Source organism: Staurois parvus, unplaced genomic scaffold, assembly GCF_062004578.1.
Source record: "Staurois parvus isolate SC_StPar_1 unplaced genomic scaffold, SC_StPar_1.0 ptg000205l, whole genome shotgun sequence".
NCBI classification, from domain to species: Eukaryota; Metazoa; Chordata; class Amphibia; order Anura; family Ranidae; genus Staurois; species Staurois parvus.
Genome location: NW_028318001.1, coordinates 10,001,373 through 10,073,461, shown reverse-complemented (window position 1 = coordinate 10,073,461; position 72,089 = coordinate 10,001,373). Strand labels below are relative to the sequence as shown.

At 43.6% G+C, this 72,089-nt stretch overlaps 1 protein-coding gene across 1 annotated transcript; it reads left to right on the top strand.

The window, feature by feature from the left end:
• The first annotated feature begins 42,290 nt into the window (after positions 1-42,290).
• Positions 42,291-64,130, top strand: BPNT2 (3'(2'), 5'-bisphosphate nucleotidase 2). Its single transcript, XM_089678471.1, has 5 exons — positions 42,291-42,773; positions 52,200-52,359; positions 55,111-55,206; positions 58,245-58,406; positions 63,479-64,130. Exons 1-5 carry the CDS (start codon positions 42,408-42,410, stop codon positions 63,742-63,744), a joined length of 1,050 nt encoding a protein of 349 aa, XP_089534597.1. The 5' UTR covers positions 42,291-42,407; the 3' UTR covers positions 63,745-64,130.
• Positions 64,131-72,089: the final 7,959 nt, after the last annotated feature.

The window sequence follows — 72,089 nt, the reverse complement described above, 5'->3', positions numbered from 1 at the left end:
TGACTGCCCAAATGAGTGAAGTGTGCGGTGATTCTAAGATCGACGGCACTCATCTGCATGTCATACTGACTGACAGTATTATTTCTCTTCCCCAGCAGACTCCAAGGGCATTTAAATTAAAGGTACAGTGTTCTGCACTAATATTAAGTCTCTCTGAAGCCTAGAAACACCCTTTTTTAAGTTAAATTCACAGCGAATTTATTCGACTCGAATCGAATATTGTCCACGAATTCGCCGAATCAGTCGAATCGAATTTTTCATTTCTTCGCTCATCTCTAGTACTAATCTGAAGGCCACATGAAGTTTGAAGGTCTTAAGCTATTGTTGACTCTGCAGGCAGTTGGCGATTTCTGCGCACTGTGTACTTCAGCATGAGCTAACCCCCCCCCCCCCGTCATTTTACATGGCCTACCACTTCATAGCTCAGTTGCTGTTGTTCCCAGTTTCTTCCACTTTGCTATAATACCACTAACAGTTGACCGTGAAATATGTAGTAGCAAGGAAATGTCACGTATGGACTTGTTGCACAGGTGGCAACCTATCACGGTACCACGCTTGAATTCACTGAGCTCCTGAGAGTGACTCATTCTTTCACAAACGTTTGTAGAAGCAGTCTGCATGCCTAGGTGCTTGAGTTTATACATATGTGGCCATGGAGGAGATTGGAACACTTGAATCCAATGATTTGGAGGGGTGTCCAAATACTTGTAATGAGTGTGGTGGTGGGAGAGGTGTAGAGAGTTAGTGGAAGATAGCCTGGTGCTAGCCTGAAGCTGGAAAGGAGGAAAACTCAGGACTCACTGGCCCCCTGAGCCAGGACCACCTATATGGCAGGGATGGAGCAGCCCAGCTGATAGGACTGGTAGCAGCAGTCAACCCAGAAGTGGTACAGGAGAGGATCTGAGTGAGTACACCTGCACCCCCTGGGCAGATAGGGGAAAGAGCACTCTGGTGGGAAACCAGATTTGTCCCCTACTGGTGACTGTTCACCTCATTTAAAGGGACAGGAACCAGATCCCCTGCTCAGGAAAAAAGTCTCCAGATTGCTGGGTGAAGAAGAGTTCATCTAGGGTCTGGGGCGGAACAACTAGGAGATTCCGGCTAGCACTTCAACAGAAACTGTGTTGCAGAGGAAGGAAAAGCTTGTGAATAGTTCAGGAAGTTGTCATCAAATATCGATTCCCCTGAGCATCCTTTACCCCCCTTACCCTATCCAAGTTCTAATCCCCTCAATAAATAACAAAACCAAAGCCCAAGGACTGGTTTCTGTCTCTGAATGCAAGCTTGTGAGGAAAATGCTGAATGACTGGCTGTGCATGGCTATAGGGGGACCCAATTCATCAGCAATCCTTAAGGGGGTAATGCTACATATGAATGAACATTTAAATGTATGGTAGACAAAACACATGCAAGTGTAATTGTTTACAACCAGTATCTAAAACTTTTCTTTTAAAACCCAACTCCAGCCAAAGTATTTTTTTTAGTCTTGAATAAAGGTTTTTGATTATTTTTTTTTTTGTTCCAATTGACATTCCTCTGAAAAAGGGCTCATTCACACTGTGATGCATGGATAACTGCAATGCAAGTTATGCATTGGTGCACTGCAGTGCCATTTATTCTGGATGGCACCCCAATACTCCTTTCTGGTGGCAAAACCCTAAGGTACTTTGCAGAGTGCTGCTAGAATTACTACACATACCCTTTAGTGCATTTTGGTGCATTAGACAGCCTATTCAAATGAATGAATTGTTTTATTGCAACTCATGTTAACATGAATCATAATGTGCATTAACATACGCCCCTGACAACGTCATAGTTTACGAAATGCGTTTGGTGGCGCCAGAGTGTATGATGTCACATGTGGCGGCCATCTTATTGGTTTGAAGCAAACTTTCTATGTTTATGGTGACATGCTAGTTTTATAGTTGATTATGTACGTGCATTACTATTTTACTCATTAAATGACCATTATTTACTACATTATGAGGCAGGGGCGGGCAATAGGGGATCATGGGGCCACTGTGTCCTTGCCCAAACTCAAAAAAGCCTATGAAAAAGGTACCAGGAGCATCTCACGGGGCCCCCTACTGACCCCGGGCCCTCGGGCAGTGCCCGAGTTTCCAAATGGTCACTCCGCCCCTGCTATGAGGAGTATTTCTTTGCTTTGAAATATCCCATATGAGGTTACAAGGAATTCAGGTGCTTTTCGTCAGGAGTTTCGTTCTGAAAGACGGATTCTTATGAAGTACTATTAGTCCAGTGATTGTTTCTGGGAGACATACAGTGCCTATTGACCTTCCTTTGGGGGTGAAAATTATCTGGTAAGGGGTAGTGTGTTTGGTGTTGTTTTCTCCTTCGATGCTTCCTCTGGACACATATTGGACTTATGCTGTTGCTTTAATACTGGGCTCTTTATATTCTATATGTTGAATTTCTTATGTTATTTTAGACATACACTTAGCGCTGAATTTTCTCCATTTTTATATTAACACACGTGTGTTAACACATTACAACAAATTAAATGTTTTCTTTGTCCCTCTTGGGTGATGTCTTTTTCTTTTTCTGGCTGACATCTTTCAAATGGGAAAGTGAGGGAAAATCTCCCTTATGGAGACAAAAAACTGACCGGGGTCTAATCTTTTCTCACTCTACTAAGCAATTTGTTTTTATTGCTTCCTGAGTTCTTGGATAATTCCCCCCCCCCCCCCCCCCCACACACACACACACACACACACACACACACACACACTTTTTGTTCTGTCTGAAATTGACAAGATATGAGGAAAAACAATATCACAAAAGAAGACACAAACAGCAATAGGAAGTTGACAAATGTTTTAACTTTTACTGTACCCTATCCAAAAAAAAACCAAGTCTTGGCTGAAGTTGCGCCTTAAGGCTGAAATCATGTCTATGAGTTGAAATAATGCACAGAAACACACTATATATGGTGCAAAGTGCATTGCCATTTATTTTGAATAGCAGCCAAATTCCTTGTGCTTTGCTGTATGCTGCATTGCCAAGAACATTACGGCTGTGTAATTTCATGTGTTAAGGTGCTTGGAGGTTCTATTCAAAGTGAATGGGCGGTCTTAACGCAATGCTTGTCAACACACAAAAACAAATGTTTAATGCATGAGCGGGTCCTTTATGAAAGACTTAGTAGTGGTCTGTCATCTGGTTCCTGAGAGACAGTATATATTAGCTGCACCACCATCTTCACTTTTAAATGAGGTGTTTATGGTAGGTATTTAGGTGAGGTGGTAAAGCACACATACCCCTTTAGAAAAAAAGGCATGGGCAAAAAGTATAGTAAATGTGATGATCTTGTGTTATACGCATCTGCATTGTGCTAATCTGCTGCATGAATTAGTTTATCCTTCTGTGTTTTAAGCCCATCATTAGTGTATTAATATTGACATAAACGTTGCTACTAAAGACATACAGTATCTTTGTCTAATATTTGCTACTCATCCCTGAGGAGTAAATCATGAGAAGAGAATCCTGCTGTTTAGGCTCATTATAAGGCCTGCTTCAGTCTCATGACATGAAGTGTTAGGTACAGTATATGGCCAGCTTACTTTGCCAAGTGTCAGAAAGCAGGCCAATAATAAGACATGAACTAATCTGCATGCTTAACACAGCATTCGGAAAGAGGATCTGAGAACCTTTCTCACAGGCATGAACACAGACATTGTGTGCCTGCCAGAAGCAGGACCAGCTACTACGTGCAGATTGAAAACTTTACTTTGTTCTTTCAGATGTCTCTTCAATAGTAGGTACATGTTAGCTAGTTATAAAACATAAAGCAGAATATACTGTATGTTATCTGTGAAAACGTTAAAGCTGGATTTTGTGTAAACAGCTAAATATGCAGTTTAATTAAGCCTCTTTCGCACGGGCAATCCGTTCAGGTCCGCTGTCAGTTTTTCAGGTGGACCTGATTGGATGGTTCATGTATTCCTGTGGACTGGCAGGTGTAAATAGACTTGTGTCTATTTACACCCACCTACCTCCGATCCGGTCCAATTAACTACTTGCCTTCCAGAAGATTTACCCCCCTTCCTGACCAGACCATGCAATGCTGCACCCAAATGAAATTTTCTGTCCTTTTTTTCCCACAAATAGAGCTTTCTTTCAGTGGTATTTGATCACCTCTGCGCTTTTTAGTTTTTTGCGCTATAAACAAAAAAAGATTGACAATTTTGAAAAAAACATTTTTGATTTTTTGCTATAAAACATATCCAATAAAAAAATCAGATTTCATCATAAATTTAGACTGAAAGGTATTCTGCTACATGTCTTCGCTAAAAAAAAATCCCAATATGTGTAAATTAATTGGTTTACGTGAAAGTTATAGCGTCTACAAATGCGGTATATATACTAAAAACATTTTTACATTTTTTTTATACTAGCAATGGCTGTGATCAGCGACTTATAGCGGGACTGCGGCAGACATTCTGACACTGAGGGGGAATTGACTAACTGCTACTGACATCCCCAGTGACACTAATACAGTGATCAGTGCTAATAAAACGCACACTGACACTGTACTAATGACACTGAGAAGGAAGGGGTTAACATCTGGGGCAATCAAATGGTTAACTGTGTGCTGTTTTACTGTGTGCTGTGTGTTCTACTAGGGTGACAAGCTGCTTTGTATTTCTCTGCTATGCAGAGCAATAAAAAGAAGCCTGTTCATGCTGACAGGGGAGAGATCAGTGTTGTTTACATACATACCTCTCCCCTTTCACTGTTCCTCAGCGATCGCCGGTTGTTGGCGGGGAATCTCTGGCCGGGACCTGGTGATCGGCAGTTGTAGCCGCCAATAGCAGAGCGGGTAGGGTGGCACACTTGTGCGACCCCTACCTGGAAATGCAAAATCACGTATATGTGTATGTATGTATATATATATATATATATATATATATATATAAATATATTGTGATTTTGTGCAGCCCTACTGCCCTGTAGCAGTACTTCTGCTATAGGGTGGTGGGGAAGCATTTAAAAAATAATGGAAGGGGATGTGTTTACACCCGTTTGCCCAAAGTGGACTCTGCCTGCGACCGCTCTGCATAAACTGAGCAGACAGAGAACCGTCGTCTGCCCACTCTGCTCTGCTTAACAGGAGATCAGTGAACAGATCACCTGCTGAGCAAATCGGATTCTGCCCTGTGTGAGAGAGGCCTAAAAATATTTGAGTTCTGTTCTTGTGATCCACACACTTCCTTCAAGTTGAGAAAGAATTCCGGCCTTTTACTAAATATGCTTAAAAATGTTCCCTTCCCCCTCCAAACTCCTATACTAACTAACCTGTGTAAAAATATCTATATACTTACCTATTCACAGGCTGCTTCAGTCCCGTCTTGTCTGTGTTACCTAGCGCTGGCTACAGGAGGGAGGAGAGAGTTCTTGACAATGGCTGGTAATGCCAGAGACATCACCCATAGACTTACTATGGCCCATTCCCTGCCAGCACTCCCTCCTCTCCCCTGAAGCAGCTGCTGTCTGACACAGAGGAGCCAATCACATGAGTCTAAGGGCAATGTCACCGCTTCCGGGCATAACCAGCCATTCCTGAGCGCTCTCTCATGTGCAGGGGTGGACTAACAACTCATGGGGCCCCCGGGCAATAGGGAATCATGGGGCCCCTGTGTCCTAGCCCAAACTCAAAAAAGCCTATGAAAAAGGTACCTGGGGCATCTCATGGGGCCCCTACTGACCCCGGGCCCTCGGGAAGTGCCAGAGTTTCCAAATGGTCAGTCTGCCCTCGCTCACGAGCGTGACTGGACCAGAGCGGCCTGAAAACAGGTATGTATACACATCCTCCTTCCACAGGGTAGTTAGTATAGGTGTTAGGAGGGGGAGGGGCACTTTTAAGCATAGATAGCAGTATCCCTGAATTCTACTTTAAGCTTGGTCTATGGTACATCTCACCCCAGCTGACCTAACAGTGAAGAAGCACCAGCACACAAATGAGTGTCATAATTGTGCTCTTCCCTCCTGTAAGAATGTTCACATTGTTAGACTGGTAACACTGTTCACTACAACACAGCCTGGCTTCTACCGCTGCCCTTCACTCCTGCTCTGCAAGAAATAACAAAATATATAAGAATAAAAGATAGAAAAATGTATTTACTTGTTTCTAGAGATGGGCAAGATGTTCAAGTCAAACATTAGTTTGACTCGAACATAGGCTGTTCGTGTGCTCTGGAAATACACGAATGGTAAGGGTGTTCGGTGGGCTATTTGCCCGCTGCGCCCCACAATGCACTGCCCCCTGACAGTGCATTGTGATTAACCAAAGCAAAGCACTTGACCACAGGTCAGGTGCAATGCTTTGGCCAATCACAGCTCATGATGATGTCACAAGGGGGCAGGCATGACCATGCCCCCTTGTGACTTCATCACAGTATTTAAGAACTGTCGTCCCATCGCAGATGACGGGAGCCAGTGTTTGCCAGTGTTGGAGTGTTTGTTTTTTTTTCTTTTTTCAAGTCAGTGGCAGGCATCATGATAGGCATTGGATCTACTTTGAGGGACATTTTTTTTAATAAAGGACTTGTCAAAGACTATCTCCTGTCATTTTTCCACTACGCTTTTTTTTTTTGTGAATAGGTAGTGGTACCATGTACCCCATACTCATTCGATTGGGGGGGGCTGGGATCTGGGGCCCCCCTTGTTAAAGGGAGCTTCCAGATTCCAATAAGCCTCCCACCTGCATACCCCCTCAACCACCAGTCATGGTTGTGGGAAAGAGTCCTTTGTCCCTATCAACATGGGGACAAGGTGGTTTGGGGGGGGGAGCCCCTCTGCCCCAAAGCACCCCTCCTATTGAGGGCTCACTTGTCCCCCCCTCTATCCTGACCTGTTGGGCTGCATGCTCAGATAAGGGTCTGGTAAAGATTTTGGGGGGGACTCCATGGCATTTTTTCTTTAATGTTGGCGTAGGGCTTGGTATGGAAGAGGGGGGGAACCCACGCGTTTTTTGTGTTTTTTTGTAATTGCTGTGCAACGCCGGAAATTCTTTTTACATTCAACTGTCAGCGGGGAATCCCGCTGACAGCTGAAACATTAAAGAATGTGTTCACTGCTAAAATACTGCATGACTTAATAATATAAGTCATGTAGTATTTTAGTAGCTGTGCGGTATCTTACCACATATTCAGATGCGGTAAGGTACCGCTTAGTGAATTGTCCTCTATGTTTGAAGTTCGTGGTTGAACGTTTGGTAGGTTTGAATGTTCGACCATGAACCGAACAGGGGGGTGTTCGGCACATCACTACTTGTTGCATGTAATGACTATAAGTACCTTATAACTGCATTAATAGGTGTTTTAATATCAATCAGTTTTTCACAGAGCAGCCCCCGTTCTCTTCTTGGGTCCACTGCTGGTGCTCCTCCTTGTTGATTAGTGCCCCCAATAGCAAGCTGTTTGCTGTGGGGCACTGGTGCGTGCTCGCTCCTGAACCCCACTCTATGCATCCTTAAGACACATAAAGCCGCTGCTCTGTGTCCCCCCCCGCTCTCTCCTCATTGGCTCACTGGCTGTGAGTGACAGCAGTGGCAGCCAATGGCTCCAGCTTCTGTGTTTCAGCCAATGAGGAGAGAAAGACCTAGGACAGCTGCAGGATCGACAGGGGGCTCAGGTGAGTATTAGGTTTTGCTGTGAGGGGAGCAGTACACAGAAGGTTTTTCACCTTCCTGGATTCAGCCTTTACAACCTGTTTAAGAGAGTCTTATTGTCCCCTATTAGAATATATTTACAGCCAAATGATGGCTCACCTCACAGCACACATATTTCTTGTTCTTCCAAACAAAATGGAAGTAGGGGGAAAAAGAGAGGCTCAGGAGTTCACAGAGGGGTTAGAAAGAGGCAGGAAAAACCCAGTAAGAAATGATTTTATGAAGAATAGTTCATATGGCATCTAAGTTGTGCATGTATATCTATTATTTTTGGAGACTATAGATATTGTTTAGTGAATTCCATTCATGACTTAAAGTATTTCTGGTCTAGCACATTTACATGCTAGAAGTCAACCTTGAGCCCTGGTTCACATATACGCGGCCGTGCAGGCCGTGCTTTGCACTGGTATGAGAGCCCATTCATTTGAATGGACTCCCTTGCCCCGAGACACACAGAGAAGTCCCTGCACTTCTTCTGAAAACGCAGCCCGCACGGGAACCTCAGTTCGCAGTACGGTTGCGTTTTCCAGTGCAGGTGGTTTGCCATTAGAACTAATGGCACCCGCCCACGGGTCCACATTTCTCTGTGCGGGTGGTGCGGCTGCACGGATTTTCATGCGGATCCACAGTGGCACCAACCAGACATATGTGAACCTAGCCTTAGGTTCTGTAATTACTCACACCAGCTCACATTTACTGGCTTTTATTAAAATGTTAGTCCAACTAAAAGTATTATTATAGGTGGAATTAGGTGAGCCAATCTAGCCCCTGGTTCCTTATTTCTTGGCTCCTCCAAGATATCTCCATGTTATTTCTGACTCTATCCCTTCACCTTCTTTTGGTCTCCATAATGTAAAATTAAAGGTCTACTCCTGTCTTTGCTACTCATCTTTTCCCTCTTCCATCTTGGAAGAACTATAACAAGTTCATAAATAATAAATCTCATTGGTATCTACTCCAACTTATACATTATTTGGTGGACTGGCCTTTTAATTTCCTGAAAAGGGCTGATTTATCACATTAAGAGGGATCAACTACTATGCTAAATCTTTTTTTACAAATCACATGCAGCTTAAGCACGCATGATCATTTCTCTAAGAATGCACAAACCAAAAGCATACTGGAAGTATTCTGCTCAATACAGCTTTTCTAGACACAGTTTATTGGTCTGAATCCTCAGTCTGTCTAGGATTTTGCTAAACCACACTGGGCACTACTGAACATCTCAGAAGTGCATTGCTGCCACCCAGTGGGAAAAATTGTGAAGTGTTCAAATGCCTGAAAAATGAAATTACTATTATGGATTTCTTGGAAACAATGGAAGCCAATGCACATAAAGGTTTTAGGGTAGATCTATAGAGCAACTGCTCGCTGATTTGCTGATTAGCTGTTTATTTACCACCAGGGCACGCTACGATGTTTCACTGTAGTTAAAAAGAACATTCGCCTGCACACTCACTAGATCAAGTCACATTTGGTTCCTTTTACTGCAAATTTAAATTATTCACTTCTTTATTGGGTAATATTATATCATATTTTTGAAATGGTGACAGTTATAGTCACTGGCCCCAGTCTGTTTTGCCCTGCAAAAAAGTATTTTCCCTAAAAATTCATCAGCATTTCCCCTTTTAAACCCATTGGAGATCCACATTATAGTTCAAATGAATTGACGGAATTAATGCCCACTTAAATTCATCTAAGGGTCCTTTCACACTGGTCCATTTTTGGGCTAAATAAAAGCGGAAGAAAAGTTCATGAAAACTGTATCCCTTTAAATCCTATGAAACACACTAGTGTGCTGCAGTGGTGCGGTGTGTTTTTAAAGGTCCTGCATGATGCATCTTATTCTTTTCAAAACAGCACACAAAATGCATAGCCCCTTGATCTCTATAGAAAACACACCAAAAACACATCAAAAAGCATCAAAAACACACCTGCGGTGTGTTTTAGTTGAGTAATATGAGTCACATGTTCAAGTTTCACAGATGCAGATGCATTGGAGTCAGGCTTCTATAAAAAGTGGCAAAAATGCCCATGTGGGCAGTGACAGGAACCAGAAAGCAGACAGTGATGAGAGCCAGCAATGACAAGATCCAGAAAGTGGACAATAACAGGAAACAGAGAGCCGGCAGTGACAAGATCCAGAAAGTGGACAATGACAGGAGCCAGAGAGTGGACAGTGACAGGAGCCAGAGAGCAAGCAGTAACAGGAGCCAGAGAGCAAGCAGTGTCAGGAGCCACAGAGCAAGTAGTGACAGGAGCCAGAGGGCGAGCAATGACAGGAGTCAGAGAGCGAGCAATGACAGGAGCTAGAGAGCAGACAGTAACAGGAGCCAGAGAGCGAGCAAACACAGGAACCAGAGAGCAGACAGTGCCAGGAGCCAGAGAGCGAGCAATGACAAGAACCAGAGAGCGAGCAGTGACAGGGACCAGAGAACAGACAGTGACAGGAGCCAGAGAGTGAGCAATGACAAGAACCAGAGAGCGAGCAGTGACAGCAACCAGAGAGCAGACAGTGACAGGAGCCAGAGAGTGGATAGTGATAGGAGCCAGAGAACGGACAGTGACAGTAGCCACAGAGCGGACAGTGACAGTAGCCAGAGAGCGAGCAATGACAGGAGATAGAGAGTGGACAGTGACAGGAGCTAGAGAGCAGACAATGATAGGAACCAGAGAGCGGGCTGTGACTGGAGCCAGCAGTGACAGGAGCCAGAAAGCCAGCAGTGACAGGAGCCACAGAGCAGGTAGTGACAGAAGTCAGAGAGCAGGTAGTGACAGGAGTCAGACAGCAGGCAGTGACAGGGACCCAAGAGTAGACAGTGAATAGAACCAGGGAGCGAGCATTGACAGGAGCAAGAGAGCAGGCAGTGACAGGAACCAGAGAGTAGACAGTGAATAGAACCAGGGAGCGAGCATTGACATGAGCAAAAGAGCAGGCAAAGGCAGGAACCAGAGAGTAGACAGTGACAGGAGCCGGAGAGCAGACAGTGACAGGAGCCGGAGAGCAGACAGTGACAGGAGCTGGAGAGCAAGCAGTGACAGGAGCCGGAGAGCAAGCAGTGACAGGAGCCGGAGAGCAAGCAGTGACAGGAACCGGAGAGCAAGCAGTGAGAGGAGCCGGAGAGCAAGCAGTGACAGGAGCCGGAGAGCAAGCAGTGACAGGAACTGGAGAGCAGGCAGTGACAGGAGCCAGAGAGCGGACAGTGACAGGAACCAGAAAGCGAGCAGTGACAGGAGCCAGAGAGCGGGCAGTGACAGCAGTCAGAGAGCAAGCAGTGACAGGAACCAGAGAGCAGACAGTGACAGGAGCCAGAGAGCAAGCAGTGACAGGAGCCAGAGAGCAGACAGTGACAGGAGCCAGAGAGCAGACAGTGACAGGAGCAAGAGAGCAAGCAGTGACAGCAGCCAGAGAGCAAGAAATGACAGGAGCTAGAGAGCCGACAGTGATAGGAGCTAGAGAGCGGGCAGTGACAGGAGCCAAAGAGTGGACAGTGATAGGAGCCAGAGAGCAAGCAGTGACAGCAGCCAGAGAGCAAGAAATGACAGGAGCTAGAGAGCCGACAGTGATAGGAGCCAGAGAGTGGACAGTGATAGGAGCCAGAGAGCGGGCAGTGACAGGTGCGGCTGCAGCACCTCAGACTTGTCTCCTCCATGGGGGCAGTGAGGGTTAGAGCACAGTGGGCCCCATCTCCCTCGGGCCCATGTGTACCTCACGCATTGCACCCATGGATGATATGCCACCATGTTGCTGTCTGAAGAGCGACCTGCGGTGTATCACTTATCAAAGAGAGATACAAGTACAAATGATGGCAGTCAGGAGGCAATACTGCCTCCTCCTGAGTGCCTGTTTTTTTTTGACAGTTGAACAAGGTTTCTGAATAGGAATACTGCACTGCAACTGCGAGCCTAGCATTTCACTTGAATGGGTCATATTCAGTGGTTTATGTTCAATGATGGGACATAAAAGCTTGCAACAGCCACCATTTTATTCTCCAGGAGATTTGCTTTCAGAAAATATATAATATGTGGGGATTCTAAGTAATTTTATAGGATAAAAAGGTCAATGCTTATATGTATTGTCAGAATTGGCTCAGTAGGCATGTAGTCAGGTGTAGTCTGGCCTCCCTGCATAGGTGGTGTCATGTGGCAGCCAAAATGCAGGTAGAGCAGAGGGCAAGGGGAACCTTTGTCCCTCTGAAGACTCCATAGGCATCATTAGGAGAGCAGCTGTCCAACTGGATGCTACTACCCTGATTGACCTCAGCAGCCATCTTTGGTGTGAGCAGTGCTAATAAATAGCACTGTCTCCCTTCAGTTGGGGAGCATGCTGAAAAGTGGCTAGGTCAGGGACAGAGACCCCACTGGTCAGGGGACAGAGTGTATAGTGTAGGGAGAAGTTCCAGTGACGTGAACAAGCACCATGGGTAAGGTTTGTGTAAGAATTTCTTAGAAAGCTCAGAAAACTGGAGGAGAATTACTAAAACTGGAAAGTGCAAAATCTTGGTGCATCTCTGCATAGAAACCAATCAGCTTTAAAGTTTTATAGTCAAAGCTGAATTGAAGAAACTGAAGTTAGATGCTCAGTGGCTACCATGCACAGTTGCACCAGATTCTGAGTGCTGCAGTTTTAGTAAATCAACTCCGATGCCTATAAGCAGTGGCGTCCCAAGGCAGGTGCGGGGGGTGCGGTCCGCACTGGGTGACACCGACCGCACGGGGTGACACCGGACCCACCTCACAAAAAGGTAAGTTGTAAAGCAAGCCGACGATCCCCGCAGGATGCATCCGATCCATCCTGCGGGGATCACCGACTTGCTTTACAACTTACCTTTTCTTGGAGCAGGTCCGGTGTCACCCCGTATAGGTTGCATGCCAACGATCCTCGTCAGCATGCAACCTATGCAACCTATACGGGGTGACACCAGACCCACTCCAAGAAAAGGTAAGTTGTAAAGAATGCCGACGATCCCTGCAGGATGCATCGGATCTGCGGACTGAGCATAATGGATTGGAGTCTGATCCATTATGCTCAACCCGCAGATCCGATCCATTCTGCGGGGATCGTCGGAGGGGGTGTCACCAAGTGTTACCGCACCTGGTGACACCAACCCTGGGGACGCCTCTGCCTATAAGCAACAAATATACAATTAAAGTAATATGTTGGAAATCTACATAGACAGCATTGGTGCATTTTGGTTTTACTTTTACACGCATAAACATCGGTTGTTGTGAAAAGTGATGGAGCCTTTAAGAAAGTATACAATAAATGGACCAGAACAAATCTTGTATCATGTGTTTGTTGGAGAAGCAAAAGGTAAAAAATTACATTTTACTTCATGTTAAAAACATCTTCTTAACGTCATTGGATTATGGATTATACAAATGAACCTGATTCAGATTCCGGAGTAACAGAAAATCATTCAAATTTGCTTAGAGCAACTAAACAGGAATATGTTTATGTTAAATAAGGTTCTGCCATCACACAGAACAATGTTATGATATTCTGTCAATCACAGTTTGTTGCAGCTGGAGGTATTAGTCCAGCCTGTATATTACACTCCCCTTTTCATTTTTCCTCTAGTCACCTACATGAAAGTTCTGATCTCTCACTATTCTGCTAGATATATTGGTGTAGGTGAGGAATCATGGTGAACTCCAGGCAGATATAACGAGCACCATTTGATCCACCACTTTCCACTCAAACATTTATTGATAATCACTACTTAAATTAAAGGATAATTGACTTCTGTTGTATGGTATTTGTCTTTCACATTTATGGTCTATGATAGCAGTTTTTTATTATCTTCCTTGCTTATTTGCATGTGTTAGATCCTTTAGGTGATTCTTACCATGAATGACAGATAGCAATATAAGCAATTATCTTTTGTTATAAAAGTAATTAGGAAAAGGCTAACACCCTTAAAAGACCATATTATATTACCTGCACTTTATTCAGGTATTGTTCTCTCATTATTGAGTCATTTAATACCATATATTGTACAATTTTTGCATACCAATTCTACCGTTCAGTATGCCCAAACAATGGGGGTTTTTGAAGTTTTTGTCTCTTCTGGATTACAAGTTTGAATATACTGTATTTAAGCTTTGGTGCTTAGGAATTTACAGTTCACCACAGCCCCTTATTGGTCTCCACCATGCAATTGGATGTAGGTTTCTTTTTCCTTTTTCCTTTATATATCATATATGATAATTTGATACACGATCCAGAGTTCAATTCAGGATTTTAACAACTGTATTTCTCATTAGGTTATACTTACCCAGCTGGATCACTGGAGGGTCTTCTTGCCTATGTGATGCTGGGAATTAACCAGCAAATATATTCTACTCTATTCTTGATACACTATATGGCGATGTAAGTTGAATATAAAAAATGTTTGTCTTTTTGGCAATAAATATATTTGTATGATGCTATTACAAACAATCTACTATTCTATAGTACGTTCTTGCTGTATTCTACTGTCCTCCCCTGAAGAAGATTCAAAATGTAAATCGTATGAATTGAAACGTGTTGGAGTTTCTCTTTTTGGTCAATGCAGCGAAATCATCGCCATCTTTGTATATTATTGTGTACAATATATTTTTCTCTTTGTTTTTAAGATTGGACTTAACAAAATGATGTTTTTTACATTTCTCTTGTTGCAATATTTTGGTGCTTGCAAAGTCCCTGTTTTCTGAAAATGTATGCCCATCCTTGTTCCATGAGTTGGGATATAAGCACCGTTTTCATATAGTATAACTGGCCAGTACTATATATTCTTAAAAGACCATCTCTTTCAAAAAGGATTTGAATGCCTTGATTTTTGCCTTCCTCTGGATCAACTGTGGGTATAGGATTGTGTACATTCAGGTTTTCTATTTTTTTTTTTGCTGTGGGTTGAACTATGTGGAGAAGATTCACTAAAATTGGAATACTCTGAATCTGGTGTAGCTGTGCATGGCAGCCATTGTGCTTCTCACTTCAGCTTGTTCAGTTAAGGTTTGACAATAAATCCTGGAAGCTGATTGGTATCTATGCACCATTTTGCACCATGCAGTTTTAGTAAATCTATCCCTGTAATTAAGAATTTGAATGTGCAAAATAGGTCTGAATCTAGGGGGATGATAAAGTGTGCTGAGCCTCCCCAGGACCAAGGATGTCAGTATCAGAAAGTGGAGGAGCCAGGGGCACTGTGCAGCCTTGGTGTTGTTGCAGCACATCATTAATTTCCATGATGCAGGAGAGATGACCAGGGCGCATGGGGGTAGATTTACTAAAACTAGAGCACTCACAATCTGGTGCAACTGTGCATGGTTACACCAGATTTTGTACTCTCCAGTTTTACTAAATAACCCCTATGGAGTCATTTGTTGGTACAGTGTTGCAGTTGATGCAGGGTGGGTATTCACAAGAGGATGGAAGTTCTGCTTTAGTCCAGCCCTGCCCCACCTCCCGCCCTCTGCTGCGGTGAAGGTAGGACTTTATTTGTGAAGGGGGGACTGAGGACTCTGTTGTAAAGGGGCACTATAATGTGATAAGAGCTGACAGTGATGTTATGAGTGACACTAATGTGAAGGGGGCGGGGCTCTGATGTAATGGGGCTGTCTCTGGTGTGAAGGGGGACTGTGGTGTTAAAGGAGGGATTGTGCTGTGAAAGGGGGACTGTTTTGTCATGGGGGGATTCTGATTTGATGAAAGAAGATCTCATGTAATGGGGGCTGATTCTGATGTGATTTGGGTGGATTTTGATGTGATGGGAACTGGCTCTGATACGAGAAGGGGGACATAGCGGTTTTTTTTTTCTGCATCAAAAATGCGTAGACAGTAGGTTACATGGATTCCAAAGGCAAAGGACACACCACTGCAGTGCATTCTAGTACAGTCAACAAAAGTAGAACATACTGTACTGGAAAGCTGCAAAACCAAAAATGCACCAGACCACATGAAAAATGCATCATACCGTATTACACCAAAAAAATAAAATAAAGAAAAATATAAAAAAAAGGGGGAAAAAAAGGCTTAAAAATGTGTCAAAAACCACAATGGAACACCAAATGTGAAGGAAAGGGACTTTTATTTAACCACTTCCTGTCCGGACACTTTTACCCCCTTCCTGTCCAGGCCAATTTTCAGCTTTCGGCGCTCTCAGATTGTGAATGACAATTACTCAGGCATACAACACTGTATCTAAATGAAATTATTATCATTTTTTTCAAACAAATAGAGCTTTAATATGGTGGTATTTAATCATCACTGGGGTTTTTATTTTTTGCTAGAAAAATGAAAAAAGACTGAAAATTTTGAAAAAAAACATGTTTTTCTTAGTATTTGATACTAAAGTTTGCAAATAAATATACTTTCTTCATAAATTTAGGCCAAAATCCATTGTGCTACATTTTGTTGGTAGACATAACCCAAATCAGTGTGTATTATTTAGTCTTTGTGAAAGTTATAGAGTCCACAGACCACGGTATATATATTTGATATATTTGAAAATGTATCAATCCTGATGCACGGACTACCTATATAATTTCTTGGGGCCCTAAAATGCCAGGACAGTACAAATACCCCCCAAACGACCCTTTTTTGGAAAGTAGACAGTCTGAGGTATTTAATGAGAGGCATGGGGAGTTTTTTGAAGTTGTCATTTTTTGCCAATTTTTTAAGGAAATGATGAAAGTAAAAAAAATTATTTTTTTTTTCCCACAAAGTTGTCATTTAACAAGTTCTTTCTCTCACACGGCATAGGCATACTTGCAATTACACCCCAAAACACATTCTGCTACTCATCCTTAGTATGGCGATACCACATGTGTAAAACTTTTTCACAGCCTAAGCACATAGAAGGGCCCCACATCCAATAAGCACCCTTAGGCGTTCTAGGGGCAAAAATTACACATCTAATTTCTTGACTGTCTATCACAGTTTTGGAGGTCCTGGAGCACCAGGACAATTGAATTACCCACAAAATGACCCCATTTTCGAAAGAAAACACCTCAAGGTATGTTTTAAGAGGCATGGGGAGTCCTCTGAAGACTTCATTTTTTGCCACATGTTTTTGGAAAATGTGAAAAGAAAATGAAAATGTATTTTTTTTTACGCAAAGTTGTCAATCTATGAGATATTTCTATTACACAGCATAGGCATACTTAAAATGATACCTCAAAACGCATTCTTTAACTCCTGCTGAATATGGCGATACCAAATGTGTGAGACTTTTTCACAGTCTGGCCACATAGAGGGGTTCCACATCCAATAAGCACCTGTTAGCGTTCTAAGGGCAAAAATTACACATCTAATTTCTTGACTACCTATTGCCGTTTTGGAGGTCCTGGAGCATCAGGGCAATAAAATTATCCACAAAATGACCCCATTTTGGAAAGCAAACACCCCAAGGTATGTTTTAAGTTCTCCGTCACTCTCATCTGTCATACTCAGAATTTGAAATGCCTCCTCGCTTGTATATGATCTTTTGGCCATATTTTTGACACTGATCAGGACCCACTGGTATGGCAGTAATCAGGATGGTGTTGCAGTGAGGGACAGATATCTGGCTGCAGTTGGTTCACACTAGTCACTGTTGGGCAAAAATCAGAGATACAGTGAGGTGGCTGGCAATGTTTTGTGAGTGTGTGTAAACTCTGTGCAAAGGCTGAAAATTACTCACAGTTAGCTGTACTGGATCTCTCTCCTCACAGACGATGGCAGTGAACAGGATCCACTGGTGTGGCAGAGATCAGGGACACTTTATGAACAGGCACACTGTAAGGTGATCAGGGACACTGATTGGGCCACTGTATGGTGATCAGGGACACTGCTGGGCCACTGCGGTGATCAGGGACACTGCTGGGCCACTTGTGTGGCGATCAGGGACACTGTGGCAATCAGGGACACTGTGGCAATCAGGGACACTGCTGGACCACTTGTGCGGTGACCATGGACACTGCTGGGCCACTGCGATGATCAGGACACTGCTGGGCCACTTGTGTGGCGATCAGAAACACTGCTGGGCAACTGCGGTGATCAGGGACACTGCGGTGATCAGGGGCACTGCTGGACCACTTGTCCGGCGATCAGGGACACTGCTGGCCACTTGTGTGGTGATCAGGGACACTACTGGGCCACTTGTGTGGTGATCTGGGCCACTGCGGCAATCAGGGACACTGCGGTGATCAGGGACACTGCTGGACCACTTGTGCAGCAATCGGGGACACTGCGGTGATCAGGGACACTGCTGGGACACTGCGGCGATCAGGGACACTGCTGGACCACTTCTGCGGCGATCAGGGACACTGCTGGGCCACTGCGATGATCAGGACACTGCTGGGCCACTTGTGTGGCAATCAGAAACACTGCTGGACTACTGTGGTGATCAGGGACACTTCGGTGATCAGGGGCACTGCTGGACCACTTATCCGGCGATCAGGGCCACTGCTGGGCCACTTGTGTGGTGATCAGGAACACTGCAGGGCCAATGTGGGGATCAGGGACACTGCTGGGCCAATTGTGTGGTGATCAGGAACACTGCTGGGCCAATGCGGTGATCAGGGACACTGCTGGGCCACTTGTGTGGTGATCAGGAACACTGCTGGGCCAATGCGGTGATCAGGGACACTGCTGGGCCACTTGTGTGGTGGTCAGGGACACTGCTGGGCCGCTGCGGCAATCAGGGCCACTGCGGCGATCAGGGACACTGCTGGACCACTTGTGCGGCAATCAGGGACACTGCTGGGCCACTGCGGTGATCAGGGACACTGCTGGACCACTTGTGCGGCAATCGGGGACAATGCTGGGTTACTTGTGCGGCGATCAGGGACACTGCTGGGCCACTTGTGTGGCGATCAGGGACACTGCTGGGCCACTGCGGCAATCAGGGACACTGCGGCAATCAGGGACACTGCTGGACCACTTGTGCGGCAATCAGGGACACTGTGGCGATCAGGACACTGCTGGACCACTTGTGCGGCAATCAGGGACACTGCGGTGATCAGGGACACTGCTGGGCCACTGCGGCGATCAGGGACACTGCTGGACCACTTGTGCGGCAATCAGGGACACTGCGGTGATCAGGGACACTGCTGGACCACTTGTGCGGCAATCAGGGACACTGCGGTGATCAGGGACACTGCTGGGCCACCGCGGCGATCAGGGACACTGCTGGGCCACTGCGGTGATCAGGGACACTGCTGGGCCACTGCGGCGATCAGGGACACTGCTGGACCACTTGTGCGGCAATCAGGGACACTGCGGTGATCAGGGACACTGCTGGGCCACTGCGGCAATCAGGGACACTTCTGGGCCACTTGTGTGGCAATCAGGGACACTGCTTGGCCACTGCGGCGATACTGCTGGGCCACTTGTGTGACGATCAGGGACACTGCTTGGCCACTGCGGCGATCAGGGACACTGTGACAATCAGGGACACTGTGGCGATCAGGAACACTGCTGGGCCACTATGTGGTGATCAGGGACACTGACAATCAGGGACACTGCTGGGCCACTTGTTGGGTGATCAGGGCCACTTGTGGGCAATCAGGGCCACTTGTGGGCGATCAGGGCCACTTGGGACAATCAGGGCCACTTGGGGCAATCAGGGCCACTTGGGGCAATCAGAGACACTTGTGGGGGCAATCAGGGACACTTGTGGGGGCAATCAGGGCCACTTATTGGGGTAATCAGGGACACGTGGGGCAATCAGGGCCACTTTAGGGGCGATCAGGGCCACTTTAGGGGCAATCAGGTGTCACTGAGGTGGAGGGCAGTTAGCTACAACCCTTTTCTTCGATGTTTCTCCTCTCACAGACAACTCCGTGAGAGGAGAAGGAGGCGGAAGCCGCACCATGCGGCTTTTGTTTACACTTAAGCTGTGTCCTTATTGGACACAGCTGATCACATGGTATGGGACCGATTTCATTGGTCCCATACCATGTCACGTAATCCACCGTGTCCGTCGGACTCGGCGATCATCGGGCTCGCGGGTGCGCGCTCTAGGAGCCGCGCACGAGCCTCAGATACAAGGTGCCGTTTAGAGACGGCAACCCGCTCCTGTAGGTGTCCCTACAGTGGTTAAAGGAAGACACTGGTGTAGTGTGGGGTAATCTAGTGTGAAGAGGGGTGCTAAGGAGAAGGTGACATCATCCAGTGCATGTGTCAGTGTCCTTCATCCCATTAATATAGCTTGGGATTGGGATGTCTCATGATTCTGAAAACTTTTAAAGGGTCCTGTGATGCAAAAAATTATGAGAAACGCTGGCCTAACCATCTAGGGATGTAGAGAAATAACGTTCCTATTCACACACTACCCAGAAGTAATATCAGGCTTTATTTCCAATTCTTGACTTGTGGCACAAGTGAACAGAGAATACTGGTTCCACCGCATTGCAGACCATCAGTGACTCACACACAGCCAGTGCTGGCGGGGAGACCTTGATGGATAATAAAACAGAGCTAGCTGGAGAGGAATGTTTTGACAGTCACTCACTTTTTTTTACAGCACCCCCAGATCAGACAGGGTATATCCAACTCTGATTCCAAAAATTATAGGATGATTTTATTCTTACCTTTTTATATTATGGACATTCTGAAGGTGGTAAGAATGTAAACACTGGATATCAGAACATAAGACATAGGTAAAAGCCTTAGTTTAAATTTAGAAATGATAATGAAAAAAAAATTATACTATTGTAGTTTACCAATCGTTAGATGTGGGTCTGTGTTAATTCTCTTTTTTTTCCTTCCTGTCTTGGGTGTCTGCATTCTGAATGAATTAGTTTATATTTCTACAAATATTTTTAAAGCCAAAATAGCTTAAAAGAAGGGCAAACTCCCTACTAGGGTCCTAACAGGGTGCTTTCCCTTCACCTCCTGCCCTAGAGAATGTGGCATCAGTATACTTCAGTATAGTGTGTGTGTGTGTGTGTATACACAGTTGTGCTCAAAAGTTTACATACCCTGGCAGATCATGCCAAAACATGCTCTTTTATTGAAGGATGATGATTATATGAAGCCATTTATAATCAAATAGTTGTTTGGCTCCTTTTTAAATCATATTGATAACAGAAATCACCCAAATGGCCATGATCAAAATTTTACATACCCTGGAATGTTTGGCCTTGGTACAGACACACAAGGTGACACACACGGGTTAAAATGCCAATTAGAGGTTAATGTTCCACATCTGTGGCTTTTTAAATTGCAATTAGTGTCGGTGTATAAATAATATTGTAACCGTGCTTTTTTGTGGCATTAGTGCAGTAAAAGCTTCTTTCTGGCACCTCAACCAAACAGCTCACTTTTGTTCAAGTATCACCGTATTGTACTCCTGAAAACCACACCATCTTTTTCCAGAGCAGCTTGTCGTTCGAGGTTGCCTGTGGGTTTTTCTTTGAATCCCAGACAATTCTTCTGGCAGTTATGTCTGCAATCTTTCTTGGTCTACCTGACCTTGGCTTGGTATCAAAAAACTCCCAAACTTTCCACTTCTTAATAGGTGATTTAACAGTACTGATTGGCGTATTCAAGGCTTTGGACATCTTTATATGTCCTTTTCCATCTTTAGAAAGTTCCATTACCTTGTTACGCCGGACTTTTGACAGTTCTTTTCTGATCACCATGGCTCAGTATCTGTCAGGGATGCGGGTGTGACCAGAAGTGTGTGGACTGACACAGGGAAACGCAAGCTTCAGATATGGTATAAATAAGACAATTTATTAAGACTAACAATACAAACATAAACGCAGTGCACCAAACCCCAAGCTAACACAAATACATACAACAAGGTGAAACAAACCCAAACCTAAACTGATATAGATACACAGGTACATACACATATAGAGCACAACATAGTCAGGCAGGCCGGGTCGATAACTATCGGGCAGGTAGGTACAGGAGGAGCAGACGGAGAGTAGTCAGGTCACGAGCCGGGTACAGCAACTAACGGACAGGTAGGTACAGGGGGTCAGGCAGAGAATGGTCAGGGTCACAAGCCAGGGATCAAACAGGAGAAGTCAGGATCAGGCAGGGTCGGCAACAAGTCAGGCAGAAACAGGAACAGGAATGCAGGTTACATGATACAGGGGCCCATGGAAAAACACACACCAAGGCACAGACTGCAGGTCTGGCCATCCCTTAAATACACCACCTGCAATCAGCCCCAGGTGATGGCTAATTGCCGAAGTGAACCTCTGGTTGTTGAGAGCACCCGCTGGCCAGCCCTGGTACTGCAGCCCACAAGGCAGGTGAGTCCCACCACTATTGGCAAGTCCATTCCTGACAGTATCTAGCCTAGTCAGTGCTTCCACTTAAGAGTTAACAACCTCATTGACTATACACTGATACTAATTGCAATTTAAAAAGTCACAGATTTGGGACATTAACCTCTAATTGGCATTTTAACCCATGTGTGTCACCTTGTGTGTTTGTACCAAGGCTAAACATTCCAGGGTATGTAAACTTTTGATCATGGCCATTTGGGTGATTTCTGTTATCATTATGATTTAGAAAGGAGCCAAACAACTATTTGATAATAAATGGCTTAATATGATCATCATCCTTCAATAACAGAGCATTTTTGACATGATCAGTCATATTTTCAATATCAATGCCAAAATTTCACAATTTCTGCCATGGTATGTAAACCTTTGAGCACAACTATATATATATATATACACACACACACACACTATTATAAAAATATTAGAACACCCCTCCAAATAATTGGATTCAGGTGTTTCAATCACCTCCATGGCCTCAGGTGTATAAAATCAAGCACATAGGCATGCACACTGCTTCTACAAACAATTGTGAAAGAATGGGTCGCTCTCAGGAGCTCAGTGAATAGGTTGCCACCTGTGCAATAAGTCCATCGGTGAAACTTCTTTGCTTCTAAATATTCCATAGTCAACATGTGCCATGTTAGTGGCATTATAGCCTAGTGGAAGCAACTGAGAACAACAGCAGCTCAGTCACAAAGTGGTAGGCCACATAAAATGACAGAGCAGGGTCAGCACATGCTGAAGCGCACAGTGCACAGAAGTCGCCTACTGTCTGCAGAGTCAACAGCTAAAGACCTCCAAACTTCATGTGGCCTTCAGATTAGTACAACAGTGTGTAGAGAGCTTCATGGAATGGGTTTCCATGCTGAGCAGCTGTATCGAAGCCTTACATCACCAAGTGCAATGCAAAGCATGAGATGCAGTGGTGTAAAGCACCCCACCACTGGACTCTAGAGCAGTGGACATGTGTTCTCTGGAGTGACAAATCACGCTTCTCTGTCTGGAAATCCAATGGACTTGTCTGGGTTTGGCACTTGCCAAGAGAATGGTACTTGCCTGATTGCATTGTGCCAAGTGTAAAGTTTTGTGGAGGGGGTTTATGGTGTGGGGTTGTTTTTCAGGGGTTGTGCTTGGCCCCTTAGTTCCAGTGAAGGGAGCTCTTTAGGCGTCAGCATACCAAGACATTTTGGACAATTTCATGCTCCCAACTTTGTTGGAACAGTTTGGCGATGGCCCCTTCCTGTTCCAACATGACTGCGTACCAGTGCACAAAGCATGGTCAATAAAGACATGGATGAGTGAGTTTAGGCTGGATGAACTTGACCACATAGAACACCTTTTGAGATGAATTAGAGCGTAGACTGCGAGCCAGGATTTCTCGTCCGACATTATTGCTTGACCTCACAAATGCACTTCTGGAAGAATGGTCAAACATTCCCATAGACACACACCTAAACCTTGTTGACAGCCTTCCCAGAAGAGTTGAAGCTGTTATAGCTGCAAAGGGTGGGCCAACTCAATATTGAACCCTAAGGACTAGGACTGGGATGCCATTAAAGTTCATGTGTGTGTAAGGCAGGGGTCCCAATACGTTTGACAATATAGTGTGTGTGCATATATATATATATATATATATATATATATATATATACCGGTATATATATCCCTTTTGGGAAGGGGAGCTATGAGAAATGCTCCTTACCAAACAGAATACTGCACTAAACCTGTAGGTACTTTAGAGAACCAGAACCTTCACTAAGTGGAAGAGTGGGTTTGATAATAAAGTTGGCAGTGCCTCCACCCAGAACAGGGTCTCTGTGAACACCGGGGATAACCTTCCTAGGAATTTAACCTGTTATCTAATCAAAGTAATTGGGAGCAGGAACAACTGCAAGGAGGATACAACATTACCATAAGTATATACAGTCATGGTCACAAATATTGGCACCCCGGCATTTCTGTCAGATAATGCACCACTTCACCCAGATAATTTTTGCAATTACAAATGTAAACTTCTTGACAATGTTACGCACAGTGGACACAAGATCATTAAGATCTGTTAATTGACAGAGGTGAGTTAATTTACACATTACAGGAGCATCACAAACTTGAAATGCAATTATTTCTTACAATTGTGAGAGGGTGGCAATAATTTTGTCCAGTCCCATTTTGGGGTTTTGCGTGAAATGTATCAGATATGGCTTTTTGTTTCTGCACTTTTTTGTGTAATACCAATACAAACAAATGAAATAAACATAAGAATACCTAAACATTTTCAATTGAAAAAATTTTCTGGACGAAGTGGTGCATTATCTGACAGAAATGCAAAGGTGTCAATATTTTTGGCCATGACTGTAGATACATGCCAATATGGAAAGACCATGACATTTATATAATAAGAGTATTAATGTTACATACATAAACTGTACAAAAAGGTATTATCAGAAAGTCTCAACAGGAGTCCTGGTGGATTTGTGCACATATGCCCAGGAATATATAATTATTATTAAAGATACCTTTATATAAAATGTTGAAACAAAGTCCAGTGGCAGAGGCCCCTGAGGATGATCACGATGTAGCATCCATCTTGGTGTCAAAGTCTTTAAGACAGAATCAGTTATGATGGGGAGATCCTTCAACCATTGTCCAACCAGCCTGCAATATGGCTTCTCACCAGTAGAAACCGTGGTGTGTCACTGGAAATCAGAGTCAGCCATCTACTCTGCATCTTAATCCCTAGTAGTTTCTAATCTGCCTTGCAAATGGAAACTCTAAGTACCTATGGGCTATTGTATGCCTAATATGGTTCTAGTTTATACTGGTTATTGAGCCCTGGGTAAAACTAGCTAAAGAATTTCAGACCAGAAAGGACAGGGTTAACTAGAATAACACAGGCTTCATATGAATTATATTTCAGTAAACAGGTTCCCTTAATGTGCAAAGCTTGGGATATTTTTTTATAAACTAACCCTGCCTTAAACTTAAATCTTAAACTTTAAATCCACAACTTTATCCATGACCTGTCTGGTGTGTTCCTTGGCCTTCATGATGCTGTTTGTTCACTAATGTTCTCTAACAAACTTCTGAGGGCTTCACAGAACAGCTGTATTTATACTGATATTAAATTACACACAGGTGGATTCTATTTACTAATTAGGTGACGTCTGAAGGCAATTGGTTCCACTAGAGTAAAGGGGGCTGAATAAAATGCACACCACACTTTTCAGATATTTATTTGTAAAAAAACATTTTGAAAACCATTTATCATTTTTCTGTCACTTCACAATTATGTGCCACTTTGTGTTGGTCTATCACATAAAATCCCAATAAAATGCATCTACGTTTTTGGTTGTAACATGACGAAATGTGGAAAATCTCAAGGGGTATGAATACTTTTTCAACACACTGTATGTATTTCTACTGCAAAGGAGTTTGCTAATATATTTTCACCATTTAATAGAGCTTGGAGTGATGGACTCCGCCTTTAGCCTTAGAGATTTTGGGTGGGTTCATTGAGAGAGAGATATGAGAAGTAGCTATGTTTAGTTAACATTTCATTCATGCTTTACATATGGAATCCAAAATGAGTTTTTTAAAAAAAAAGTCAGAGCTGACAAAGAATATATTGCAAGAGTTGTTGACCTGTGAAGGCTTTTAAAGCACTGCCTGTTGATAATTATGAGAATCATACTTTGTTGCTATTTCAAGGGTGCAAATAATTTCAAATCTGGACATATTTGCTATTTACTGGACTCTGTCTCATGTTTTATAATTTGCAGAACATTTGGAGATTCCATTGTTTTTGTGTGCATTAAAACTAAAATAAGTGCAAACATTTCTAAAAATATAGATTTGTTAAAAAAAATTAGAACAGATATCATGTGAAATTGCAACTGCCATCATTTTATTTTACTGAGTCTCTGCTTTCAGAAAATAAATAATATTTTTGGGGTTTTAGGCATCCTTCAGGCCTACAAACTGCCTTTTAGCATATGTTCAAAAATGGAAAAAAATGGCTTCGGCATTGAAAGGAATTAACTTATGACAGCTAAAAATATTCAATATTTTCAAAAATATTTGCTACAAAATAAACACCAAAACAGCCGTGGCAATTCAGAGATGTAACAGGAAATGATGAGAAAACCTATCTTAAATAGTTGTCACTAGAACATTTGTCACAAATGAGAGATTCGCCCTCACATTTTGCTCTCAGGAAAAATCTAAAATTTTATCATCTGGTTCGGTGGCAAGAGACCTCAGGACAAATATAGGGGTGAATCTTTCCAACAACACAGCTCACAAAAAAAATGTCTAAACCATACCCACTTTACCCCCCTCCCCCCAAAAAAAAAAATTTCCTATCAAATACTTACTGTAATTTTCCTTTCTGCCTTCACTCCTACCCCATAGGACCCTGCTCCCATAAATTTTGAGGCTGAGCCAGAGACCGTGTTCTATAACTAGCCTACTTATGACACTGGGAGGGTACCCATGCTGCCAGGAAAAGAAAATTACTGGAAGTATATGAAAGGAAATTTTCAGTTTTCCTGACTGACTTATACGTTCGGGAACTAACTAGCCACAAAAACAAGGGGGGGCGGGGGAAATGCTGAACAAAAAAATAATTTAATTGTAGGCATGGTGCCCAAGGTTGTAATGCTGCACAAATAAAATTTGTTGCTTTGTGTAACAAAAAAGGCAGGCTTGACCTATCACTTGGCTAATTAATACTTTTTGGCCAATTTTTAGGCTTTTTGCTAAGGCACTGCTGAAGAACCCAGAAGGCACCCTGGTTGAAAGAGGTTGATCTAGTGCCTGGTGCTTCTTAGGAGTTTCCTGTGGGACAGGGGTCCCTTGTTTACCGAGTGAACTGGTTTAGGGAAAGCCTGGTTTACCTGAGCTTATGCTTGGAACTATTCTGCCCATTCTGACAGAAGTTATGACTTGTGAGAGCTGGTTTGTCCTTCTCTAGTAAAGCTCCCCAGAGCCAATTTAGGTGAGTAAATTATATTAGTAAAATGCTCAGTACAGAAATCTTAGGGGCCAGTCTCACCTGTGTTGTAACTGAGCTAAATTGCATGTGCACAGTGCCCCATAAGAGGAAATAGCCTCCATTATAATCTATGAAGCTCTTCACATGGGTGTCTTGCATAACAGAACTGTGCTGTGTATTTCTGAAAGCTCCTACTACATATTTTGTGGGCTATTGGAAAAATGCATGATATATTATAGCCAACGGTAATGCACCGAAATACGGGACACTCCTTCATCAGTACAACTCCCTTATCAGCCACTGCCCCTGTCACACAGAGAGACAGTTTAATAGCAGCTATGGAATCCACATACCGTTGTCAATCACGGGCAAGGCAGACCTGATGGGGAACATCTCTTAGCCTCCATTCACACCTATGTAGTTTGCTTTTTGTCCTTTTGTCCGTTTTTGCAGTGCTTTTGCGTTTTTCTACATGTGTTTTTGGAACATTTTTACTGCATTTTGTTCAGCTCCTTTTTTTTTTTTAAAGTGGAATTTTTTTTCTACTGGGCAGAACAAAAATGCAAAACGCGGCAAAATTGCACTATCATGCATTTCAGCAGATTCTCCATTGAAATCTATTGTAGCAAAAACACTGCTTTTTGCTTTTAAAAAAGTCCCTGACCCTTTTCAAAAATGCAGCAGCTCAAAAAAGCATAGATGTGAACATGTTTCATAGGAAACCGTGTTAAATGGACTGTAGTGCGTGTCTGCAAAAAGCACAAAAAAACGCATTGGTGTGAATGGAGCGTTAGAGTTCTCCCATCAGGCTCCACCTTCTCAACATGTGCTGCAGCCATGAAGTTGAGTTAGATGGGTGGAGCCTGGTGGGGAACTTTGAAAGACTAGATCCACATCAGGTCCATCAAGCTTGTGATTGACAGTGAATAACTAGGCAGATTGCAATGCACTGAATAGCAGCCATGGAATCCATCCACTGCTGTCCATTGTCAATAACAAGACAAGCAGATCTGATGAGGAGCTAGTTTCTTGGAGCCTCCCATCAAGTTTCTCCCACTGTCATTATTGGTTGCTAGGACATTGGCAACTTGAGTCCTAGCAACCAATGAAGTAAATATAAGATACAATAATAAAGTTAACCGCTTTCCCCCCGCCCACAATACATCTACTGCGGGTGGGCAGCAGCTACAGGCTAGGCAACATACCTGTACGATGCCTAGCACATGCGCACTAGACTGCCCCCCATGATCCCATGAGCACTGTGTTCGATGGACGCAGTGGCTCCCCTGCTCAGGACCCGGCCACTATGAGGTATCATGTGATCACTATTCTGATCCAATATTTAGAAATGTTTGTTTACAGCACCAGAGTTTTATGCTACACTTTATTTTATTATGTCTGCACTTTGTACATACCACCTTGCTCATATGTATTATATGTGTGAATATTTTTTATTTTAGAGTTTTATTAGAGGCAGTGCTACAACTCTTTGCATTTTTTTTTACTTGGGTAAGGTTTGAATACTTTCAGTCTTAGTAGCAGCCTCAGAATATTTATTTATTCTTTTTATATTTTTCATACACACTTATTTAGCAGCGCACTGGTAATTTTGTATAATACAGTGTTGCATGACCGAGCAATTGCCAGATAAAGTAGCACAGTGCTGAATAGCAAAAAAATTGCCCTGGTCACAAAGGGGGTAAAGTCTATACTCGCCTTCTATCCAATGCTTCTTTTTCCTGCTGCTTCCCACCAGCCCTGTCATCATCAGCTGGATCGGCTTCTGGGTACCGATCTTCAGCCATTTTCATTAGTCCAGCTGAGATTACATCACGGCAGTTTATTCATCTCGGCATTGCTGAAATTTGTACACAGAGCTGTGTGTGCATAGCTCAATGTACAGGGCACACAGGCTGATAAAGTTTTATTAGAACATATTCAAGCATACAGGTTGCAGAAATGCTCACAATGTATAATTAAAGTATAATGGACAGGAGTGTTGTATCTAATACAACTTTAATGCAGGACAGACATAGTGGGGGAGATTTACTAAAACCTGGTGCACTCAGAATCTGGTGCAGCTATGCATGTAGCCAATCAGCTTCTAACTTCAGCTTGTTTAATTAGGCTTTGGTAACAAACTATGGAAGCTGATTGGTTTCTATGCAGAGCTGCACCAGATTTTGCACCTTGTAATTTTAGTAAATAACCTCCAATACATCTCTCTTGCATTAAAAATCCTACCTGTTCCACTTTAAACACTGCCCCTTTCCCCCAATAACTCTGCTTGTCTCTTTATGCCACTTTTGAGTTGGTCTTGGTTACCTCCACTTTTGTTATTGTAGCACTACCCCCTTAGGAGTTGCTGAATTATGTTCGGGCTCCCTGTGGCTCTGGACCCCTCTCTGAAAGTTCAACTCCTGCTGACACCACAGTACACTCTTAACTGGATAAAATCACCATCAGAAAGTAAACTCACACACTGATTGAAGTAAACTAATAAGAGATTTATAGCAAACTTCAATGTAGTTTGTACACCTGCCCATTCTGTTTATTCTATGTAACCAATCAGTTGTTACTTGTGTCAATTTGAACAAAGAAAAAAAACAACACTTATCACAGACTCTCAGTTAATGTTAGCAGGCCTGATTTTAAGAAACTAACTCAATACCTTCAACCTGAGGTGGTCTTACAGTCCCTAGTAAGCAACGAGAATTATCAATTGTGTAAATTAGCTCACTTTGGTCCCTCGGGACCTGATGGCAAGGAGATAATAAGAGGCCAGAAATAAGAAAAAGAGCTCTTTACCCAAACAACCAATGTTCTTTAAAGGCAGTGAAGAATCGTCTGCACGCGTGATGGGGCCCAGTTAGTGCACAGTGAGGAGAAGAAGTGTGGATTATGATTCTCTGAGGAACGATGCAAAAAAGAGACAGAAGAACAACTAGTCACTAGTGAATCTAAAGTAACAAGTCGCTATGCTGGTAAAAGTGCTTGTTGGCACAAAGCAACTCTTCTCTGGACTGCAAGACTATTGGTGCAATAGGAAAAGGCCTCCTTAGTAGAGTGAATTGATGATGATTGTGAAATAACGGGGGTTCAGCTTGTGGACTGACTGTCCTGCTATCATATCTGATGAGAAGGCTGTGCTAAATGTCATCAGACAATAGTGGCTCAAGAAACTAGAACGCAACTTCTAATAACCATGTGCAATGTCTTGGACTGTGTGCAGGAAAGTAGCAAAGATGGATCAGGTGTCAGTGTCCCCTGTCCCTGACAATGCGTGGGACTCTCTCACTCAGGGGGTGGTGTCTTCATGAGCACTGGTGGTCTTTCTCTCTCCTTCAATAAGGCCTCCACACACTCTCTGATCCCACCGGCAGCATTCCTTCCAGTCACCTGCTGCATTCCGTCCAGTCACCTGCCAGCAGATTAGCTCTTTCCATGATGCAGCAAGGTCAGCAATCAGCAGACTCTCCTTGCCTCTTCTCTCTCTCCCTCTCTCTCTCTCTCTCTCTCTCTCTCTCTCTCTACAGCCCGGTCTGGCCCTCCAGCAGTCAGCACACTACTCTCTCCAGGTCTCTACCTTCTTATTTCCTATCTCATCTCCTGGGCTTTCACAAATATATGCCTCCACCCACACACCACTGGGAAATGTAGTTTTTTACTACACTGTTCCTTAGTAAAGTCTGGTGGTTCAGCATAGAAGTTCCATGTGGCTGCTCTAATGCTCTAGTGTGAATGCCACTGTTCTGTAGAATACTGACATCTTGTGTTCCTTTTAACACTGTGCATCAATACTTGTAGCAGGGTGTTACATTATGGCCACTTTCACACAGGCATTCCGTTTGTCTGTTTTTCATCCATTTGTTTTTGAATGTAAAACAGACACTAATGTATTTCTATGGGCTAGTGGATGATCATCCATTGACATCCGTTTACATCCGCTTCCGTTAACATCCGTTTTTTAAATGGAAAAGAACAGAAAATTTGATCAAATACTGACCGTAATTTTCCTTTCCTGATGCCAATCCATGGCAGAATACATGTGATATAGCTCCACCCCTATATCCACCCACAGGACCTGTGTAAATCTATAAAAGTCTGACTATAAAGAAAATCTTCGTATAAAGAACAAAATCTAACAAGGGAGGGTTCATATGCTGCCACGAATTGGTATCAGGAAAGGAAAATTACAGTAAGTATTTGATTCAGTTTTCTGTTTTCCTGATGCCAACATGGCAGCATACATGTGATTAAAAATGAGCTAAACAGGGAGGGCTAAACTGTATAATGGATATGGAAGCCTAGACTACCATTCTGTTGAAGTCCATCAATGTACAAGCCCCTGGATCTTCCCTGTAGCACCTAAGGCAGGTGCACTGTGGTGACTAGCCTGCTGCTTTGCAAAAGTCTCCATAGACACATTACATGTGCTGCCCCAAAATGTAAAGATGAGCCTCTACCACTTCTGGAGGCTCTTGCCTGGCCACACTATATTTTCAGGATGACCTTGACACTCCAAGATGATAAGGTTTGCTGCAGCTCCTCCTTCCGAATTTGCCTGATGGAAGCACAAAAAGCTTCCCAGAGAATTTAAACTAGAAAGCAGCTTGAAGGCAGACATCTTAGACACCTGGTACATCCAGCTTATGTAGGTTATATACTGTCTGTGCCAGAAAGGATGCATTCACCAATTTGTAAGATGAAAACTGAAGCCACCTGGGGACAAAGGTGCTTGAGGGGCATAGGCCCCAACTTGTTTAGAAGAAATAAGATGTAGAACTCTGTAGCCTGAAGTTCTTGCAGATCCAAAACTCTGTCCCCTGAAGTTATCCAGGGGCACTGCTTCTCAAGTGCCGTCCCACTGAGGACTGCTTTCTGTTGGTGCATGGAAATCCAGTACCAGAATAAAATCTCAGAACCAACCTCCGGAAATGCTCCCCGGGCAGCTCACACACTCATTATTCCTGATGAAAGTTGAATGGCTGAAATTTAAGCCCTTGCAGAACTAGGCTCAGCCCCAAGTCCAGATCTGTGTGAAGACATTATAGCAGCTGCCCTTGCAGTGTAAGGTTGCTTTCACACTGAGGAGTTTTTCAAGCATTTCTGTGCTAAAAAAAGAGCCTGAAAAGCTCAAGAAAACTGTGTATGTGAATGTATGCTGTTGCGCTTGTGGTGAGATGGGAAAACTCCTGCTTGCAGCATCTCTAGGGCATGTTTGGGAAGTTAAAAAAAATCACCCCAAAAACGCCTCTTCCCATTGAAATCAATGAAAAACGCCTGAAAAGCGCCTCATAAACACCTCTGAGAAGTAATATTGGTGCATTTTTTAAGTTACGTGTCCTTTAAAAACGCTCAGCGCAGTAAAACCGCCAATGCGTTTTTGCTGTGTTTTTGCGGTGGATCGGTGTGAAAGTAGCCTTAAGGTTAGATGCTCATTTTAGGTCTAGAGCAGAAGTCTCCAATCTGTGGCCTGGCAGCCTGATGCGGCCCTTTGCCAGCCTTTAATCGGCCCTTGGGGCAATATTCTTCTGAATGATAACAAGGCACTATTCCTCCCATGGACACCAACAATGGTGGCCTATTTCTTCCACTGACACCAACGATGGGGCAATACTCTTCCTTTTACTGACCACCAACCCTTAGGCCATGTTTATTCTCACGGGGAGACATCTTCTACCCCCACTGACCACAATCCGGCCCCCTAAAGTCTGAAGTACAGTAAACTGGCCCTTTGAATGAAAAGTTTGGAGATCCTGGTCTAGAGGATCACAAAAAAACTGTTTTACACATCCAATCCTCCTCTACTGCTGAGCCCATAGTCCTTCACTGGATTGGAGGATGATGAGGAACAGTCAGACATTTACATAGTTGCATAGTTAGTTTGGATGAAAAAAGACAAAAGTCTATCCAGTTCAACCATTAAAAAGAAAAAAAAAAAAGTTTATATTGTACAGCGCTGAGCAAACCGTTGGCGCTGTATAAATACTGTATAATAATAATAATCCTATACCCACAGTTGATCCAGAGGAAGGCAAAAAAACACAGCAAAGCATGATCCAATTTGCTCCTGCAGGGAAAAAAACTCCTTCCTGATCCCTGAGAGGCAATCCCCTGGATCAACTTTACCTATAAAAGTTAGTATCCAGTCATATTCTGTGTATCTAAGAAAGAATCCAGGCCTTTTTTAAAGCAATCCACTGAGCTGGCCAGAACCAACTCTTGAGGGAGTCTATTCCACATTTTCACAGCTCTCACTGTGAAGAAACCTTTCCGTGCTTGGAGATTACATTTCTTTTCCTCCAGAGGTAAAGAGTGCCCCCTTGTCCTCTGTGATGACCTCAGGGTGAATAACTCTACACCGAGTTCACTATATGAACCACTGATGTATTTCTACATGTTGATCATATCCCCCCTTAATCTCCTCATCTCAAGAGAGAATAAATTCAGTTCCTCTAATCTTTCCTCATAGCTGAGCTCCTCCATGCCTTTTATCAGTTTGGTTGCCCTTCTCTGTACTTTCTCCAGTTCCCCAATGTTCTTTTTGTGAATTGGTGCCCAAAACTGAACTGCATATTCTAGATGAGATCTTACTAATGATTTGTACAGGGGTAATATGATATCTCTCTCTCTGGAGTCTATACCTCTTAATACAAGAGAGGATTTTGCTCGCTTTAGAAACCGCAGCTTGGCATTGCATGCCATTATTAAGCTTGTGATCTACCAGAACTCCAAGATCATTCTCCACCATTGATTCCCCCAGTTGTACCCCCCTAGTATGTATGATGCATGCATATTCTTAGCCCCCAAGTGCATAACCTTACATTTATCAACATTAAATCTCATTTGCCACATAGACACAGATATCAGGTAGGTAAAACTATTTTTTTGTGGACCTGTAAACCTAAGTTAACAGTTAACCCTTCCAGTGATGGGGCAGCCCCACTTCAAATAATCATTTTTACTTTCCCTGGAGATGGGCTTTAAATGAACATGTAATTTGCTAGTGCAAGGTAAAGCAACAGCTTAGTTTTAAAGCATATCTAAATCCAAAACCAAAAATGTAATACATTCCAGGTTACCAGCTCTTGAATTTGGTAGCTATAATAAATGTGTTTTTTCAAGCTTTTGTTGCCTTTATATTTTTCCCCCGTTATTCTGCCAGTAGTACACTTCCTGTCCTAGGTTTACAGTGATTGCTTGTTCTATTTCATTAGGACATCAGAACAACAACAATGTAACTGATAGGAGAGCACACAAAGTTATCAGCAAAAACCAGAACTGTTGGAACCAGAACTGTTACTTGCAGGCAATAGTTATTTTTATACTTATCAAACAGATATAACAAAACACTTCCAGTATTCTTAACAGGCTAAAAGGGACCAAATAAGAGAAGTTCATTGTTAGGAATTCTATACATTTTTTCTGCTGCCATCATAACTATTACTGTAAGTGCATAGCAGTGTCGGCACTTAACTCCTTGGCGACGGCACCTCCCGGCTCTTTAAGGGTTTCAGAAGCCGGGAGGCGGGGCAGGGTTTTAGGGTCTGCCGTGATTCGCTGTCATGGTGGTCACATGATCAGGAAAGGTCCCGATCAAAAGAGGAGATCGGGACCTTTCCATAAGTACCGGACATGTGTGCTGGGCGCGCGCTCTGAGCACATATGTTTTTCTTAACCACTTGCCGCCCATCCACTGTAGATATACGGCGGCAGGGCCATGTTTTAAAACGTGTGTTTTGTAAACAAATAGGGGGCGCACGAGAGGCACGCCGCCGCCCTATCTGTCCTGCCGATCACCGCCGCAGATGGGAGTCGCCGGGTCACAGCCGGTCCTTACCGGCTATCTCCCGGCGATCGGCGGCAAACAGTGACAGACAGCACAGCTGCAGTAGCTGTGCTGTCTGTCACTTCCCTGTCAGCTCGAGGATGAGCGGATCAAGCAAGAACAGTGTCAGGAATGGACTTGGCAATAGTGGTGGGACTTACGATGCCTTGTGGGCTGCAGTACCAGGGCTGGCCAGCGGGTGCTCTCAACAACCAGAGGTTCACTTTGGCAATTAGCCATCACCAGGGGCTGATTGCAGGTGGGGTATTTAAGGGATGGCCAGACCTGCAGTCGGTGCCTTGGTGTGTGTTTTTCCATGGGCCCCTGTACCTTGTAACCTGCATTCCTGTTCCTGTTTCTGCCTGACTTGTTGCCGACCCTGTCTGATCCTGACCTCTGCTAACTTCTCCTGTTTGATCCCTGGCTTGTGACCCTGACCATTCTCTCCGCCTGCTCCTCCTGTACCTACCTGCCCGATAGTTATCGACCCGGCCTGCCTGACTACGTTGTGCTCTATATGTGTATGTACCTGTGTATCTATATCAGTTTAGGTTTGGGTTTGTTTCACCTTGTTGTATGTATTTGTGTTAGCTTGGGGTTTGGTGCACTGCGTTTATATTTGTATTGTTAGTCTTAATAAATTGTCTTGTTTATACCATATCTGGAGCCTGCGTTTCCCTGTGTCAGTACACACATCACTGGTCACACCCCTGACAAACAGTTTCTCTTTCTCGATCAGCCTTGTCCCGTCCAGTACACACCCCCACTCCCTAGTAAAACACTCCCCTCACTCCTATAACCCTTCCCTGCAAAATAAAGTTAACCCCTTCCTCCCCATTGCCATTAGTACAGTGTCAGTGTTTTTTTTTTTTTGCACTGATCACTGTATTAGTGTTTTTGGGGATGTCAGTGACCCCAAGTCAGTACCCCCCAATGTCAGAATGTCCGCCGCAGTCCCGCCATAAGTCGCTGGTCACTGCCATAAGTCCCTGATCGCCGCCATAATTCGTTGATCGCCGCCATTATTAGTATAAAAAAAACCTAAAAATCCCAATATCTTTCCCGCCATTTGTAAATGCTATAGCTTTCACGTAAACCAATTAATTTACACGTATTGGGTTTTTTTTTTAGAAAAGACATGTCGCAGAATGCATTTTGGCAGACACTTATGACGAAATTTGATTTTTGCATTTTTTTTTACTGGACATGTTTTATAGCAGAAAGTCCAAAATATTGTTTTTTTTTCCTCAAAATTGTCAGCCTTTTTTTTTATAGCGCAAAAAATAAAAACCGCAAAGGCAATCAAATACCACCAAAAGAAAGCTCAATTTGTGGGGAAAAATAGGATGTAAATTTCATTTATGTATTGTATTGCATGACTGTGCAATTGTCCATTAAACTAGCGCAGTGCTGTATAGCAGAAAAATGGCGTAAATTGCAGTATTTATACCATAGTTTGTAGACGCTATAACTTCCACACAAAGCAATCAATATACACTTATTGGGATTTTTTTTAGCAAAAACATGTAGCAGAATACATTTTGGCCTAAATTTATAACCAACTTTGAGTTTACTATATATTTTTTATAGCTGAAAGTAAAAAATATTGTTTTTCTTCAAAATTTTTGGCCTTTTTTTGTTTATAGCGTGAAAAATAAAAAGCGCACAGGTGATCAAATTACACCGAAAGAAAGCTCTATTTGTGTGAAAAAAGGATGTAAATTTTGTTTGGGTGCAGCATTGCATGACCGCGCAATTATCAGTTAAATTAGTGCAGCGCCGAGTAGCAAAAAGAGGCCTGTTCATTAAGGGGGGTAAATCCTCTGGAGCTCAAGTGGTTAATTGCTCGCAAATTAAGGCCCAGAGGCTGGGAGGCCGCACATTTGCGTGTAGCCGGCGCCAAGAGGTTAAACAAACTTTTGGCTAGCATAGCAGCCGGAGGTGAGTTTACCTTTTTAGTCCTCCATGCTGAATTTTTTTTATAGAAGTGATTTTGGGGGCTGTAAGTGCTGGTTCACACTGGAGCAATTTCTGATGCAATTTGAGTCGCACAGAATCACATGACAAGGTCAATCACATTGCTTTCAGTGGTGCCCATTAAACATCAATGTGATTGTGGCTTCAATTTTGGAAAAAGTTCTTGTGCTACTTTCGTGAGATCTGGCTCCATAGAATATGCTGAGCATATCCAAAGTCACATCAAAGTCACACTACATAATCACATTGAAATTCACATCACAATAGTGTGAACTTAAAGCTGCTGATCACTTTTACATTTACTGTACTCTTCTTATGATAGCAATAGAACTAAGCTGAAAGCAAAACGCTAAATATTTCAAAAAATTTTAAGTTTAATAAAAGAAATTAAGAAACACTCAAAAATGTTTTTAAAGACTCCCGTCCCAGCATACATGCACATACGAATGCAAATGAGTGTGTTCGGTGTGTGGATATGTTTGCGCCACAAATATTTAAAATTGCCACACATACTGGAGTAAGAGCTCTAATTCTAGGGACAACATTCATGGTTACCTCTAAACTGATCAGACTTAAAATCTTTTGAAATGTGGCCAGTAGACAATTTTGGGTACTATAGCTTTTTGCAAGTTTGCACAATTTTGAGGCTTGACATGTTTGGTAGCAAACAAAAATTGTGAACAATGTAGCGGTCTTATCTTACAACAAGTATACCCTATTTAAATCTCCACATAAATTAACAGAAAAATTATCAACACCCAAATGGTGAATGCCATCAGTAAAAAAAAAAAGTACATTCAAAACACACAGTACATGAACTGTGTCCAACGCAGTGATCTTCACACATAAAAAAAGAAATGTAACCAAATCAGTCAATTGCCATTTTAAATTGTATCCACTGAAGAATATGTGTAAAGTCCTTGAATTTCTCCCAGTGTCATTTCAAAACTGTCTTCCTGGCCAATGAACACGGCATTCCTGGGGGCAACCATCTGCCAGTGGGCAAGGTTTGCTTAGCTGATAAGAACTGGGCCTGTTATAGGTGATGACACACTAAGCCAGAGGTCTCCAAACTTTATAAACAAAGGGCCAGATTACTGTCCTTCAGACTATCAGAGGGCCGGACTGTGCCCAGTGAGAGTAGAAAATGCCCCAGCTCAGTGGAAGTAGAAAATGTCTCAGATTTGGTGGTCAGTAGGAGAAAAAATAGTGCCCCATCTTTGGTGTCAGTGGGGGGACTAGTGTCCCATCTTTGGTGTCAGTGGGGGGACTAGTGCCCCATCTTTGGTGTCAGTGGGGGGACTAGTGCCCCATCATTGGTGTCAGTGGAATAGTGCCCCATCATTGGTGTCAATGGAAGGAATAGTGTCCCATCATTGGTGTCAGTGGGAGGAATAGTGTCCCACCATTGGTGTCAGTGGGAGGAATAGTGCCCCATCATTGGTATCAGTGGGAAGAATAGAGCCCCATCATTAGTATTAGTGGGAAGAATAGAGCCCCATCATTGGTATCAGTGGGAGGAATAATGCCCCAACATTGGTATAAGTTCTAAGTCAAGACAAATAGGTGCAGCGCTTAATCATATTATGCAACTTAATAAATATATAAATCACTGTATATTCATATCCTTAATATTACATCAGGTGCATTAAATGATATCACCATGTGGTGATTCTAGTGAAATATTAGTCCAATAAAGGATGTAAACGTGTGAATCCCGAAAGGATCGCAAATATTGGTGTATGGATATCTGATCCGGGAGTGACAGATGATGTGTTCCAAGTGAATAAAAAATGCGCACTCACCAGAAGTGCGTTTTTAACATGCAATATGAAAATCCTGTGTCATCAGGTAATTAGTGGGTCATCTGTTCCCAGGTCAGGTCACACTCCATATCACCATCTGGTCTCACCTGCCTTAAGGTTTCGGAATCTATCGGTATGTATCACGATTTGGGGTTACCTTTAAAGCAGACACTGCGAATGATGGCACTCACACGAACAGCCCAATAAGGGACACCACATAGCGTAATACTGCACAGGGTCGCCTTTATTCTGGATAATGAATGTGTAGTACAATAAAATAAAATTACTGATCATAAGTTCAGGATGGCCACCAGCGGTGGCTAGATGTCCAGCTGCTGTAGCCCTCCGACGCGTTTCATGCTATGCACGTAGTCATAGCATTACGGTTGAAGGCCATCATCCTACATACAGTCTCAGTGGACTTTTTTTGGCTTAGCCACTTACCATGACATTCCAGACAGCAGATCTGCCTGGCTGTGTCGCAGATCACTATACTGGGTGCAGCAACCGCTTATCCTCACAGTTCATCTCCCCATTTCGGCTGCTGTTTTTCACCTGCTTAACATTACTGGCTTATAAACATCCAGCATTGTCTAAGGGCCCCAACATTGCTAGCAGAAGACAACGTTTACCATCAACTGGAACTGTTTCCCATACAGGTCAAGAAATATAGTTCATCCAGTTAAGGAAGCACTCTAACCATGTGTGTCATTACTAAATCAAAAGGATATTTCAGTGATATCTAATTTAGTGTGTCAGTGGTCCAGAGGGGTCTGATGAGTTTCTAAGTCTCTCCCCCTTCAACCAGTGTTGCACTTTGGTTGCCTTTAATTGCACCTAACATGTTTAGATGGATAAACTGTACATTGCTAATCTATTATTACTTAACCACTTGGTATTGTACTTAAAGTTCACTAATTTTATGTTTCCCTTTTGAAATTATGCTGGCTATTCAACTGTTAATAGGAGCCTGTGCTTATCAGCGTACAATATACCAGTGCTTCCAAATAATGGTGTATCTTGCTTTTATTGTACTCTGTGCTAAAATTCTTTATCACCGATTTGGGGAGCATTAATTCTGTGATTAAGCATGCCTGAGCCTAGAGCAGGGGTGGGCAAACATTTTGACTTGAGGGCCGCAATGGGTTCATATATTGGACCCGGGGGCCGGACCAAGAGTAGATGAATGATGTGTATGTGTCATCCATAGTAAGTATAGTAATATTCCCCCATAGTAAGCATAGTAATTAATCCCCCATATAGTAATTCATCCCCCATATAGTAATTCATCCCCCATATAGTAATTCATCCCCCATAGTAATTCATCCCCCATATAGTAATTCATCCCCCATAGTAATTCATCCCCCCTATAGTAATTCATCCCCCATAGTAATTCATCCCCCATATAGTAATTCATCCCCCATAGTAATTCATCCCCCATAGTAATTCATCCCCCATAGTAATTAATCCCCCATATAGTAATTAATCCCCCATAGTAATTCATCCCCCATATAGTAATTCATCCCCCATATAGTAATTCATCCCCCATAATAATTCATCCCCCATAGTAATTCATCCCCCATATAGTAATTCATCCCCCCTATAGTAATTCATCCCCCCCTATAGTAATTCAATTTACTTACCTTTGCTCCGCGCGTTCCTCTCGCCGTGTTCCCGCGCCGTTCCGGTCTTCAGGGCGGACTGTGAGAGGAGCCTAGCTCCCCTCACGTTTGTCACGCTGCCCCGCCTACACACATCCTGACAGCCATCCTGACAGTATCACGCTCTGTGGGCCGGATTAAAAGGTCCGCCGGGCCGTATACGGCCCGCGGGCCGTAGTTTGCCCATTGCTGGCCTAGAGTGTCAGAAGGGTTGAGAAGCTTGCAAGGTCTGGACAAAAACCAGGGCCAGCATCATCTAGAGGTCCATCTAGAGGCATAAGGTTACTTGATAGATTATGTTCTATGTTTTTTTTGTGCAAAGAGAGATCACACAACACTTGCAGGTAAAATCAAACTGTATATAACATTTAATTAAGTAATGACCGATAGAGATAAAAAAGGTAATAATATTGGAAAAATGTAACAAGATACTTAGCTATAGACGCCTTCCATCAAGGAGCCCCGCATGCTTTTTTACAGCTTGGCAGATGATTAAACCAGATGTGTGTGTCACAGCCCTGGTAAGAGACTAACTTATTCCATGGTTTGACTGTGGTATATTCAAGACTGATTTGGAAATCAATATTACTTTTTAAGGAAGATAGCACACATTCCTTCAGTTGGTCAGTTGATAGTGATGACATTCCTGTAGTATTGGGTCATTTAAGGTAAAACCATCCCTATACCAGGCTTGGGATGCATTCTTATGTATTAGTGAGCCATAATAAAGAAATATGAACATGCACATGTGGTATCGCTATACTCGGGAGGAGTGGTGGAATATGTTTTGTGTTGTAGATCTAATTATGTCCATGCTGCATGTGAGAAATATCTTATTGACAACTTTGTGTAAAAAAAAAATAATTGTAATAATTTTCATTCTCACTATGCCTCTTCAAAAAATCCCATGTGACATTTGCTTTCCAAAATGTGGTGATTTTGTGGCTGTTTCCATTGTCCTGGAGCTCCAGGGCCTCCAAAAATGTGATAGGTATTCATGAACTTAGATGTGTAAATTATGCACCTAGGAAGCCTGAAGGTGCTCTTTGGATTTTGAACCTCTTTGTGTGGCTAGGCTGTCAAAAAAGTCTCACAAATGTGGTATCCCTATAATTGGAAGAACTAGCAGAATGTGTTTTGCAGTGTACTTTTAAGTATGCCTATGATGCGTGTTAGAAATATCTTCTAAACTGACAACTTTGTGTAATAAATTTAATTTTATTTCCTGCATTTTCCAAAAACGTGACAAAAAATAACATTTTCAAAAAAACTCACGTCTCTTAAAAAATACTTAGAGTGTTTGTGTTTCCAAAATGGTGTCATTTTGTGGGTGTTTCACTGCCTGGTGCTCCAGGGCCTCCAAAAATGTGATAGGTAGTCAGGAAATTAGATGTGTAATTTATGCTCCTTGAAATCCCAAAGGTGCTCCTTGGATTTTGGCCCATCTATGGATCTAGGCTGTGAAAAAGTCTCACACATGTGGTATCCCCATACTCAGGAGGCATAGCAGAATGTGTTTTGAAATGTAATTGTAAGTATGCCTGTGCTGTGTGTGAGAAACAACTTGCTAAAATGACAACCTGGTGAAAAAAAAAATTAATTTAATTTTACGAAAAATTGCGACACAAAATTACAACTTCAAAAAATAAATACCACCAAAACAAAGCTCTATTTGTGTGAACAAAATGATCATTTCATTAGAGTTCAGTGTTGCATGCCTGAGTAAACGTCAGATCCTGACAGAGTTGATAACTTACAGAGGGGTTGGGCAGAAGGGTGTGTCTGGTACTGAGGAGGTTAACAGTCAGTTGTGGAATGGACTTTACTGAAGGAAACCCACATACACTGAGAGAAAAGTCTTCTTTTTACATAAAATGTCCCATCCTGCTCTTGGCATTTTCTAGCTTCCATGGTATACTACTCAGCCCAACCAAGCCCTCAGCCCCAGAGCAGACACACCCACAGAGCTCTGACCAATGACAGGAGGGGGTGTGGACAGGTTAGGACGTGTGTCTATGGAGGCGCCCTGTTTGCTCCAAGCTGGCACTCCTTTCAGGCTCCTCCCCTTCCCATGACCCGGATGTAGTGCGGTCTGTGTGAGTGGCAGTGGCCGGGTCTCGGCGGATCGTCGGCCGGGGAGTAGGATGAGCCGCTGATCTGTCCTGTCCTCCGCTTACACATGGCGCCTATGGGCATCCGCCTGTCCCCTCTGGGGATCGGGGTGTTCTGCCTGCTGGGGCTTGGTGTCCTCTATCACGTCTACTCGGGGCTCCTGACATGGCGCCTGTCGGCCTTCATGTTGGGAGATCGGGCTGGCACGAGCGGAGGGGGCAGCGTGGTGGATCTGCGGGAGCTGCTGGCGGCGGCGGTGCAGGCGGCGGAGCTGGGCGGGGTGGAGGTGAGGACGGTGCGGGAGAGCAACAAGCTGAACGAGAACTCCAAGGGGAAGACCCGAGAGGGGGTGGAAGACAAGATGACCCGGGGGGACCTCCTCTCCAACCTGAGGATGGCAAGCCTCATCAAGAACTCCTTCCCCGGGGTGCAGGTCAGTCCACCGCCGACACTTCATCACCTGTGTGTAGGGGGCCCCACGTGTGACCCTGTGTGTGTGGGGGGGGGGCCCCACGTGTTACCCTGTGTGTGTGGGGGGGGGGCCCCATGTGTGACCCTGTGTGTGACCCTGTGTGTGGGGGGGCCCCACGTGTGACCCTGTGTGTGTGTGTGTGGGGGGGGGGGGCGGCGGCGCCCATGGCTGATTTTGCCTATGGGGGGGCCCCTCAAAGTGTGGTCCTCTATGCAGGTGGGGGGGGGGATTTCTGTCTGATCCTGTATATGGGGGGGCACAGTGTCTGATCCTGTACAATTTTTGATCTGGTCTATGGGGCACTAGGACCATATCGGCTGTCATGTATATCCTTCACCTACAAGCACTAAACCCAGGTGAAGCAGTAAGGCTCCATTCATACAGGTGACTGAAGTCCGTGTGAATGACAGCAGTGGGAATCTGCTCATCCCTGCTGTTTCTTCTGCCACCTGTGAGCAGCTAGCTGAGGCCACTGAGCCCTATACACTTCAATGACAGGTTGGTGGCGACCTCTGCTATCTGTGGCAATCTGCTGGGCCAGCAATTGTCTGTAGTGATCACTGCTGGCTGCTCGTTGTGTGAATTCTGAAGGATCTCTGCACAGATGTCAATCTAATGCCATCAGATATGCCCAGAGGCTGTGAATGCAGGCCCCAGTGCTGATCATACACATAGGTGCAGGTTCAACCGGTCTTTGATCACAAAAGAGCAAGGTAAAAATAGCACAGATTTGTGTCGCTGATCTGACATTTGAGATTGCCAGGAAAGTGCCATTTATACTTAGTAGACCCGATTAGAAAATCATAGGAAAAATACGTCTTTTGAAGCGATCGTACGATAATCTGATTGTTAGTACGCAACTTTCGTCCTAAATTATTTGAAGGGACAAACACAAAAAATGTTCTTGTACGATACCAGGTCATACGATTTTCGTTTTAATCAGCACAGTTTTCGTTTGAAAATAGAATACAAATACATTACATCCCTTCCGAATCTTCTTTCTGTCATACGAGAATTTTCACATCTTTAGTAACCTCCTCACTTTCGATATGAGACTAGCAGGCAAAAAAAAGAAGCGGACTATCATTCGTCCAATATTCTCATCGTGTATGGGGCATAAGGTGGTGCAGTAGTCCTGTCACCTCTGTCAGTCTCAGGTGGTCAGCACTGACTTTACCTGTTCTGTAGTTGGGCACAGAGGTGCTAAGCCTTGTAATGGGACACAGTCCTGTGTGGATCAGATTGTGCTGTGGACACAATAGGTGTGACACCATATCCTTTACTGAACCTTGCAAACATTTGTACAGTAAACTCTACAATAGATAAATGCAGTACAAACCTTTTATAATGGAGATAAGTCAGATCTTTATGGCACTTTTAAAGTGGAAAGTTTAATCATAGTTACATAGGTTGAAAAAAAGACAAAAAAACCCCAACAAATAGAAAACTATTCAGAGGAAGGTAAAATAAACCCCAATAAAGCATGATCCAATTTGGTTCCAAAGGGGAAAAAAATCCTTCCTGATCCCCAGGAGGTAATTAGATATTCCTGAGATCAACTACCCCTGGTGTTATTGGGAATTCTCTGATCTGTGTTTTGTTAAAAAAAAAAAATCTGTGCTGACCAGAACCAGTTCTTGGAGTCTATTCCACATTTTTACAGCTCTTACTGTGAAGAAGCCTTTCCATATGTGGAGGTTAAAGAAGTATGGCCAATGCTTTTTTGATTATACCTCTTATGTAGGTCACAGGAGCGCACTAACTTTTGCACTCCTATTACCCAAAATCAGCCAACAGGAGCTAAAGCTGACGTCGCTGAGCCACTGCAGGTTCTGGAAGGATCCTGTCCATATTGTCAGGATGCAAATGACTGATTGGCAGCTGGCCAGAGCTTGAGCCAGCCGCTTCTGCCCCCTCCACAGACCAGCACTCCAGTGAGCGGTTACTTAGTCACTGCTGTCCGCTCTGAGAAAACCAAGAATCAGCGTTTACTGTGCGAATTCCGCACCACATCAGAATCGCACCCCATTCATGCGAACCACTGCAGGTGTGTATGTTAACAACACCCTGAAAGCGGTCCTCAAAACCCGGTGCGATGTGCATAGGTGTGAATACCCAGGCGATCTAATTCTAGTGTGGACCAAAAAAAGGGTCCTGCACCTTCTGGGTGCGCTGCGATTAGAGCCATACAAAATGTATGGCTCCAGTTGCACCGCACACAAATCACATGTGATTTGCACAGGAATGTGGGTGGTTCCAGTGCGAATCACATGCGATGTATCGCACCACATATATGTGAACCCAGGCTTAATCTCTTTTCCTTCAGACATAGAGTGGTCCTCTGTAATGACCTGAAAGTGCAAATAACTCAACACCAAGTTTGCGATTTTGGCCCTTTTGTTTTTACATGCAGTCATGATTGATATACCTGGAGAACATAGGCAAGGCACAAGTTCTTATCTACATAATTGTTTGGGGCCAGCAGCTCAAATTTTTGAAGCAAAAGGGTCACCATCATGCATTTTCAAAAGCAGAAGTCTGCAATGTCAGCCTCACTATTTCATTTTAAATATATTCCTTAGTCATCAAGGATAGAAATCCTGTGTGTGCACCAAGTGCCTTTTACAAACCCAGATATTGCCCTGTAAAAGTAGCCGTGACATCATCACTGTGCTGTACATGGCCTGTTCAGAGAGGACCTGTGTGAGGGACCCAACAAGCCCCACCCACTTCAGGGGGGGTGGAGACAAGACCAGCCACCCTACACATGCAGAGAGGGCAGCAGTGACTGGTCTTTATTACAGAAAGCAACTGCACAGAGGAAACATTTCACACTGGATTACTGCACAGATCTGAGAGAAATATACAATGCACACCAACATTCCAGTAAGAATACACATAACTCTTGTATTTGGACAATATTTGATTATCCTCGAGTTCAGTTTTCAAGAGCTAAGGAACACTTCTTTCAACAATAGAAAAGGTTTTAAAATGCTGGACATCTGTTCTGAATATTTAAGCCCCTTCCACACGGGGCAGACTGAGGAGTCCACTTGGTCAGGGGGGAATCTGTCCGCTGGTTTTATACAGAATGGACACAGCCCACTCTCCTCTGTGGGTGGTCTGATGTAAATGAATCCACCTGTCCATTTACACCTTGCTGCCATCTGATCCGCTAGACCAGGGGTGTCCAAACTATGGCCCTCCAGCTGTTGAAGTACTACAAGTCCCATCGTGCCTCTACGTCTCTTGCCTGTGGATGTCAGTCTTGCAAGGCCTCATGGGACTTGCAGTTCCTCAGCACCTGGAGGGCCATAGTTTGGTTAACCCTGCGCTAGACGAATGGAGAACCGATCCCCATCCTTCTGTTTTTATCAGATTGGATGTAGGCGGGTGTCTGTTTACACCTACCGTTTCATAGAGGAGAAAGGAGGGTCCAATCAGGTCTGCAGGTTTTGGGTCCACCTATGTGAAAGGGGTCTTATGCCCATTGTAGCACTGGTTGTGGGGGTTCAGCTTTGGTTCACATAAGCCTAGAATGGGGAAAAACTGACCCATGTTCTTCTAGGAAACCTGTCATGAGAGAGCCGTGAAGCCTCCCATTTCTGGCCTCCCTTTGCCACACTAACCTTTTTTCATACGAAGAATCACAGACCCAGGGCAAGTATGCAAGTAAAGACTTCCAGCTTTTTGGATCTGCATATTTGCTGCAGGTCAAGCACGCTAACGTATTGAAGCAAGTGGGTGACCATAAGAACCAGCTCAGTAACCATTTCACAAGGAAGTCAACAGTGACAGCTGCTCCATTTGTCATGACATGTTTGCTGGAAGTTGTGATGCTAAACTTTTTCTCTGTGTCAATTTGCAGTTCGTCCAATATATGGCTGCTAAATCAAGGGTGGCAGTTTACTTTATTGTAACGTTTCTTTAAAGAACAGCTGCAGTTTTACGTAGTCAGGTTGAAGAAAGACATGTCCAAGTTCAACCAGAAATGTTTCAAGCTCAAGATCACATTGGTATATCGCATGTGATACGCACAGGAACCGCACCTCGTTCCTGGGTAAATCACATGCGATTTGTGTGCGGTGCGATTGGACCCATACATTTTGTATGGCTCTAATCGCACCGCACCCGCACCAAAAACACGCAGGACCCTTTTTTTTGGGTTGCACTAGAATCGGATCACATGGGTATTCACACCTATGCAATCCAATTTTACACATCGCACCGCGTTTTGCGAACCGCTTTCGGGGTGTTAACTTGACATACACACCCGCAGTGGTTCTCATGAGTGGGGTGGGATTCTGATGCAATGCAGAATTCGCACTGAAAACGCTGCAGATTCCACACCGCATCACTGTGAACCAGGGCTTACAGTGCACTTCTTGATTGCTTATCAGCAGGGCACTGTTGTGGTGACTGTTATTACACTTGGGGCTGTCATTGCCACATTTGGCAAACTGCTTGGAAGTGATAATGTCACCTCCAGGATACCCTTTTTTTTTTTTTTTTTTTAAACCATTGAAAGGCCGCAGCACCAAGCATTACACATGGTTGCAGGGTGGTTGTATTGCAGACTTTTTCACTTGAATGGGTCAAGTTTGACGGTAGTCCTGTTTGCTGAATGCAAACTGTGATCATTTAGAGCTGCAGCATGTGTACCACCCCTCCAGGCACCTCTGCCAGGTAAAGGAGGGCCATAAAGAACAGTTGGGTGATGTCTCCACACTCCCTCCACCCACAATCGTAAATGAGGCCTTCAGGTCGTATCATAGGGTGTGATATGGGTGTGGAGTGCAGCACATGAAGGAGACAACTCCTCTGCATTTTTCTTTCACTTTAGTTTCTTGATTGGGGCTTTTTCCCCTCTATAAATATACAGGCCCACTTGGGTCTCTCTCACATTAACAGTCTGTTTTAGGGGATTTGTCATTTGCAGCCTCCGTTGCTCGTTTAGTCTGGAGCAGGGCTTGACAAATTTGCTTTGGACCTTTAGAGCCAGCTAACAAAATTAGGAGACACTTTTTTTTAAATTGGCTGCCCGGCACCCTGAACTGTGTGCCAGCAAGGAGGAGGAAGATGTGTATAAGGTGGACCCCCTGGTCCCGCTGTACCAGTGTCCTGCAATCCTCCGCTGTCGGGCACCAGGACGCTGCTTCACCGGTCCAGGGATTTGAAATATCCTTGACTTTCTCTCATCTCTTCCCAGCACTGACCATAACAGGTTTTGATTGGCCATTGCCGTCCACATGACGGTGCTGACCAATTCGAATGCCTCTTGTTTGTACTCTGAGAGGTACGAATAGAGCAGAGCCTGTTCACATACATGTGGGCCAGCCACAGTGCCATGTTTACAAAGGTTCCTGTATGATTTCCAACCTGATACACTTTAACAATTTGCATTGGAATTGCACCTCCACCGCATGAACAAAATTGCACTGCACCAGCCTTTAAAATCGCTCTGCATCCCGCACCACATATATGTAATTCCAGGCTGAAAGAGACTGTCACCCACTTTCAAAAATATAAAACTGCACATAAAAGCACAAATAATAAAGTATATTAAATACTTGCGGTATTTTCCTATTCCATAAATATTTTTTATTGTGTTGCAATTTGACTACTCCAGGAAAGTAAGTTTCCTAGCGCAGCCCTTTCTTCCTTGCATGTCAGAGCGTTGTTCTGCATCTTAGTATTCTCTGTGCTGGCCCAGCACCTCTGCCTCTTCATTTACCTCCCTACATGACCTTTTATGTAGCTGCTGGGGGACCAGTGAAGGTGAATACTATAGGGTGTGACATGAGGGATAGCTCAGAGTCTGCTGGGGCTGCTGACATCAAATCCAAGATGGCAGCTCTCAACATTTTTTAGAGTTTTTGGATGTCTACACGAGGGTGGATTTTACATCTAAATATAATGCATAATGTATGTTAAAGGCACAAATAATTCTATGGGAAAACATCGGTTGAAATGAATGGTCTGGTGACAGGGTCCCTTTTTAAAAGAGCACATGTAGTGAGAGATATAGGGGGTAGCCTTTCAAGACTTCCTTCTAAGAATTCTAGTTGCCTGGCTTACTTTGGCCTCAATAGTTTGAGTTGCTGACATTGAAAAGAAAGCAGATTATAAAGTCTGAGTAAAATCAGAACTGATCTGCATCACTTTTCTGGGCCATTGTCTTGCAACGTTTTAAAGCCTTTGAAGCAGCATGGCTTGCAAGCTGCTAGCGTTTTCAGACATGAGCAGACCTTTGAAATCAACGAGAGGTTGTGTAAGGGTGATTTGTTTCAGCCTGGCCTTTTTAAAAAGTTGGGTTAAACCAGCGGATTTTACATTTTTGTAAGAAGCAGCAAATGAGCTTTGCTACAAGCCCTCACTGACCCCTGTAGCTACAAGTACTGTGGAGCCATTCATCCTCACAATTCACAGCAGAAGTGTTGAAGTGGGTCAGGTCATTCTCTCAGGCAGCTCAACTCAACCTAATATTCCTCCCAGAGTATCTGCTCTGATTTTATATTTGAGATTGGAATACACTGCTGGGAGGGGGATCAAGGGAAGATGAGCAAATTACTTGAAGAACAGCTTCTGATGCGAAATGTTGGGATGAATTGCACCACAATTCATTTTACTGTGGGATCAGCCATAGATATAATACATTTTTAATATATAAAATAATCTGAGGATATGGGTTATTTCAGCCAAAGACCAGAGCATTGCCGAGTTTGAGGTTAGCAGAACTAATCATAGCTTTCTAAGAAATATATCTTGTTAAAGTTTTAGTTTACATTGAATTTAATTATTAAAGAAAGTTTGAAATGAACTATTGAGCTGATGTGCAGAAACCTTTTATTCCACGGAGCGTAAAGAGTGGTAATAATGCGTCACTTGTGTGTGAACTCAACGTGTTGTACTTAGCCTTTCACATTCCTTTGCCTACCTATAATTTAGCAATTGAAACCTTTCATATAGTGGGGCCTTGTGAGAGAAGAGTCGGCTGATTCTGTAGCTTTGTTAAAGTGATTGTAAAGCTTTACATTTTTTTTTTAAATTAAAATAATAAACATGTCATACTTGCCTGCTCTGTGCAAAGGTTTTGCATTGAGCGCCCCGAAGCTTCTCTTCTAGGGTCCCCCCTGCTGGCATTCCTGTATGGGGGTACTTGTGCATGTTCGATTCCGAGCCAGGCTGTTTGTGTATTCGGACACACAGCCCAGCTCAACCCTGCCCCCCCCCCCCCACACTTTGCGCACAAGTTTTGATGGATAACAGGAGCCAAGGGCTCTGATTGTTCTCGGCCAAGCCTGTTTGGAAGAGGAGCTGCTGCAAACGTGCATAGTGCTGCTTCAAGATCAAGCTCAGGTATTTGGCTGCGGGGGAGATGCTGCAGGGGAGCTACTGTTGAAAGATTTTTTTTTTACCTTAATGCAGAGAATGTAAAAAGGTGAAAAACCTGTTTCCTATTCAACTACTTTAAAGTGATTGTAAAGGTCATTTGATTCCTTTTTTTTTTTTTTAATGTCATACTACCTGCTTTGTGCAATAGTTTTGCACAGAGCAGCCTTGATCCTGTTTTGGGGTCCCTTGCCAGTGCTCCAGGCTCTTCTAATTTCTGAGTGCTCCCATAGCAAGCAGCTTGCAATGGGTACACACCTGCTGGCTTTATCCTCAGCAGGGCTTTGTGTGTCCATTGTCACACACAGCACAATTCAGCCACACCTCCTGCTCTCATCACCGGCTGTCATTGAAAGCAGCGGTAGCCAATAGCAAGAGTGAGCTGCTGCCCTCAGGCACAGTGCTGGATCAAGATCGGACTCGGGAAAGTATTTGGGGAGGCTGGGGGGAGCTGAACACAGGTTGGTTTACCTTTTAATGCTTCTGCATTTACAGCCACTTTAAATAGTGACATGTTTCTGTTAGCTGTGAATTTAGTGTATCCTATTGATTTTGCTTTATTTGGACTTGTTTTCTCTGGCTGAGATGAAATGTCTGAGCCTCCTTTTGTCATTCTTCCATGTGGCCCAAATTCTGTTGATGGTTTGTATGGCTTTAGCTTTACAGTTTGTCTCTGTACAAAGAAAGCTTGCTACTGCCAGCTAGAAGTGTGGTGGCAGAACTGGTTTTGGTTCTGGAGTACCTCCATAAAGTTGTGAGTGTTGTTCTTTATTGTGTGTTTGCATTGGAATAAATCCCAACATGTAAATTCATCCCTTGTGAATGAAATAAATAATTAGTGACAGGTCCTCTTTATGGTGAGTAAGACCCCACATCTCTCCTCTACAATGTAAAGCATTAGATCAAAAAAAAAAAAACATTGATCTAGTGCTTTAAGAGAAAAAAAAAATGGCCTTGTTTACAAGGCGCTGGAACCGGAAGTGACATCGCTCCGGTCCTCCAAGGGCATATAGATGAGTGGAGGCCACCTTTCATAGCGCTGGGATAGTTTCTTAATTTCTCAGGTAAGAGAACTACCTGGAACTACTGGGCAGCGGGTTTTTTCGGCACCTCTATCTGTGATTTTTTTTTTTTTCATATTGGCCGATAGGGGTGTTTTTGGCCACTGAAATGTCGGTGCACCCCTACTTTCATGTGAATTGAAGGCGTAGACGCACCATCCAGCCCCACTACCAGCAGCCTGTTAGACTTCACAAGTAGCTGAAAAATTTGGTGCCTGATCACTGTACCGAGTGGGACCAACGTCTGAATATGACCCTATAAAATGAAACCCAAAGTCCCTGTACCGCTGTCATAACACAAGACTTTGTACTGTATGTGGCTAATGCCACATACAGTTTATACAGCACTGACAGCAGCCCAGCCAAGCTTGGCCTAAGCATACTAGTAAAGTGATTACAAAGCTAGAGTAAGGCTTTAAGATAGAAAAGAGGACATCCGTCCAGCTTCTGTTAAGACCCCGTTCACACTTCAGTGCTTTTCAAGTCAAAGCTCGACACTCAACAAGTAAAATCCCATTATTTCCAATGGCCCCTGTTCACACTTGAGCGTTCTGTTGTCTGTAGCAAAATGCCTGTCGCTCAAAAAAGTATTTGCGCTACTTTTCAGGCAGATCTGAGCACTTTGTCAGGTGTTTTCAGCTCAAACAGCAGCTTCTATTGGCCACAGCAAAAACTCCTAAATGAAAAACGCCTATAATATTTGCACATCTGCTGAAAAAAAACCGCCCAGACACCTGAAAACGCACAGCTTAGTGTGAATGTCGCCTAAACCTTTCCAGTCTGTGATCAGGGCTTCTTTTAGCTCAGTAGCACTCTATCCTTGTAGTGAGCTTAGCTGTATGGTAGGGGATGTATCTGGGACACATTGTAATACAGAACAATTGCCTGTGTGTATATTTGAACTGAAGAGAACTATTCAAATGTTCTGTTTCAGGTGAATACTGAAGAGCACCTTGAGGAAGCTGATAAAGAGTCAATCTGGGATCGAAAAATGCCAGATGATATTAAAGACAAAATCCAGACTGCAAAATTAGTTCCCACAGAAAGTATTACTGTATGGATTGATCCCTTGGATGCAACACATGAGTATACAGGTATATAGGTTTTAATATTGCCCCTTTATTGGTGTAAGTGGGAGGAATAGTGCCCAATTGTTGGTGTCAGCAGGAGGAATAGTTCCCAGTTGTGTCAGTGGACAGAATAATGCTCCATCACTGGAGGCAGTTTGAGGAATAGTGTCCTATTGTTGGTGTCAGTGGGGGGAAATAGTGCCCCATCATTGGTGTTGGTGGCAGGAATAATGCCCTATTATTGGCGTCAGTGGGAGGAATAGTGTCCTATTGGTGTCAGTGGGGGGAAATGGTGCCCCAGCATTGGTGTCGGTGGCAGAAATAGTGCCCTATTATTGGTATCCGTAGGAGGAATAGTGTCCTATTGGTGTCAGTGGGGGGGAAATAGTGCCCCATCGTTGGTGTCAATGGGAGAAATAGTGCCCCATCGTTGGTGTCAATGGGAGAAATAGTGCCCCATCGTTGGTGTCAATGGGAGAAATGGTGCCCCATCATTGGTGTCAATGGGAGAAACAGTGCCTCATCGTTGGTGTCAATGGGAGAAATAGTACCTCATTGTTCACATCATAGCAGTAATTATGCCCCATTGTTGATGGGAGGAAAGGAATATTGTCTTGTATCAATGGGAGGAAAAGTGCCCCAAGGGCCGGATTAAGGCAAGCAAAGGGCCACATCTGGCCCCCAGGCCACAGTTTGGAGACCACTGACCTAGAGGAAAGTGTAGGGGTTTTTTTTTTTTACTCTAAACAAATGAGTTACTTTTTAAGAAAACGTACCAGTTTTTAGGCTGATAAATATGAAATCTAAAATGTAATAAAACACGAGTTTTCTTTTTTATATACAGTCAGGTCCATAAATATTGGGACATCGACACAATTCTAACATTTTTGGCTCTATACACCACCACAATGGATTTGAAATGAAACGAACAAGATGTGCTTTAACTGCAGACTGTCAGCTTTAATTTGAGGGTATTTACATCCAAATCAGATGAACGGTATAGGAATTACAACAGTTTGCATATGTGCCTCCCACTTGTTAAGGGACCAGAAGTAATGGGACAATTGGCTTCTCAGCTGTTCCATGGCCAGGTGTGTTATTTCCTCATTATCCCAATTACAATGAGCAGATAAAAGGTCCAGAGTTCATTTCAAGTGTGCTATTTGCATTTGGAATAGGTTGCTGTCACCTCTCAAGATGAGATCCAAAGAGCTGTCACTTTCAGTGAAGCAAGCCATCATTAGGCTGAAAAAACAAAACAAACCCATCAGAGAGATAGCAAAAACATTAGGTGTGGCCAAAACAACTGTTTGGAACATTCTTAAAAAGAAGGAACGCACCTGTGAGCTCAGCAACACCAAAAGACCCGAAGACCACGGAAAACAAGTGTGGTGGATGACAGAAGAATTCTTTCCCTGGTGAAGAAAACACACATCACAACAGTTGGCCAGATCAAGAACACTCTCCAGGAGGTAGGTGTATGTGTGTCAAAGTCACCAATCAAGAGAAGACTTCACCAGAGTGAATACAGAGGGTTCACCACAAGATGTAAACCATTGGTGAGCCTCAAAAACAGGAAGGCCAGATTAGAGTTTGCCAAACGACATCTAAAAAAGCCTTCACAGTTCTGGAACAACATCCTATGGACAGATGAGACCAAGATCAACTTGTACCAGAGTGATGGGAAGAGAAGAGTATGGAGAAGGAAAGGAACTGCTCATGATACTAAGCATACCACCTCATCAGTGAAGCATGGTGGTGGTAGTGTCATGGCGTGGGCATGTATGGCTGCCAATGGAACTGGTTCTCTTGTATTTATTGATGTGACTGCTGACAAAAGCAGCAGGATGAATTCTGAAGTGTTTCAGGCAATATTATCTGCTCATATTCAACCAAATGCTTCAGAACTCATTGGACGCCGCTTCACAGTGCAGATGGACAATGACCCAAAGCATACTGCAAAAGCAACCAAAGAGTTTTTTAAGGGAAAGAAGTGGAATGTTATGCAATGGCCAAGTCAATCACCTGACCTGAATCCAATTGAGCATGCATTTCACTTGCTGAAGACAAAACTGAAGGGAAAATGCCCCAAGAACAAGCAGGAACTGAAGACAGTTGCAGTAGAGGCCTGGCAGAGCATCACCAGGGATGAAACCCAGCGTCTGGTGATGTCTATGCGTTCCAGACTTCAGGCTGTAATTGACTGCAAAGGATTTGCAACCAAGTATTAAAAGTGAAAGTTTGATTTTTGATTATTATTCTGTCCCATTACTTTTGGTCCCTTAACAAGTGGGAGGCACATATGCAAACTGTTGTAATTCCTACACCGTTCACCTGATTTGGATGTAAATACCCTCAAATTAAAGCTGACAGTCTGCTGTTAAAGCACATCTTGTTTGTTTCATTTCAAATCCATTGTGGTGGTGTATAGAGCTAAAAATGTTAGAATTGTGTCGATGTCCCAATATTTATGGACCTGACTGTATTTGTAATGGGGTTATATTGTATGGCCAGTCAGCATACAAAGAGCACATATAAAGCACTTGGCATTTGTGACTGCCTTTTAAAAAGATCGCTACCTAGTAGTTCTCTGCATGTTATTGTCTAGGAAGTGGCCAGCAAACTCAGTGCTATTCTTATAAATATCTTCACTTGACAATGTCCTTAGTTTAGCTTTTTTGTAAAAGTAAAAAGCAAAGTGAATGCAGTGTTTTTACAGTTTCCCCAACATTTGCTATTATCAACTGTTCCTTTTTTTTTTTTTTTTGTGACTAGAGAATCTTGTTAACTATGTTACAACTATGGTATGTGTTGCTGTGGATGGAAAGCCTGTTATAGGAGTAATACATAAACCTTTCACGCATTATACTGGTAAGTTGTGTTTTTTGTGGTTTTTTTTTTTTTGTTTTTATATATATATATGTATGTATGTATGTATGTATATATGTATGTATGTATATATGTATGTATATATATGTATATATGTATGTATATATATATATGTTAGTGTGTACCTATGCTTAGCACATTCTACAAGTATGTGTAAGTATAATGTGAATTAATGGTGTTCCTCACATGATTATCTGCTTCCTGCTGGGTAGAGGTGTCGTTCTGAGACATTCTGCTGGTACGTCCAACAGACTAAGCACAGGTCAGGGTACAGAGTTGCTGTGATTGGCCCTGGTAACCAATTACAGCAATTGCATTACCAGTAATGGCCGGCACAGTCGAGAGATATTCAATGAATTTACTATCAACTATTTACTTGAGTCGGTCGGGATCGGTCGGCGTATGGGGGTATATTTCCTGCCGCATTTGCAAAATAGATCATCGCAGCTTTGGCATGTGTAAACCCCCAACCGCTGCCTCTGCAGCTAAAGGGGTAGCGGTTGAGGGGTGGTAAAGTCATGACTCAACCACTTGGTTTTACGCACAACATCCCCCTCAATTCCCCCCCCCCCAATCTTTCGTGTGCATGATCCCTAATAGTGCTGCCAATCACAGTTCACCACACCAGTGATAGTGTTGCTAGACCTGTGTAGCTAGAATCAGTGTTCCTGATTGCCACTACACCAGACCAGTGCAGCAAGCAACAGTTTTCCAGATCACCGCCATACCAGTTCCAGTGTCACCAGACCACTGTATGCCAGCAACAGTGTTCCTTAACACCACCACACCAGTTAAAGAGTCACCACACCAGTGTAGGCCAGGAACAATGTCCTCGATTGTTGCCACACTAGCCCCCGGTGTCACCAGACTAGTGTAAACCATCCAACAGTGTTCCTGAATGCCACTACACAAATCCCACTGTCAGACCAGTGCAGCCAGCAACAATATTCCTGACCTTTGCCTGTTTGCTGACCATGTCTCTGGTTGCTGTATGAACTGACCCATCTGCATGTCTGATTGACTATTTTCCTGTGAGACACCAGTCCCAGCTACCCCTGCAGACAACTGCACTCCATAAGGCCTCTGTATTTCTTCCATTCTTCAGCCTCCTGTACTTCTTGGTCAGTGAACATGGCATTCCTGGGGACAGCCATGCACCAGTAGGTTAGGCTCGCTTGGCTTATAGGAAATATGGGACTGCTATAGGTGACGCTGCACTAAGCCATTTTCCCTGACCACTCATACAGAGGTGACCACTACATTGGTTTTGACACAATTGGTTAATTTGTGTCATACACAAGATACAATTTCTGGTACGTAATCAGTCCAGACACTGAAAGGCACACATGTGGTATCCTCATACACTGGACGAGTAGTAGAATACTTGTACAGGGACTAAATCGGTGTCCCAATCTACTTGTCCCTCGTGACAATCTACTTTTCCATATACAATTTGTTTTTTTTGCTTTTTCTTTTTTTTTTAAACCAAAACCTTATTTAAATCAGAGGTGATATTAGGACTGTTTTAAAAACAAAAGGGGTTTTATGGTGACTGCACACGGGGACACCTTGCAGCGTAGTGAGTACCAATTGGCTGCTTGTCAGGAAAGGGGAGTGTCGGGCTTATCCTTTTATCCATTTCACTGCCAGAGACGTTTTTGCTTTGTTTGCACAAGAATCATTTTAGGCCTGAAGATTGCACAAAACCTCCAAAGATTGTATATTTTCTGAAATCAGAAACCACAGAATAAAATAGTGGTAGTTCCAAATTTTTATGTCGCATGATATTACCACCAAATTTCAGTAAAAAATGCACTTTAATTTTAGGGGACAAAAGAAAGCAATACATTACCCTATTTTTTTGCGACATATAAAAGATGAGGTTGCAGCGAGTAAATATCCAACTTGTCAAACCTTGCGTGCACTTGTGAAATGGCGATGAACTTCAGTACCCTATATTTTCTATAGGTGACGCTTTTACATCCCGATCACATCGGGTGCAACTTGGCATGTGATTTGCATGCCATGCGACTTGCAAATCATATGCCAAGTCGCACCCTATTGTCCGGTATTAGAGCAGTCATATTGGTGCTGTTCTTACGTGGTCGGAGCCGCACTGATTTCTAAAGTGCATGCACTACTTTTGGTGCGATTTGCATAGACATCTGTATCAGATGTCTTGCAAATCGCAGCTGAAATTGGCAGGTTACCCGATTTTGAAATCGTGCGACTTCAAAATCGGCTTTGATGTGACGGGGGCTTAAAGCCCCTTCTAGGTCATCAGTATAGTGTACGGAGGAGGTCTGGTGCTAGAATTATTGCTCTCATTCTGGCGTGCACAGCGACATGTAACGTGTATCGCAATCAACATTTTAATGCGTAGGTGCCCCAGCGTGTGCTTTTACGTTTGTATGTGGGGGGGAATTTTTGGAAGGGGGGGATGTTATGTGCTTGTGTAACTTTTTTTTCATTTTGTACAATTTAACTTTTTTTTTTTTTTTCTTTTTTTCATCACATAGGAGACAATGACCCCTATGTGATGATTTTTTGTCTCCCCTCTGCTCCCCTGCACCGCATTACATTCTTTCCAGGCCTTAGTTGCCGAGAATCTCTCAACGGGGACCTGGAAGTGACATAACGTCACTTTCGGGTCATGACAAGGAGGGGAGCGGATATATCTGCTCTCCTCCCTCCCCTATAGCTGTCGGTGCTGAGCCAGTCCTGGGCCTGCAGAAGGTGTTAAGAAAAAAAAAAACTACATGTCCCGCGTGTCTGGTGATAGGAATTCAACAGCCGTGTGTGTGTGATAATAGCTCCCCCCCCCCCCCCCAAGTCACCCCTTGTCTCCGCCCCCTACCCACCTCCATGCTCTGTCCCTTGGTTTTGCCCCTCCTACTCACCTCCCAGTATTGCCCCTTTTAGGGATACGCATTTCTGTTATTGCTATATTTACTGTCTTTCTGTACCTCTCAACCGCTGTAGAGAACATTCAAAATTAGGGTTTTATTTTCCTTTCATAGCATGGGCGATGGTAGAAGGAGGCTCAAATGTGAAGAGACGGGCATCTTATGATGAGAAAAGTCCAACAATCATTGTGTCTCGAAGCCATTCTGGGAAAGTCAAAGAAGTGACCCTCCAAACTTTTGGCAATCATACTAAAATCATATCTGCTGGAGGATCAGGTTTGTACAGAACTCGTGCATTATTTAAAGGAGTTGAATAGTCTATCCTTGCCTTACCTTGAAAACTGTATTAACAATGTATCTAATATTGACATTGGTTTGATATTCTCTTGCAGTCTGAATGTTTTTAGGATATTTACTCTAACACCTATCTGACACTATAGTTTTTAAGGTGTTTCACAATTTTAGAAGGAGCCCTTTTTGCTGATTGAGTTATACACAGCATAATCTTGAGATAGCTGGAGAAGAATTAAGTACTTATAGGTTTTAAACTGAAAGTGCAGTATAAATATATAAATTAAGCATTCTAATCAGCTGCCACAAGATGCCAAAAAGACCTTTTACTTCTTGACCAAGCTCCACTAACTATCACAGTTACATCTGTGTGGCAGGTTCAAATAAAGACCCATTTCTTTAGTTTAACCAAAAGACAAGCATAACATAAAACCATAGTTTCTGAAAACCTGAACCCGCATTTGTTCCTGACGAATGCAAATAACCTTTTAAACATGGTCCAATATGCTCGAATAGGGACAAAATTCCTTCCTCATCCCCAAATTCAACCAGATACTCCCTCAATTGACAATCTACAATGTTGTTTAACTACTTTAAACCAAGAAAACGGGTGGCAGTAGAGCCATCCGAATGCTTCCACCTAACAAGTTAGCCCTGTTGCTTGCCTGCAGCAGGGCTAAAAGCAGAGAGAACTTTGTGCCCTGGGCCCAGACCTGCCCCAAGCATTGGGCAATACAAATTGTGCATCCCTGCAACAATGAATGGGCTGAGCAAAGCCCAAGCGCCAGGACGCAATTTCTAGTCTAGTTCTCCTCTGCTTTGCAGAAACTGCCTTTTGAACCTTTCAGGGATATCCTTATGTCTGCCCTTTCTTGTTGCTCTCACTAATGCTTGGAGAATCTCTCTGTTTGCAGCCTTATCCTATCCTTTCTAAGTGTTGCACAAGGACAAAGAGCTTAAGGCATCCTTCCTCCCAAAGATGGTATTTGTTTTCCACCATAACCAGGACATTGTCCTTCACTCTTTATGTTCTTCAAAACATCCTAAGGAAATTTTTCTTTACGGTCTGGACATGGTGGGTGCTGTTAGTGTAGCTCTCAGCTACTTTGTTTAGGCAGTTGTATTCCCTTTTTGCCCTTCCTAAAGATACCTGCAGGGGTCTCCTTGCCTTTTGCGCCAGCATTGCTGAGTGGATCAGACAAGTTTATTATTGGGGACTATAGCCTGGTTCCCTTCCCATGGGCTTTTTAGCATCAGTTCTCAGATTTAAAAGACTGCCACATGGGATTCTGGTCACATGTTTACGTTCTACCAGGTGAATGTTCAGGTCTCCTCTGATGCCACTTTTGTGCTTAAAGTGGAGCTAAATTCTTTGATACTTAATCTTTCATTGGTCTGACGCAAGGCTTCACAAATTGTATTTACTTATTGCAGGTACTTGTATAGCGCCGTCATTTATGCAGCACTTTACATATATATATTGTAAACTCACATCAGTTCCTAACCCTCAAGGGGTGTCAAATCTAAAGTCCCTAACTTACATTCATATACTAGGGACAATTTAGACAGGATCCAGTTAACCTACCAGCATGTCTTTGGAGTGTGAAAGGAAACCAGAGTACCCGGAAGAAACCCATGCCATGGTTGGGATTCGAACCAATGACCCTAGTACTGTCAGGTGGAAATGCTAACCATTTAGCCACGTGCTTCACTCAAATTTACTTTGAATCTAGGAGCTAGCTGAAAAAATTTAGGAGCCAGGGCTGTCAGTGCCCGGGACTTCATGCAATGCGATTAACCACACGGCAATCACCGCAAAACCACTAAATGGAAAATAATGGCACCTGAACCTGTGTTTTGTGAGCATAGTGATTATTCCGCAATCCCAAAACACCTAGGTGTAAATGGAGCCACCCTGGTTCACACATGTGATTCTGGATTTGTTTTGAAACTCAGATTCACATGACGGGATAAATATTGTGTTCCTGTTGAGGTGTTTCATGCAGGTGTGATCCTAACTCATTGTATTTTGAGTCAAATAATGAAAAGGGTCCTGTGCGAGTTTGGAGCGGTGCGTTCCAGACACGCAAGTGATAGAATAGAGGCATGCGGAGAGAAGTGTTCACATAGGATTGCTATTGACAAGTTTTTTGGGTTTTTTTTTGAGTTTTCCTATTGAAGCCTATGGGAGGCATTTTCCCTTTGAAGCCTATGGGAAGCAGTGTGTGAACCCAGGTGCCAGGACACAATTTCTAGTCACCATGGCGATCTGGCGCCTGTGATTTGTTGAGCCCTGGTCTGATGTCCCTTGGTGCCGACATCTTCTACCTGGGTTTCCCTCTGTTCTTTTGATCTCTCCCATTGCTTGCTAGAAAACTGAGGCTAGTAGGGAACTGTGGGGTTATATAGGCGGATGTCCATACTGCCTTCTGTTTTGCCAATGTGCAGACACCTAAAGGTAGCTCCATGTAACCCAGTTTAGATGATTTAGATATAAAGCCTGTGTCCTAGTCTGTACTCCAGGAAATAGATTTTACTATAAGTTGTAATTCCAAAAATCTCCCCAATGGATTCCCTTCATTTGCAGGGATTTTCTCTCACTTTCTGTTTGGCTATGGGGCAGGAATTTGAAGATAAATCTCCCCCGTGGCAAAAGAAAACCTGACGGGGGTTATGACCCTTACTCTATCCAAAATGGGGGGAAAAAAAGGTTTGCCTGTAGTTCTACTTTAATCACTTCTGCTCTCTGATCACCACAACATAAGACTATTTTGTAGACCAAGATCAGAACTAGGAGGATTGAGACAACACATGAACCGTGCAGAGGACACAGGACAGCTCTGGATTTCTAACAAGATCAACAAGTTTATTGTTGCATTTATGAGGCTCATAAAACAAAATGCTATAAATGGTACACTGCTCAAAAAAATTAAAGGAACACTTTGAAAACACATCAGATCTCAATGGGGAAAAATATCATGCTGGATATCTATACTGATATGTACTGGGTAATGTACTAGGAACATAAGGATGCCCCATCATTTGATGAAAACGATCAACCTACAGAGGACTGAATTAAGACACCCTGAAAACGTGAAAAAATCATGCAGAAGGCTAATCCATTTTGCTGAAATTTCATTGCAGCAACTCAAAATGGTACTCAGTAGTTTGTATGGCCCCCAAGTGCTTGTATGCATGCCTGACAACGTCGGGGCATGCTCCTAATGAGACGACGGATGGTATGTCCTGAGGTATTTCCTCCCAGATCTGGACCAGGTCATCGCTGAGCTCCTGGACAGTCTGAGGTGCAACCTGGCGGCATTGGATGGACCGAAACATGATATCCCAAAGGTGTTCTATTGGATTTAGGTCAGGCGAGCGTGGGGGCCAAATCCTTCATCCTCCAGGAACTGCCTGCGTGCGTACTCTCGCCACATGGGGCCGGGCATTGTTGTGCACCAGGAGGAACCTAGGACCCACTGCACCAGCGTAGGGTCTGACAATGGGTCCAAGGATTTCATCCCTATACCTAATGGCAGTCAGGGTGCCATTGTCTAGCCTGTAGAGGTCTGTGTGTCCCTCCATGGATATCTCTGCCCAGACCATCACTGACCCACCACCAAAACTGTCATGCTGTACGATGTTACAGGCTGCATAATGTTCTCCACGGCTTCACCAGACCCTTTCACGGCTGCCACGTGCTCAGGGTGAACCTGCTCTCATCTGTGAAAAGCACAGGGTGGCAGTGGCAGACCTGCCAATTCTGGTGTTCAATGGCAAATGCCAATTGAGCTCTATGGTGCTGGGTAGTGAGTACAGGGCACACTAGAGGGTGTCGAGCCTTCAGGTCACCCTCATGAAGTCTGTTTCTGATTTTTTGGTCAGAGACTTTCACACCAGTGGCCTGCTGGAGGTCATTTTATAGGGCTCTGGCAGTGCTCATCGTGTTGCTCCTTGCACAAAGGAGCAGATACCGGTTCTGCTGATGGGTTATGTACCTTCTATGGCCCTGTCCAGCTCTCCTAGAGTAGCTGCCTGTCTCCTGGAATCTCCTCCATGCTCTTGAAACTGTGCTGGGGGAAACACTGCAAACCTTCTGGAAATGGCACGTATTGATGTGCCATCCTGGAGGAGTTGAACTGCCTGGGCAACCTCTGTAGGGTCCAGGTATCGCCTCATGCTAACAGTAGTGACATCGACCCTAGCCAAATGCAAAACTAGTGAAAAAGTCAGAAAAGATGAGTAGGGAAAAAATGTCAGTGGCCTCAATCTGTAAAGCCATTCCTGTTTTAGGGGTTGTCTCATTGTTGCCCATCTAGTGTGTCTGTTGTTAAGCAATTTCAGCTGCTTTGGTGTTAATGAAATTAATGACCCCCTTTGCTACTTAACTGACAGATCAATATTCCAGGATTTAAAGGGACACATTTTAATCAGAGTATAGCATCAGGTCAATTAAATTTTTTGAGCAGTGTAAAATAAACATTCCAAATGGAGCAAATAGAAGTTCATTGTTGGGGTTCACATTCACAAAGTTTTTGTTTTCAATATCTGATAATGCGGTCCTTGCGTCATCAGAAGTCCATAGCTGCCCTCATAGACTGAGCAACTTGCCCAGAAGTAATATGATGGGAAAAGGGGGGCAGCAAGCGTGACTGCTGTGGTGAAAATGAAATTTAAAAAGGAAAAATGGCAGGCAGTTATGGCCTCTGGCCCCAGTACACCCTGTTTTACAATGAGTAACAAAATTCCTTATTTTGTTAAGGACATATGGGGAGATTTGCTAAAACTGGTGCAGCATTGCATAGTAACCAATCAGTAAATTCAGCTTGTTCAGTTAAGCTTTGACAATAAAACCTGGAAGCTGATTGGTTACTATGCACAGCTCCACAAGATTTTACGTGCACCAGTTTTAGTAATTCTCCCCCATTGTGTCATCTTGTAAGTTTCTACTTTTCCACCAATCATTGGTAAGATCTTGTCAGCATTTTAATTTTATGTCCTTTCAGTAATGCTAGAATTCTGAATATTCTCACTTTTTTTTTTTTTTTCCATCCAAGGTTATAAAGTTCTCTCTTTGCTTGATGTGACTGGGAATGAAAAACAAGAAACAGCTGATGTGTATATTCATGTCACCTATATCAAGAAGTGGGACATTTGTGCGGGAAATGCCATACTCAGTGCACTTGGTGGTCAGATGACTAACCTTAAAGGAGAAGATGTCATTTATACTGGACTAGATGGAAACGAAGGAGGATTGCTAGCTAGCATTGGGATGGACCATAATGCACTTGTTGAAAAGTTAGCTTCAAAAATCTCCGATTGAAAAAAGAAAAGCGAGAAAATCTATCAGATTATACACTATACTTTAAGACTTGTTTACAGAAACTGGATTTGAGTCTATGGTTTGACTGTCGGTACAGTATGGTGTTTTCAAGCCGGAGGACTTGAGTATTTTTCTGCTGTAATATTCTGAGTTTGTGCAGCTCGGAAGCCAAAATGACCACATTTGATTCAAGAGACTGTAATACTGACTGTGTTAAAGTAGTATTGACTTTGGAGAATGTGTGACTTAACAAAGTGTTCATCTATTACGATTTTGCTTTGAAGATCTATTGGTGGAAGCTAAAATTTTATTTTAAGTAAAACATGACTTTTTTTTTTCACTCCAGCCTTCGCAGTAACATTATTAAAAAGAATAATAAAAAAGCACAGTGCGTTGCTGCTTTTTGCCACAGCAAACGGTGTATCTCAGCAGGAAATTCATTTTTGATAAATCCTGTTTTTAAGAAATTCTTGAAAAAAGATTTAGAAGAATGATGGGATAAAAAAGGACTTCAAGAGTGTTCCTCGAATAACAAAACGCTTTATAGTGCTGCCTATATAATTCAGCCGATGTCAGAGCTGAAACCTGTAGGCAGACCTCCTTTGCTACTCAAAGCAACAGCAGTCTGCTGGGGTCACCTCTTGCACAGATTTTGTTTTCTTAAGTCTCACATTAGAACATTGTGGCAATAGCATATACTGTGAGTTGGGTGAAGGGTCTAACCCTATTTAAGCACCAACCTTCTGCAAATCTGTATTTGCTTGGAATGTTTGTGGGCTCCAGCAGGACTGTCAGGAAGGTGAGGGTATACATATAAAGGTATTCTCTGGCACCTTTTCTTGCCCACTTATTGGAGAAACTTAGCTTAAAGTGTATGTTTGCATAAAATGAATAAAAAAAAAATTGCAATACATGGGCATTTGTCCATGTTTAATCTTTAAAGTGGTAGTAAAAAGCGTGTGTGGTTTGTTTTTTTTTTTTTTTTTAACTTTTATCCACAGGTAAGCTTATAATAAAGCTTACCAGTAGGAAAAATGAATATCTCGTAAATGTCCGCCATTTAGGAGATATTCCAGAGAACAGCAGCCGGAGATATCACCGACACGTGCTCTGAAGGAACGGTTTACCCGTGCTGTTCCTTCAGAGTTGTGTGCCATGCCTGGGGCTCCAACGTGCATGTGCGGGAATGACATCACAGCTTAGCCAGTCTGACGGTCAGAGCCCGCAAATCCGGAAGAAAGACCGGGTGAGGATGGAGGCCCTGTCAGCAGAGGGCTTTGTTTTAAGGTAAGTATTGCATAATGTGCTAGTACGCGATGCATAATAGCACATTATATTACCTTGCAGGGGGAAATCGTGTGTGTTCCCCCCCCCCCCCCCCCCCCCAAGAGACTTTACTACTGCTTTAAGACTCCCTTTGTTTCTGCACAATCCGCCTGCTGTTTGTTCCCCTAGGCTGCTATCACATGCTTGTATGAGAGAGAGTAAAGAGAAAGCAAACGGGTTATGGAGAGGAGAGTGGAGGTGGTGGTGGTATTGGCACATCGTTCTGTAGTCCAGCACTGGACATGGCTGACAATACTGCTTGAGATTTCAGAACAACCGAGGCTGTGTTGTCAGCCCACAACAGGATGTTAGGAGAACACTGATTTTAAGCAGATTTGCTGGTATTTTTCTATACTTGCAGCATTTTCAAAAAAGTCTTACTCAATATTTTTTAATGTTTTTTGTTCCCCAAGGGGGCAAAGTACATATTGTACTTTGTCACATCTTTCTGTGTGCTGTCTGAGACTAGCTGTGAAGTTGAACAGGGCACCCCTCCTTCCTTCACGGTCTTCCAACAACACAGTTAGCAAAGAGACTGCTAAATTGAAACATGGCACCTTTTTTCCATCCCCAAGCACTTGCCTGAGATGAGCATCTAATGAGGAATGCATGGGGAGGAAGGCTTGTAGGCTAAAATGTTCCAGGCTTGTTTTTATGAACATAGAATGAGCTAATCTGAAGTCTGTCTTCATTAATGCACAAAGCAAAAAGCCCAGACTCTACTTAACCCTTTGTTAGGACAGGGTGTTCAAATCAAGTTACTGTGATAATGAAGGCTTGTCTGCACAGTACAGACAGGGTTAATTATGGCTGCCACCCAGCCCCCTCATAGAGAACTTTGGAGGGTTTTTCCATGTTTGAGGGTCAAGACTAGCAACTAAAAAAGTGAGCTTAAATTTGTGAAATTTTTTTTATGTCGTGCTATGAGAATGAGGACAGATATAAAGCAGGGGTTATCTCAGATGGGCTGCAAAAGTGGAATCACACCTTTTAACCACTTCCCGCCCGCCATATAGTAATTTGATGGACGTAAAGTGGTTCTCTCGTTCTGGGAGGCCGTCATGTGACATCCTCCCATTCTCACCGTGCATGTGCGGCTCAAGGAGCGCGCGGCGATTGGCTGGTGTGCTGTGTCCCTCGGACACAGCAGATAACCGATCACGGAAAGAGCCGAAGATGTCAGCTCGGTCATGTGATCAGCTGTCTCCAATCACAGCTGATCACATGCAAACAGGGAAATGCCAGTTATCGGCATTTTCTCTTCTCTCGAACTGTCACGCTGACAGCTCGAGAGGAGAGGAGAGCCGGTAATCGGCTTTCTGCGGAGGGATCATGTGCCCTGATGATTAGTGTAGCCCCATCAGTGCCAGCTGTCAGTGCTCATCCATGCCACATCAGTGCCTACCAGTGCCCTTCTGAGCTGCCTTTCAGTGCCAGTCAGTGCCGCCTATCAGTGTCATGTGCTGCCTTTCAGTGCCCATCAGTGATGCCTGTCAATGCCCATCAGTGCCACCTATCAGTGCCCATCACTGCAGCCTCATTAGCGCACATCAGTGAAGGAGAAAAATCACTTATTTACAAAATTTTATAACAAAAACTAAATTTTTATCTTTTTTCAAAATTTCAGGGGTTTTTGGTTTGTTTAAGAAAAAATAACCCAGAGTTGATTAAATACCACTGTCACAAAAAAATGATAAAAACATCATATGGGTACAGTGTTGCATGACCGCGCAATTGTCATTCAAAGTGCGACAGCTCTGAAAGCTGGAAATTGGCCTGGGCAGTAAGCGGGTATAAGTGCCCTGTAGGCTTGTGGTTAAACTTGGTAGAAGCCTGAGCTACTTGTTGGAAGTGATTGCAATTACAGGATTCTAATTTTTGAAATGCATGCTTGTCAACAATTTGTTAAATGTCTTGAATGTCAACATTTAGCCAGTGAGTTTTTCAGACGGATTCAGATTGAACCGCAAAGTCCATTCACATGTGTCAGTTTTATGTCTGCAGAAAAAAACAGAATGATCTGCATCCTTTTCTGGTATTTAGCAATTTATATTTACTAAAATAATTGCATTTCCATGTACTGTGGGAGGCCTGATAATGGTGAAAGCAGGGTCATGGGTTTAGTAATACAAACCAAAAGACGAAAGTAGGCGTATACACCCATAAGGCTACCACTCATAGAAAAGTTTTTGGAATTGTACAAAATGTTATAAAAGCATCACAGGTAAGTGACCCAAATGTCTACTTCCCTGAACTACCCAGAATTACCCCCCCCCCCTCCCCAGGAAACAAAATCACCCCCACCACATATATCCCCCCTCTCAGGATAACGTATGTACTCTCCAGCACCTCAGGATATGCACAGCCAAAAGGGAGGCCAAGGGTACCAGGACAGCGACAACCAAAGGAAATGTTCCAGGGGTGCAGCCCTCCTCAGACGGGGAAATCAGCCACTGGATACAGAGAAAACTGGTGGTGCACACACCTAGTGCATTATCCAAGGTTTATTGTAGGAATGAAATAATAAAAACATACAGACGAAGCATGTATCTAAAAAGCATAGAAAAATGACAATGGCCACAACGGCGGGCAAGGTGTTCTCACTGTCAGTGCGGTCAAATGGCTGATGCATTTCGGAGACAAATCCCTTTCCTCAGAGCTGATGACCAACCTCTGATACTGATGCATGGAAAGAAAGAGCCTCGCTGTTGATGCCTGTTGACTCATTACATGCAAAGCAAGATAGTTCAAGACGTGTTTTGTCATAATTGTGATGATTATGGCTTACAGCTCATGAAAACCCTAAATCCACAATCTCAGAAAATTAGAATATTGTGAAAAGGTGCAATATTCTAGGCTCAAAGTGTTCCACTCTAATCATCTAATTAAGCCATAACACCTGCAAGGGTTCCTGAGCCTTTAAATGGTCTCTCAGTCTGGTTCAGTAGAAATCACAATCATGGGAAAGACTGCTGCCCCGGCAGTTGTGCAAAAAACCATCATTGACACCCTCCATAAGGAGGGAAAGCCTCAAAAGGTAATTGCAAAAGAGGTTGGATGTTCCCAAAGTGCTGTATCAAAGCACATTAATAGAAAGTTGTGTGGAAGAAAAAGGTGCACAAGCAGCAGGGATGACTGCAGCCTGGATAGGATTGTCAGGAAAAAGCCATTCAAAAGTGTTGGGGACTTTTACAAGGAGTGGACTGAAGCTGGAGTCAGTGCATCAAGAGCCACCACACACAGACGGATCCTGGACATGGGCTCCTCTTGTCAAGCCCCTCCTGAACAACAAACAACGTCAGAAGCGTCTTACCTGGGCTAAAGAAAAACAGACCTGGTCTGTTGCTCAGTGGTCCAAAGTCCTCTTTTCTGATGAGTGCAACTTTTGCATCTCATTTGGAAACCAAGGACCCAGAGTATGGAGGAAGAATGGAGAAGCACACACTACAAGATGCTTGAAGTTTCCACAGTCTGTGTTGATTTGGGGAGCCATGTCATCTGATGGTGTTGGTCCACTGTGCTTCAAGTCTAGGGTCAACGCAGCCGTCTACCAGGAGATTTTGGAGCACTTCATGCTTCCTTCCACAGACGAGCTTTATGGGGATGTTGACTTCATTTTCCAGCAGGACTTGGCACCTGCCCACACTGCCAAAAGCACCAAAACTTTGTTCAATGACCTTGGGATTACTGTGCTTGATTGGCCTGAACCCCATAGAGAATCTATGGGGCATTGCCAAGAGAAAGATGAGAGACATGAGACCGAACCATGCAGAAGAGCTGAAGGCCGCTATTGAAGCATCCTGGTCTTCCATAACACCTCAACAGTGCCACAGGCTGATAGCTTCCACGCCGCATTGAGGCAGTAATTGCTGCAAACAAAGTACTGAGTAAATATGCATGCTTATACTTTTCAGAGGTCCGATATTGTTCTATGTACAATCCTTGTTTTATTGATTGCATGTAATATTCTAATTTTCTGAGATTGTGGATTTGGGGTTTTCATGAGCTGTAAGCCATAATCATCACAATTATGACAAATCGCAGCTTGAACGATCTTGCTTTGCATGTAATGAGTCTATTTCATATATTAGTTTCACCTTTTAAGTTGCATTACTGAACTAAATGAACTTTTGCACGATATTCTAATTTTTCGAGTTTCACCTGTACATTTTTCTTAAGCAGAAAAATGCAACTCTCCCCTGACATTTGCCCCTAGGGCCTAGACAAAACACATCAGAATTTAAACCCTAGGTGGATACACCTGTCTGCTACTGTTCTCCCGCATTGGTGTTAATGTACTGATACACTAATCTTGTGCTTCTGTCTGCTGAAACCACACACTCCTTTCTGCAATGGATGCCTAGGTGTTCTTACCGACAGGTGACAATTTTTTTGCTGGATTCCATGCTCGCTTATACCCATCTGCCCCACTCTGTCTATATGCACGACCCACTTAGTACCTTGCCATTCTCTATTTTCATTGTCTGCTGTCTCATCAGCCTCTTAATTCTTTCTCTGTTAAAAGAAAAGTATGACCAAACCTTTTTTTTTTTTTTTAGCCATACTTCTCTTCTGGGTTACAGGACTGCAATTATTCTGCACTTGTGTGACCCAGATTCAGGCGACAGTGGACTAAAGTCCACTGCCAGCAGATATCACAGAGCCGCTCCAGGCTCTGGAAGGATCTAGACTTTAAGGTTGGGATTCACCCAGATGCCTGACCTGCAAGCTGGCTCAGCCTCTGTGTGCAGCTGAGAGCCTGTGCCAGGTGTTTCCGACCCCTTCCCAGCCCGGCACTCCAGTGAGTGCTGGAGGGGACTGAAAGTCACCCCTCTCTTCTCAGTGAAGACTGAAAACTGAGCGATCAGTGGTCATGTGATTGCTCAGTTCTTGGTCTTCAAGCCAATGGGACAGCTTCATTTTTTTTATCCCACTTTAATCATTCCCTTTCTCACTCAGTGCCTGGTCTGTTTTGCATGAACGCTGATACCACACTTCCTGTGTGGCTGTCATCCAAGCTAGTGAGACCTAAGAGGCTTTTCTTGTCAGCCTAGTTTTTGTTCACATTTCAAATTCATGTCAAATTAAATTTTTTTACTGTGAAATCAATATATAACCTGTAAAACGTTCAACAACTTGTATTGTACTGCAGTCTTTATAAAGGCCACAGAGTGTCAGCGATTAGTGCACCCTGCGTGTGCCGGTGCGTTTTCGTGCACAGGAATGTGTGATTATGTGTCGCCCACCTATGCGCATGTGCACTTCTTTGCGTGAATTGGCGTGGCCATATTGCGCATTTGCCCGGGCTTCCTTGTCTTTTCCTCTGACAGTGCCCTCCCCCAAGGGGCAGCCTTCGGATGCCCAGGCGGCCTCGTTTTTCAGGGAATCTGTTAAAACATTCTTGAAGTAGCTTAAGAGCATGCACATTTTTTGCTGGTTCCCAGGAACTATCCTCCGGTGGATACCTTTTCCATTCAACCAGATATTGAATCTGTCTCCCCCTTTTCCGTCCATCCAAGATGGTTTCAACTGCAAACTCAATGTCTTCCCCTACCGTGACTGGCGGTGGGGGTGATTCCTCTTTTCCAGGGATAGGGCACATTACGGCTGGTTTGAGTAGAGAAACATGGAAGACCGGGTGAATTTTATAAGAGTCGGGTAAGTCCAGTTCAAAGGCCACAGGGTTAATCTCCCTTTTAGATTTTAAAGGGTCCAATGAACCTGGGACCTAGTTTTTGTGAAGGGCAAGCAAGTTTGAGATTGGTTGTAGCAAGCCATACTTTGTCTTCCACCTTCCACCCAGGGTTACCTCTCCTCCTTTTATCAAACTGTTTCTTGTAATCCTCCTGAGTGTTTTGCATGGTCCTCTGGCGTATCTGGTAATTGGATTGTATGAAAGTTAACCTATCCTGGACTGCAGGTACTAATGCTTCTGAAATGGCATCTGGAACGAAGGAAGGGTGAAAACGGTAATTTGCCCAGAAAGGAGACTGGTTGGTGGAAGTATGGACAGAGTTGTTGTAGGCGAATTCTGCGCAGAAAAGAAGAGATGCCCAGTTATCCTGAGAAAAGGCGGGGAAACATCTTAGGCATTGCTCCAAAGTTTGGTTAGTCCTCTCCGTTTGCCCATTAATCTGTGGATGAAAAGCAGAAGAGAGACATATTTCGATATTCAGGGTTTTTGCACAAAGATCTATAAAATTTGGACATAAATTGTACCCCCTGTCAGAAACAATATTGTTGGGTATCCCATGTAGTCTTACTATCTCCTTAATAAATGTTTGAGCAGTTTCAGTAGTGGAAGGAGTACCCACCATGGGCAGGAAGTGAGCCATTTTAGACAGTCTATCAACTACCACCAGGATGGTGGTAAATCCCTCAGAGGGAGGCAAGTCCATAGAAATCATCTTCCAAGGCTGTTCAGGAACTGGCAGGGGTCTCAGCAAGCTCCAGGCTCTGGTATGGCTGTCCTTATTGCGTAGATAAGTTGCGCAGGAGTTAACATACTCTTTACAGTCCTGTCTCAGGTATGGCCACCAAAAGGATCTTTGAACAAGTTCAGTTGTTTTCCGTACCCCGAAGTGACCTGCAAGCAAGTGGTCATGACATATCTAAATATTTGTGGCCTGGCATCTTGGAGAACGAAGATCTTGTTCTCCTGCCACAAGAAATCCTCATGCTTCCTTAAGGATAACCTCTCAGACCCGGCATATGAAAGTGAAGCTTGTTTAATTGCTCCTTTTAGATCAGGCTGAATGAGTAGGAAATGGTGTGGAGATAAAATACTACTGGGAGCAGCTGTTTGAGGAGAGTCTGGGAACATACTGAACAGGGCATTTGCTTTCCCGTTTTTAGACCCTGGACGGTATGTGAGATGAAAATTGAACCTTGAAAAGAATAAGGCCCATCGAGTTTGTCTTGGTCTTGGCCGTTTTGCAGTTCGAAGATATTCCAAGTTCTTGTGATCGGTAAAAACCATGATAGGGTGAGCAGCACCTTCCAAGAGGTAGCGCCACTCT

What these genes read in the sequence shown, in the direction of transcription:
- BPNT2 (XM_089678471.1), top strand. Translation starts at nt 42,408, where the DNA reads ATGGCGCCTATGGGCATCCGCCTGTCCCCTCTGGGGATCGGGGTGTTC. An exon ending in TGCAACACATGAGTATACAG is followed by an intron (nt 52,360 to 55,110) that starts GTATATAGGTTT and finishes TTTTGTGACTAG; the next exon opens with AGAATCTTGTTAACTATGTT. An exon ending in ACCTTTCACGCATTATACTG is followed by an intron (nt 55,207 to 58,244) that starts GTAAGTTGTGTT and finishes TTCCTTTCATAG; the next exon opens with CATGGGCGATGGTAGAAGGA.